We start from the raw sequence: 72,089 nt of genomic DNA on the forward strand, positions 1-72,089 counted from the left end.
AGCTCGGAAGAGTGGGTAATTGGCTGGGTACAATTGGGAAGAAGAAAAAAAAGGGGGGGGGGCACTATTTTTAAGAGTCTGACACAGTTCAATGAACAACAACAACAGCAGCAAACCTATTCAACTTAGGTCCATTTGCGTCATGGTGGTAAATGTCAAGCTTGCCTTTCATTGGAATCTTCTTATCTGTTTCAGCATCCGTACCCTTATCTATAATTTCACATGAGGTTATTCCGAGAAATACATCCAGTCCTTCAAGGTTACATTGGAAATGTGGGTCCCTGCAGTACAACCGATTCCTGAGGTTCAAACCATCTTCTTTTTTTTTTCTCTTTGTAGAACAAAAACTAAAAGAATGAAGAAAATTAATTGGGCGGGCCATAAATATAAACCATCTAAAAACCATAAATCCATCTCCTATTTTTTATCCCAGTATTCTTAAGTATTTCATTGATCACTGTATATAACTGCTGAACATGACAAACAAAACTTGGATCCTGAAAGTTTTTTTTTTTGTTTTTTTACCGTTATCTCAATGCTGGGCCCCCATGTACACAAAAACACTCCTGACCTTCCCATGATAGGCCTTTTCAAGTTCTTACTCACTGGTTCTGAGTGGAGATAAGCGGGGATTTGATACCAAAACTGCTTGCATTGGCATTCAGTTCCCAGACTTATCTTTTTTACAAAGTGCCTGCAGTATACCTCCATGTGAGTGGTAGTGATTCTCCTAATAGATAGCCTGCGTGAAGTATTCACAAGTCAGATCTAAAGTTCAATCTTTCACTAAACACCAGAAAAAGACGACGCCGGAATAATTCTAACAATATGAGTAAACTGACTTGATGTGTGAATTCATTACCATATATATATATATACACACACACACACACACACACATATATATACACACACACACACACACACATATATATATGTATGTATGTATGTATATACACACATATATATATATACACACACATACACACACACACATATATATATATATATGTCATCAGCTGCTAATGACATTAGCAGCTGATGAGTGTGCGATGCATGAAACAGGCTTTTACTGCTATGTATTAAAAGTTTTTTTACTGCATCTATATTGATATTCCGATCCTCATTTGATATACACTCACTGGCCACTTTATTAGGTACACCTTGCTAGTACCGGGTTGGACCCCCTTTTGACTTCAGAACTGCCTTAATCCTTCGTGGCATAGATTCAACAAGGTACTGGAAACATTCCTCAGAGAGTTTGGTCCATATTGACATGATAGCATCCCGCAGTTGCTGCAGATTTGTCGGCTGCACATCCATGATGCGAATCTCCCGGTCCACCACATCCCAAAGGTGCTCTATTGGATTGAGATCTGGTGACTGTGGAGGCCATTTGAGTACAGTGAACTCATTGTCATGTTCAAGAAACCAGTCTGAGATGATTCGAGCTTTATGACATGGCGCGTTGTCCTGCTGGAAGTAGCCATCAGAAGATGGGAACACTGTGGTCATAAAGGGATGGACATGGTCAGCAACAATACTCAGGTAGGCTGTGGCGTTGACACGATGCTCAATTGGTACTAAGGGGCCCAAAGTGTGCCAAGAAAATATCCCCCACACCATTACACCACCACCACCAGCCTGAACCGTTGATACAAGGCAGGATGGATCCATGCTTTCATGTTGTTGACGCCAAATTCTGACCCTACCATCCAAATGTCGCAGCAGAAATCGAGACTCATCAGACCAGGCAACGTTTTTCCAATCTTCTATTGTCCAATTTTGGTGAGCCTGTGCGAATAGTAGCCTCAGTTTCCTGTTCTTAGCTGACAGGAGTGGCACCCGGTGTGGTCTTCTGCTGCTGTAGCCCATCTGCCTCAAGGTTCGACGTGTTGTGCGTTCAGAGATGCTCTTCTGCATACCTCGGTTGTAATGAGTGGTTATTTGAGTTACTGTTGCCTTTCTATCAGCTCGAACCAGTCTGGCCATTCTCCTCTGACCTCTGGCATCAACAAGGCATTTTCGCCCACAGAACTGCCGCTCACTGGATATTTTCTCTTTTTCGGACCATTCTCTGTAAACCCTAGAGATGGTTGTGCGTGAAAATCCCAGTAGATCAGCAGTTTCTGAAATACTCAGACCAGCCCGTCTGGCACCAACAACCATGCCACGTTCAAAGTCACTTAAATCACCTTTCTTCCCCATTCTGATGCTCGGTTTGAACTGCAGCAGATCGTCTTGACCATGTCTACATGCCTAAATGCATTGAGTTGCTGCCATGTGATTGGCTGATTAGAAATTTGCGTTAACGAGCAGTTGGACAGGTGTGCCTAATAAAGTGGCCGGTGAGTGTATATATATATATTTATATATATATTTATATATATACACCTATATGTAGCGCTTTTTTTCCCGAAACCGTCAATAGTGTTGATAGAAGTGCTCAACAAATGAGGAGTCACTGCTCCACCCCCTCTGCCGATCCAGGGAGGGCTGCAGACTACCACATACCTCCTCCCGGCGTCACCAGCCGCTTCTTTTCACCTGACAGTGAGGAGTTTCACCAGGACGACGTAGCGTGTGGAAGGATCATGCTATTCCCCCCAGTTCCCCCTCCCCCCTGAACAGGCGCCTCGACCAACCAGAGGAGGCGCTAGTGCAGCAACCAGGACACATACCCAAATCCGGCTTTCCACCCGCAGACACGTCCAATTGTGTCTGTAGGGATGCCTGACCAAGCTGGAGGTAACACAGGGATACGAACCTCTGATCCTCGTGTTGGTAGGCAACGGAATAGACCCCTATGGTACCCGGACGCCCTATAGTTGGATACTTCTACTTGCGGTCCAAGCATTAATGCCGTCTTTAGTGAAACTGGAAAATCTGAAACAGCAACAGAAACATATACAGTCTAACTGCAACTTGGGTTCTTCTCCAAGAAAACAGATATACAGTAGGGCCTCTCCCCCCCCCCCGTGTGTATGTGTGTGTGTGTGTGTGTGTGTGTAAGCTGGACCTTTTGTGTATATAGCCTGCCTGTCCAAGTCTGCCTATACACTGATCATGATAGATTAGACGGAAGTGCTGACTGGAGTTTGCCAAACGACCCATAGACACGTTACAGATATTTGGACACATCCAAAAGGCTCTCTGAGACAAGCTGAATGAAGATAAAGGGGTGCTATATCATTTTTAGACATAGATTGGACCATGATACAGAAACAGACATTAGTCAACATTAAGACAAAGTGGCAATTTGTTCGACATCGCCCATACAATGTCAAAAATATAATGGGGCATGAGATACATTTTCTTTTGCCTGTGTCTTTGCCTCCCCCTTATTGCCGGTATTCCTCACTTTCCCACCATCTACGTATCTATCTATCTATCTATCTATCTATCTATCTATCTATCTATCTATCTATCTATCTATCTATCTATCTATCTATCTATCTATCTATCTATCTATCTATCTATCCATCCCTATCCGTCTATCTATGTATCAGCTCTGGTACAAACCAAGATATGAGATGTAACATAGCTGTAAAAGGTTAAGCATCCTTCCTTACACACTGTATATAAGGCTACCTTGTACGCCTTTGGCTGACTGTCTCCTGGATCACAGAGTTTTCTCATTGGGTTAGTCAACCTGTCAGCCTGAGTCAAGCAAGGCCAGTTGAAGAAAAAAATTAGTCCCTGGCTTTTTTGCTAATCCTGCAGGTCCATTTTTTTTCTTCCCCCACAAATTGTACTTCGATACGCTCTACCAACACCTTTGCCTTTTTTTACATGTATGGAGCAGACCGTGACAGACTGATTGTGCTTCATATTACTAACAACCGCATTTACCACAAAACAGCAGCAGTCCCAAAAAAACACACATGCACACACAAATGAGAAATTTGAGAGAAAAGTCTTGAGTTCTGATGAAGCCAACGAAACCACATCATCTGCGAAGAGCAGAGTTGCACTTCTGAGGTTCCCAAAACAGACACACTCCTCACCTTGGCTGCACCTTGAGATCCTGTCCATGAATATCACAAACAGAATCGGAGACAAGGGACAACCTTGGTGGAGTCCAACACCCACCGAAAACATGTCTGACTTTGTGCTGAGAATGCGGACACAGCTCTCACTTTGGTTATACAAGGACCGGATGGCTTGTAGCAACTGCCGCGGTACCCCAGACTCCCTCAGTATCCCCTACAGAGTGCCCCGGGGTACACGGTCGTAAGTCTTCCTCAAAGTCCACATTGTCTGGTCAAACTCCCTTGCCTCCCTAAGCACTTCCACAAGGGTAAAGAGTTGGTCCATTGTTCCACAGCCAGGACGGAATCCGCATTGTTCCTCCTGGATCATTGAGTTAGTTACAATTGTAACCGGTTATTTTCTTGCCCGGTGCGGGATTCGATACGGGGTGTACTGCACCACAAGGCGACATCGCTAACCGCTCGGCTAAAGGGTCAGACCCGTTATCTAGGGACTAACGTGTTTTATTAGTAGTTTACAGTCGTCACCCTTCCCGGAAGCGCGCCCTCGCGCTTTGTTATTCCCGCGCTCCGAAGAGACTTCTGAGGATCTGCACACTTCCGGATCCCACCGCTGCCACCAATGTAACCGAGGGTTTGTAGATGTCGCCTATACTGTATGAAACTATAAAATAACAAATACGGAGGTTCCACTTTCACACGAGGACCACTTTATTTGGATTCTTCCCCCAACAGAACTCCACAGCATCAACACTGCGTACAGCACTTCCGCTCTCTCTTCAGCCTTCAAAATAAGAGCTCAAGGCATATATTGTGGCAACAGCTTATAACGGGAACTTAAAATCATTAACAGGCAAGTCCAGAAAAATAGGTTACACAATTAACTATAAACTGCAAAAATTGAATTTCATTTAGCATTGGAGGTATTGCCATCATCAGCTCACCCTAGGCTTTTGCAGTTTTTTTTTAAATTCTCCGATTGCTAACAAGCGTTGGTCAACACTGAAGCCGCTTTTTCAAAACGCTTCACACAGTCTGCATTAAACCAACATGTGTCTTGGGCAAATGATTAACGTCAGCTCCAAACCTCAATCAGACCACCAAAATGCTTCACACATGTCTCAAAATAGGCTCATTCTACCATAACACCGTCAACAACTCACACTCAGAAAGCATACATTGTCGCTCATAACACACTGACCTAAAAACAGGAATCTTTTACAGTAAAGATGAGAAAACTATTGTTAAAATTTTGGGAAACCTAAGAGCAGCAGCAGCACTAAATAGTCACAAGAAAAACACAAAATACATCTAAATGGGCAATTTTTTTTACCGTCCAAACACAATTGCATCAGCTTCTATTCGTACTCGTGTTACGTGAGTGACAGGTGTCTTGGCACGCCCCGTTGATTTGTTGATCATTTGGGCTAAATTCAATCTGGCCACTGACTTTTCACCAGCGACAGCGCGGCCATTACAGAGTGGCTTGTGTGAGAGTGGGAGGGAGAAAAGTGAGCGACTGTGGCAATGGCGGCCGCGGGCGTTAGCATGAACGAGGTGGATTATTTACGTCCTCATCCATTTTCTTCAGTGTCTTTGGAGGGAAAACGGGAAGTGAAGAGACTGGGGACACGTCATCCCAACGATGTTCAAATAACACGAAAGGACAAACGACAAACTCGTAAGTTTTGGGTTACTTGGTTTCAGCGAAAGGACTGGCTAACGGCAAGTGCAGCTAAGAATCAGTTTCCTGTTCCCCAGGCTTGCTTCTGGGGGGAGACGCGGCTTGGACCCAACAGCAATTGTGGATCTGAAACATTCATCCGACACAATTAGGAAACACGAATGCAGCACAAGTCACTTTGGAAACAGCGTAACTTTATCAATGCTGGGTAAAGTTAACATCGGCTGTCAACTTGGTGACGCCCACCGCATTTCTGTACAGAGGCACAACGAGCTGGTAAAGAAGAACAGGCAGCCATTGTCACGGATTGTGGACTGTATTACATGTTGTGGGGCACGTGAGCTAGCTCTGCGGGGGTCCGAGAATCCCCGACTTGACTCCAGCGGGGCGTGTTCCCGGACCTCGTTGACCAGTTCTCTTATTTTGGATAGCCAGTCAGCCGATCACCTGTCAAACACACATGCTGCCAAGAACACGTCCAAGACGAGCCAAACTGAGCTGCTTGATTGTATGTTTGCTGTTTATGGACAAAAACTGGCTGATTAAATGTCACAGGCACCATTTGTGGCTGTGCAAGCTGATGACATAGCCGGTGTGATATTGTAGCGAATTCGGGGGACAACGCAACCACAGGAACTGCCGCGGCCGGGACGCGAACCCGTATCGCCCGCACCGCAGGAGGCATCGCTAACCGATAGACTAAAGGGTCAGACCCGCGAACCAGCGGCCAGCGTGTCTACTGATCCATGCACGTTACACTACCCACCTCCTTCGGGAAGCGCGTCCCCGCGCTTAAGCATATCAGCTCCTTCACGCCTCAGGGCGCCTACGCTTCCGATGGCCTTACGGTCGCTCCATCCCGCTTCTGACACCAATGTAGCGAATTCGGGGGACAACGCAACCACAGGAACTGCCGCGGCCGGGAATCGAACCCGTATCACCCGCACCGCAGGAGACATCGCTAACCGCTAGACTAAAGGGTCAGACCCGCCAGCCAGCGGCCAGCGTGTCTTCTTATCCATGCACGTTACAATATGAAGGTATTATTGGTGCAAAACAACTGAGCACCCGTGACAGTGGAATTTGTAGTTGTGGAACATGGTTATTCCACTGTCACGGGTACTCAGTTGTTTTGCACCAATAATACCTTCAGAGTGTAAGCCAGGGCGTGATTGTGCTCAGGGAACAGTCAGAACAATATTCACAGCACTTTTTCTGAAACACTGAAATGAACACAAGTAGCCATCACAACCGCCATGACATCTGCAGAGTCAGAGAGGTGTTTCAGTACACTTAAGAGGATCAAACCATTCCTCCGAAGTACTGTGGGACGGGATAGGCTGAACGCCCTGGCTGTGCTGTCTATTGAGCGGGACTTCATCCAAAAACCACCGGACTTCAGTGACGTGGTGGTGAACCTGTTTGCATCCTAGAAAGGTCGTCGATGGGAGCTTCTCTTCAGATAAGGTAGGCCCAAGCCTATAGACCTCTCAAAAGACCACCAGACACGTTTAGCCTTCCTGTCTACACATGGCTTGTCTCTTCTACAATGACCGTTATTTTTTGCTGTGCTTACCAAATTGTTCTATTCGGGACATGTTTGACACAATGTGTTGCAAAACAGTTGTGATAAAAACAGTTGCAGTGTTTATTGGCAGTCGTTTCAGTTGGGACACGTTTTGTTGTGCATCCTTAGGTGAGGCCTTTTCTGACATTGTAGGCTCCATGATTCTGCTTTCTGCTCTATCATGTAGCATATCACTCCATCATTCTTGCACATTTTGTTCTTGTTAAAAATGGCATGTGCTGATGTGTACAGAGAAAAATACTCAAATGGTGTGTGTGTGTGTGTGTGTGTGTGTGTGTGTGGGAGAGAGAAAGCGAGAGAAAGAGAGTTTTTTGGCATCAGGCCATTCTTATACTTCTCTATAGTGTTGTAGCAACACTTGCTATAACAAGGTATGTAGTGTTGTTGCTCTAACTTGGTATCTCAGATGTTAGGCTGCTGTTGCTGCAGTGTGAACTATAGATGGGTATACTATATTTGTTAGCACACTTACCCAATATCACCACCAGCCGTCAATACCTAAAAACACTTAACTACAGCGAGCATCACATAAAGGTGAATTTTATCTTTGAAGTTCAAATTAATTTTCACATAAATCAGTATTATAGAATAAGAATGATATCTTTTCACTGTTGACTGTGATAAAGTATATGTAACAAGAATGAATCAGAAATGCAGCAATTTGCTTCAAATTGTACTTTACTTTTGAAAAATAAAAGTTTAAACAAAAACTAAATTCCTGAAGTTCTAGGGCTACAATTATAATAATAGTAATAGTAAAAATAAAAATAAAAACACCAACACCATGTATAGTAGAATAAATCATATTGTACACTACTGTGTGGGTTGTAGTCCTCCCTCCTGGATTTGGCCACAAGTTCTCACCAACATCATCTTCTCTCTTCTTTGGCGATGCATCTTGGAAAGTGGTTTTCTGGAATGTCTAATCCAACCCTGATAGTCTTCAGGAAAAGTGTCTCCATACCCTGCATACATGGCATCCAGTAAGGACATCTGGTTATGTGGATGGTGGTCATAAACCCTTCACCTACATGCAGAGAAAAACTCCTCTCTGGGGTGTAGGAAGGGGGAGTATGGAGGCAAGAATAGTACTGACACCATGGGATGTGCAGTAAACCAGTCTGTGACTGCAGCAGAATGGTGCAAGACCACATTATTCCACACAACAACGAAGGTAGCCATGAAGCCCAATCAATGACTGCTGGGATAGGCTCCAGTATCCCCTTGACCCTGATTAGGATAAGCGGCTTGAATAATGGATGGATGGACAATGAAGGTAGGGGAGTTTCTTACCCCTCGAGTTCTCTTCTTTGCTGGCACAAGTTGATTATGTAGGTCACCCAGAAAAAGAAACGAGCTTCTCTGTATTTTAGGGGCCAATGGTTTGTGTAACAGTAAACCATCATCGGACAGTGCTGCGCACATTGCGATGTTAGCTGCTGTCAGTCCTGGGACATCCATGGTTGCTCTCGCTCCAATCACATTTTTGCGAGGTTGAATCCAGCTTCATCCACAAAGATGAATGTATGTGCCATTTGTCGTACTTCCTTCTCCATTACTCTCTAAAATACAGCAAATCCAGTTTTACAGTACTTTACATTATGCATAGACATATGATCCACATAGACCTCTGTTTCGCTGACTGTGTGAAGAGTTTTGACAACGTGACTTCAGTTTTGACCAATGCATGTTAGCAATGGAAGAAAACTGTAAGATGATGAGGCATAGAATAATTTGTACTTGAATGAAAATATATTACCTTGTTTAGAAAATAAGAGCCTGAAAGTTTTTAGGACAATATATGGCCTACCTCTGTCTGTTGAATAATGCAATGTGGTATCTTGTTATTAGCGTTCTGCACTAGTCAGTGCCAGCAAAAAGATTTGAATGCTAACGCAACTGACTGGCCCAAGCTTCAAGCAGATTGATGACAACAAAAATGATGCCGCTGATAATGGTGAAGGATATCTGTAATGGATTGCCACTTTTGGCGCACTTGGCTTCTAGAAAGAGTTATTCTTAAATTGCAGGGTTAGTGTGTTCTTAATACCACATCTTAAGTAACGAGAAGGGAAATCTCAGGTTTCCCTCAGCACTGCTGACAGGGTGACTTGGCTTCCTGGAGTTGGGGCACAGCATCAGTTCAAAGGCTTATCTAATAAAGGCTTGAGGAGAGTCTCTGTCAAGTGTTAGAGAAACATATGCTGTGCAGGATATAGTGTGTGTGTGTGTGTGTGTGTGTGTGTGTGTGTGTGTGTGTGTGTGTGTGTGTGTGTGTGTGTGTGTGTGTGTGTGTGTGTGTGTGTGTGTGTGTGTGTGGATGCAGAATGAGCACCTACCCCTGCAAGTCCATCTATCACAAGGCAGTCAAACTAAGAGCTAAGTGACATGGTTCCTAGTCTTAAAAGTTGAGAAAACCATCTCGAAAATTGATAGGGCAACAATTTTGCATCATTTTAGAGAAATGGAATTTTAAATTGCTTTGCCATACTTTTTTTCTTCCAAACGCTGTGCACATTCTTTCTAAACATAAAGCTTCTCTTTAATTTAATCAGATCCCTTCCTATCTGTAGGCCTGTAAGATGTGATAAAGCAAAGCCCCTCTCAGAGTTGGTTAGACCCTTCCCAATTTCATGTAGGAGGCCGTCAGGGATATTGCTATAACCTTTGGTAGCATGATGAATTTTGCAGCTGCCCAACAATGCGTAACAGTGTTCACATGATTTAGAATCAATGGTCTCTCTGGTAATTCAAGTAAACCCCACTATTATAGCATTTTTTGTTGGCCCCAAAGGAAACTAAAGTTGTTTGCTGGGCTGGGAAGTTAGCAATTGATAAAGCAGTTGTTTCAAGTTCATGTTCTTGATAGGCTGAAACATGACATTCTTACAGAGTTTTTGGAAGTTATTACATCAGATCACCAGTCTCTCTCCGTCAACCACCCCAATGTTCCAGACAGACATGTACTAGTTGTGAAGATGTCTGAAGTGCTGACTCCTTCTTTTAAAGGACCATATGGGCGTAATCTTGACTTTTCGCCATTACTTGAGATGATTCCCATCTTCAGCAATCCTTGTGAACAAAGTCGTACACAGTTAAGGCTTTTAGAGAAAATTGGCCTATCTCCATATATAATTCACATTGCCATTTATGTTGAAAAGATGTGGGAAAACACTTGAAAATTGTTAAGCTTAGGCAATTTACTTTAGTAAAACTCTCAGACATAATTTTGGCTCTAATGTGTGTCATGATATTAGCCAGCATTCAGGAGACACCTTTGCTTGCGGTGGTGGTACAGCTGACGATGAGCTCGTTGTAGTGGCATCAGAAACGGTGTCTTCTATTGACCATGGAAAGATGGTAGGAACAGAGCCAGGTTTTAGATGATGTTTATAGCTCGTCGATTCCCAGTTATCACCTTTTTTTCCCCTCCCCAATTGTACCTGGCCAATTACCCCACTCCTTTAAGTCATCCTGGGTGCTGCTCCACCCCCTCTGCCGATCCGGGGAGGGCTGCAGACTACCACACTACCTCTGATACATGTGGAGTCGCCAGCTGCTTCTTTTCACCTGACAGTGAGGAGTTTCACCAGGGGGATGTAGCACGTGGGAGGATCACACTATTCCCCCCGGTTTCCCCTACCCCCTGAACATTCGCCCCGACTGACCAGAGGAGGCGCTAGTGCAGCGACCAAGACACATACCCACATCTGGCTTCCCTCCTGCAGACACAGCCAATTGTGTCTGTAGAGACACCTGACCAAGCGGGAGGTAACACAGGGATTCGAACCGTAGTTCCCTGTGTTGGTAGGCAATGGAATAGACTGCTATGCTACCGGACGCCCATCACCTCTTAAAATGTGTTCACTATGCACGTATGTCTTCATAATCAGTGGGGGTGTTGGGATTGTAGCCAGGGTACTGAATGGTAAGCAGCAATGTTTGCAAAGTTAAGGATCTTGAGGGAAAAAAAATGTAGTATTTGCTCTGGGTTTCTTTTTTTTTCTGAAATTTGAGCACGCAGCGCATGTTTTCAATTTTCCACAGGTGCTGAAAGCAAAGTTCAACTCATTTGGCTTCTCCTGTTGTTTAGTCGACTGATTTGTCCACACACTTTATCTAATAAACTTGATCAACTTCGGTGTACACAAACTTGCTAGCCTTCTCAAATGACACAACTTCCAAATTGGAACTTTCAACCAATCATTTTCCTCTACTATACTTTTGTTCAACCCCTGATTTATCACTCAAAAAAAAAAAGCCTTAGGGTACAAGCTAGAAATTAACATTGAGGAATATTCGGCTCCAGTTCACTTCCATTCTATGCGAGCGAATAAAACATTAATTTGTGGTGGCAAAATACATTTGTGTCTTTATTTTGTATTGAGGCCATAATGTGACTCCAGTCTCGATCTCATAACCATACTTTTGTTACTAGAATTCAACTTTTGTTGAATACAAACAATTAAACTACGAGGGCTTGCCTTTGATTTGATGAAGCTTCAGCATCCCTGTGACCCTGAGAGCAGGATAGGCGGTTCGGATAGTGGATGGATGTCTATATGTATGTGGGACATGTGGCAGATATTGTCAGTTGGCAATGACTTGTAATTACGATGGTGTGGTCCCTTAAACAGTTTTTATTTCAAAATGGCTAACATGCTTCAGAATATGTATGGTCAGCCAAAGATGCACCTTTAATTGCAGTAACACACTTAACCATCACATAGCTAGTGACTCATTTTTTCCAACAGCGTCTAAAGAGTAGCAATCAGTGTCACATATTTCTATTTAAAGTCACTCATGTAACACCTTGAATTCTGGAACCTGTAAATGCCAGTGACAAATTGTCTATCATCATTGATGTGAAAGGAGAATGTGTAATGCAGTGTTTTTGTTAAAAACATATGAGGTGCTATGTCTGTCCCTGAGAAAAACTGCAAGAGAAGTATATAGCCATTCCTATAGGGGTTATGCATAAATTTACCATATCCTTGTTTGCACACTGTTGTCACTGTACCAAGGTTATTTTTCTTCCAAAAGTCTGTTCATAGTCTGATTTTCTTGATTGTTTTCTAATTAAATTTTGCTTTATCAACATAATAATTATCAATACTGCAAATCTAACACTAATCAAGTGTAAAATTGTTCACCTAGTGCTACCCTGTGTTGATTTTAATCATTAAGGGCTTTTGGCACCGAGAACCTGTGTGAAGTTTAGTTCCTCAGCTTCTTAAGATCAAAGATGGTATGTGTGAAGTTAATTGTATGGGTTGCATTACATCAGCCAAGGTTCCTAATGTTTCCCCCAGCCTCAAGTTAAATACCCCGAGGCTAGACCATGCTTCAGGCAATAATTTCGACCTGCTGACATGATAATTTTGTCAATACCTCACATTTAATGCACAGATAATTTCAGATCTATTGAGCATCTTCAGTTCTATTACCAAAACCTACTAAATTCTTGGCTCCATATCCACTGAGACCTCCATCATTAAGCCAATGAAGGATCTCAACTGATGGTTGGAATATCAGAAGGAACTGAAAGGAATTCAACATTGAAATCCAATTAGGATCATATGAGTGGGGAAAGTCTTTTGTGCAGTAATGATTAATGATAATTAATGTTTAGGATAATTAAAAAATGTGTATTTTAGACCAGAATCACACCAGTGTCTGTCCTGTTAAATACCACTCATTTGTAGGGCCCTTTGATTTCTGTGACGCAAAAACAAAGACATAATCATGGAATGGAAACATAATAACGGATTTCGGATACAAACTTGGAAATGCACAGAATTTGGAGATTATCACAAAACTAGTAGACATTATAGGAATATAAAGCAATGTGTGGAAGATAGGAGAAGTGGTTTAAGACGTTTGGTCAACACATGTGAGATGATGTGCGGTCAAGAGATGGTGGCCTTATATGCTAGTCCAGTGTTTCCCAACCCAGTCCTCAAGGAACCCCTATCCTGCAGATTTTCTTTGCAACCCTGAATAGGCACCTGTTTGTAGTTGTTCAACCAATCAGCAATGAATTATGTCAGATGTTGCACACCTTGCATAATTAAGTGCTGTGAGATGATTGGTTGAGTAAGTACAAGCAGGGCTACGTACCTATGCAGGGTTACAATGAAAATCTGCAGGATAGGGGTTCCTTGAGGACTGGGTTGGGAAATGCTGTGCTAGTCTGTGGAGGTCTACTCAGAACCGTCAGTATTTCCTATACCTTTATTTATCCCCAAAGGCTTGACTGAGAGTGTTCTTTCTCTGCTACACCCTGCTTCAGATTAAAATAACTGCATGACATTACACAGTGTTACACATAGGAGAATACACTTCTCATTCCCTTTTCAATCAATATGAACCCAACTAGTAATTGGCCCAAACTGGTAATTCTGCAACCTTTAGACCAGTGGTTCCCAAACTCATATTGACCAGAGTGCCCACTGTAAAAGAAAATAAAAAAATGGAAAAAAATCACCACTCCCACAGCATCCCAAAATAGTGTATATTGTTTGCAACACATAGACCTGGTTTAAATTCAAACCATGAATTCTTTTGTAGGCATATCGATATTAAGGACAGATAGGTATGTTACATTCTGTAACAGTCTCGGTTAAAGCTGTCGTAGGTGGCCCAGTGGTTAGCACTGTTGCTTCTCAGCAAGAAGGTCCTGGGTTCGAACTGCAGGCCGTCCCAGGTCCTTTCTGTGTGGCGTTTGCATGTTCTCTCTGTGTTTGTGTGGGTTTCCTCCGGGTGCTCTGGTTTCCTTCCACCATCAAAAAGACATGCATCTCCTGTCTGTGTCCCTGACCAAGGCAATGGAAACAAGAACTGGAGTTGGTCCCAGGACACTGCAGCTGCCCACTGCTCCTATGCAATAGGAAAGGTAAGTGCACTGAACACATTCATTGTAACCTGTACAATGACAAAATAAAGTGGCTTTCTTCTTCTTCAAAAATAAAGTGTCTTTCTTTGAACACCATTTTGCAATGTTTGGTGAATTTCCCATTTTATATATAAGATGCATTTAAATTGACCCTAATATTCTACTAATAACAGCCCAATCAGAATAAAAATGCCGCATGTAACCACCTCAATCAATCAATAAACCACCTTGGGGGGGGCACAGTGGTGCAGTGATTAGTGCTGTCGCCTCACAGCAAGAAGGTCCTGGGTTCGAACCCCGGAGTAGTCCAGCCTTGGGGGTCATCCCAGGTCATCCTTTGTGTGGAGTTTGGATGTTCTCCTCGTGTCTGTGGTGGGTTTTCTCCAGGCCGGGTGCTCACCATAAAAAAATACATGCATGTTAGGGTTAATACTCCTGTCTGTGCCCCTGACCAAGGCAGGGCAAGACGGACTGGAGCTGGTCCCCGGGTGCTGCATGGCGGCTGCCCACTGCTCCTAGCTACACAGCTAGGATGGGTTAAATGCAGAGAAAACGTTTCCCTGCGGCACTCAATAAAGTATCTCAAAATCTACTACCACTATCTGTCTTGTGATCCACATATTTGATTTGGCAAAGATTTTACGCTGGATACCCTTCCTGGCACAACCCTCCCCATTTATCTGGGCTTGGGACCGGCACTAAGAATGCACTGGTTTGTGCATCCTCAGTGGCTGGGTTGAAAGTATCTCAAAATCAAAATCCATCCATCCACCTATTATCCAAACTGCTTATCCTGCTGTCAGGGTCGCGGGGATGCTCAGAATCAAATCGGAAGAGACTGGCCTGATCCAGCCTGATCGGAAGGGATTTTAAATCAGGTTGAGAAGGGTGGTGTAAACCTTTGATAAGCTGCTTAATAGGGAAATATTAGTGCCTAATAACCATGTAAATGCTTAATCTGATCGATTCTCTCTGGTTGGAATAAATACATTCTTTCTGCGCATGTTTGCCTCACGTAGGGTGTAATAACTTTAGGTGATATGAACATGTTCGCTCCTGTACTATAAAAGTGACCAATGACGCACCACCACTTAATCGACCGACCAGCTCATTCACAGCCAAATATGGCTTTTTATCGATTTCATTGATAGTTTTGGGAATTGAACGGTCCTTCATTTTTCATTTCTCATCACACGTTGAGATGAAAGTGTGTCGATGAGAGCTTGTTCTGCACCCAGTCAGACTGCACAGCCTGGCTTTAACAAGCGTAAGATCCAGTAAAGTACTGATGTTTAACCAGCTGGCACATTCTCTTGCCGCTGTGTGTGAATATGCAAGGACACACTGTTTGTTTGCTTGTTTCGGTCGCAGCCTTGTTTCAGTCGTCCTAATTGAATTGTCTCCACCTTCATTTTTCAGCGCACACACCTGTGTGCAGATGATTATGGAGCGATATCTCTGTGTGTCTGTATGTGTAATAAGCCTTGTCCTACTTTCTTTATGAACTGTCGTTGTGTAACGCCGTATGTGCAATTGTATAACATTATTCAGTCGACTTTTTCCCCCCCGTTTGCAGCTCACGCTTGCTGCTTAATTAGAAAGAACAGCAGAAACGCAAACATTGTTTCCAGGACACGATGTGGGGCCATCTTGAAAACTGTATTAACAGGTGAAACCACTACTACTGCTACCGCTACTACTACTACCGCTGCTACTACTGCTACCGCTACTACTACTACTAGTAGTACTACTACTACTGCTACCACTACTAATACTGTTACTACTACTACTACTGCTGCTACTACATCTTCTTCTTCTCATATTTGCACCATGGGAATGGGTCAGAACATATTTCAATGATGGTATTACCATCAGGATTATTAGTGATCTGTTCGAGGCTGGAAAATCATTATCTTTTGAACAACTCAGCCAAATATGGCATACCATCTAAACATTTTTATGGCTTTCTGCAGATTAGACACTTCACCAACAATCTAAAATTTCCCTGCAACTCAGCCAATAGCTTCTGCTATTGACTCATTTTTATGACTGTCTCACCATACTGACAATTTTATATCCCACTTTTATGGAAGATTACAGTCCCTCAACACATCCAATACGTTCAACATTGACAGAATTAAAGGTGCATGGGAGAGGGACCTGGGGTCTGAGTTTGGGGAAGGGGCATGGTCTGGTGCAGCGGAGTCGATAGGGACAATCTTTTTGTGCAAGGCTAACAGAGAGTCCAGTCCGTACAGGATCCTTTACAGATTGCAGCACACACCCCAGTCCCTTCATGCTTTCTATCTGTGGATTACTCCTCTCTGTGTCAAGTGCAAGAAAGAGGTGGGGTCAATGTCACTGCCCTCTGATATTTAAAGGAATACATCTCACAGGAACTTAACCCCATTTTTGATAAGGAAATACAAATTTCCTTATCAGAAATGGTTTGTTTTGCTTCTGCTGAATCCTGGTTTGTTTCTGCTGAATCTTCCAGGCGAAAGGTTCTCTTTGACAATTGTCCAGCAAAAACTTTTGAACAAACTTCTCCTATTAGCAAGAAGATGCATTTTATTTCAACGGATTAAGTCCAGATTAAGTCTAACTGTTAACCAGCAATATGGAGAAATCTTTAAAGTCTTGTCGATGGAGCGCTAGAGCTCAGTCTTTAAGGGTAGTGGGAGGATTTTTATAATCGGTGGGGGCCTTTTCTAAACTACCTCCCAAATTGCTGAGCAGACCTAGCATGCAGGGGGCATTGCACTGTGACCTGGCATCCTACCAGTGCCCCCGTGAATGTGAATGTCTGGTGTTCTCTCCGTAGTATTCTGCTGTTTTGCATCAGTTGTATACTCCCTGATCCGTGTAACGTATCCGAGCTCTGAGATTGCTGTATAATGTCTTCCCATGTAATATGTATGTCTACATGCCATGCTGATTTTTTTTTTTTTAATCTGTGATCTGTCTGTGATTGCTCATATCTCTTTGCTGTCATGTGTGTTGTGTATTATATTCTGTTCTCGAAAAATTCAATAAAATATTGTGTTGAAATATTTCCACCAGATTAGACATTTCACAGCGGGCGGAAACACTTTGCGCACATCAAAACAGTTATATTCTGATTCTGATTAAATGCTCTGGGGTATGTAAACACACATCTTATCGGATCAATGTATTAAGCATCCATGTAAACAGTTATGTTGGAATCTCTAATCACAATGATTTCTGTTGGGCTGAAGAAATATTGTCCATGTAGCCGCAGCTGCAGACAGGTATCCGTCAAGTAAATGTACTGTGAAGAAAAAAATGCAGTCTCTGGCTGCTCCTGGGACTGCATATGATTTGTAAAAACCCATTGGCCCCAAATCAAGACAACCAGTCACCACTAAGGAGTGTCCTTACCTCAATGTCAATCGCATCATGTGCGCAAGCAGGGTATCCAACGCCCCCCCCCCCCCCAACAATTTTACTGTTTTCATAGCATTAATATGGATCTGGGACAGAGGTCGTCACAAAAGGTACTGGTGCTATGGAAATATTGATCTTTATATATACTTCACCAGTCAGTAAAATATTCCTCCACAACAATAATTTTGGTGTAACTAAGAGATTCATGGAATTTTTTTTTCTACAAACAACGGGCGAACTCACGTACGCACATGAAGCTTGTTTGGAGGGAGGGGTTCTCAGACAGAAGGAGGAGGGAGAGTGAGGGAGGGAGTGCATTTTTTTTTTGTGGGATGTTCTGTCAAAAATGCTCAATTCTCCAAAGTTTCCTACCAGAGTTCACCTTAAATTCCATTTTACAACAGTCAAATTCTTACCCATCAGCTGTGTGATCATATGTGAACATGGGGTTGGACAACTATTATTAAACAATAACGTGAGAAAAAACTCAGTGATGATGGATATACAAGGTAGTCAACTCGACTTGAAATAATTACCATTTGGAAAAAGCAAAAAAAAAACATGACTCAAAGCAAACCATCAATTGGGCAATTAATGGCACATATGCCGTTAATTGCCCAACTAATGGTTTGCTTGTGTGCCTGCTTTTGAGAGCAATGTCTCTCAATACCATCTCTTAAGAGGGGTACTGTGGAGAGTGCAGCATGGAGTCTGCTTTCCACTGACAAACGCAGTCTTACTTCATTCTTGAAATAAGCGGAATAGGAGAAAGCCAGCTTGCGTGAGTAGGAGGTGGGTAACGGTAGGAGCACCTTGGTAGCGTTCCCTGAGAGTGAAGGATATTTGTAGCCCACAAGCAGCTAAAAACCAAGGCAGTCCATCATGTTTTTAATTTCAGAGTGCAATGCAGGTGACGTTCTATGAATTCATTTGAGCATTCGAGGGCAAAGTCAACGCTAATGCTGCAAAGAAACAGTGGATCGGATCCTGGAGTCATTCATAGTTCTCATTCACTGGAGGGGTATGCGAATCAAACCTCTCCTACCTGTTGTCAGTTGCACAGCTATCAGTTCATTAATTCATTCATTTTCCAAGCCCTTTATCCTAATTAGGCTCATGGGGTGCTGGAGCCTATCTCAGTGCTCATTGGTCATTGGGGGGAAGGTGGGGAAACACCCTGGACAAGTCCACCAGTCCATCACCAGTCCATTACTGGACTGGACTAACCATGGACAGCTATCAAATGAAAACTAAAATATACTAACTTATGTGTTTGGTCTTCTGATGCTTTATTTTTTAGCGCTGTCTTCCCACAGCCTCGGATTGGATCAGAATCGATTGGTTTTGACTACTGCTCAAAGGATATTTTCGCTTCTCAGGTTGCTCAGGGTCTGTTTGCCGTGTTGAGGGCTGAGAAGTCATTGAGCTGTTATAAATCAAACCTTTTTAGAGTTTTCAACACGTTGCTGGACAGGAAAATTCCTCTTTAAACGCGAGTGCGTGAAGAAAGGGAAGAGGTTAAGGATGTTGGCACAGCTGCTGTCGCAAAACTTGGATGATTCTAACACTACATGTGCTGCACTTGAGTCGAGGAGCTGCAAAACACATTTAAGTTCTCCCATATCAAGGGTGAGGATCCACTCGTAGGTGTTGGGTTTCTGAACTGCTGAGTGGGCTGTTTCAAGCCAGCAGTGTCAGCCATCCCATTAGCTTACTGTTGTCGATATCAAGAGTGAGAATACACATATTTATGTGGGTTGTTAAGGTTTGGTTGAAAACTAAGACAGTTGGAACCAGGTTTATAGAGATTCAGGACTCCGCTGCCTGATGGTCTCTGTTTGAATGCAGGGGGAAGAGTGTGAAGTTGGCAGATTTTTTTCTGTCTAGATTTGTTGAATTGCATTTTTATGCTTAGCCTCTTTCATGTCAGCAGATGGGATTTAACATTTGATCTTGTGTATTATTAAATGAATGTTATTTTCAATTTATGCATGTTTAATCATGGATCAAAATCAAAGTTTTATAAGCATTATAATTAATTAACTGTGAGCATAACTGTGGAGTATCTATGAAATGGACAGATTCAGGCATGTTGGGAAATGCTGATAAAGGTTACAGCCTCTCTAGTTTTTGCAGTGTTGAAATATTCATGTTGACCCACCCTCTCTGTTTCACCTCCATTTTCCTTTCCCCTATGCCCTTCTCTTTCTTTTCACTCTACCTTCCCCCCTCCTCAATGATGGGTAGGCCAATTTACATTCTTCGAACACCATTTATTCCTGGTTCCCTTGCTACCAGCACAAAGAGAGACAGGCACACCTGTCCCACATCGAGCCTGTCACACACATCTGTGATTTCACATACACACACACACACACACACACACACACACACACACACACACACACACACACACACACACACACACACACACACACGAACAAACATGCACAGATACACATGAACACATGCATGTACGTTACACACATGCACATACAATATGCATAGTTGGGCATAATTTAACAGCCTTTCACAGGCGTAGTTGTCACATCTGGCCAGTCACACCAACTGTCTGTAATAGGCTAGTTAACATGCACATCGCATGCTTTGACACACTGAAAATAATGCTTGTGAAACATATATCTGCAGACAGTCAGTCAAACATGCACAGGCAATGGAACATTTGCACCAACATACTGAGAGTGCTTAAGTGTGCACACGTGTACACACACACATGTATGCATGTGCACATGCACACACACACACATGCACTATTGCGAGTATCTAACAGCATTCAATAAACAGAGTGAAGCCATCAGTCACTGAGCCCTTGCTGTGCCCTTCACACACAGTGCATGTCAGTGAAACTGGCACTGCACCAACCTGGCTAGCCGACTCATTATACACACAGACTAATGAACTAGTACACGCACGCGCACACACACACACACACACACACACTGGTATGAATTGGTAGGTGTAATCAATAGATATTAGTGCTAACAAGAAAGCTGAAAGGTAATCACGTGCATGTGCCATCTGTGCTTGCACGCATGGGTAGTTGTGCATGTCCAATGTAGTTTTTTTTTGTGTGTGTGTGTGTCACTGGATGCACAAGAGGGCATGGCCCATGCTTTGAGAGGTGTGGGCATGCTTGTACTCCCTATACCCCAGTGCACTCAGGGCTAGGTGGGAAACTATGCCCCCCAATCTCATCTCTTCCCCTGCCTGCATTCCCCCCCTTCGTTCCCTTTTTCCCCTCTCTGCTGTCATGCATGATAGGGTGTGTGTGTGTGTGTGTGTGTGTGTGTGTGTGTGTGTGTGTGTGTGTGTGTGTGTGTGTGTGTGGTAGTTGGCTGGAACAGGGATCTGAAAAAGGATGGGGTGATGGATAGAAGGCAAATGAGTAGAACGAGCGGAGAAGGGAGGTGCCGGTTGAATGTTAAGATGGACAGATTGATGAGTGTGTGGGGGAGGAGGGCTGTAAAAATAATGATGGAAAGTGGGAGGGGGTGGGATGAAGGGGTGAATTCAGCATATTGGCTCTGTAGTTATTACTTTAGTGGTTTTGTGATTTGTGTGACCTAGATGTATCGCGGAAAAAAAATGGGGAGGACATGACGTGGACTCAATCTGACAATGCGACAAGAACTTTATGGTTAAGTATTCTCATCAGCTTATCCATGAGGCATTCCAGCATCTATCACTTTCCATTTTCATCTGTTGTTTTGCGTGCCCTTAAATGTATTTATAAGTATTTAACTTTTTTTTTTTTTACCCCAGAGCTCGATTTTTTTTTTCATTCAGACTGTCTTACATTGCAGAGACCTGGTTTTGGCTCATTGGCTTTGTGCAGAAACTACCAGAATTAAGGTGACCAAATTGAATCCCAATGTTCAGCACCGTTGGTTCCCTTACCAAAGATTTAAAAACCTTTAAGAAAGGGCACAAGAGTTACATTTGGAGAGCAAAGGGAGGGAATGATGGAAAGAGAGAGAGGGGGAGAGAGGGAGAGAGAGAGTGAGAGAGAGAGAGAGCGTGTGTGCAGAAGTGCCAGTGTGTGTTAGCACAAAGCTGGGTCATTTATTCCTGTCGTGGGCAGGGAGCAGAGGAGGTGAGTGTTTGTTACAGGTTTGAAGTAGCTGACAGTCTAAACTCACATCCGTACGACTTCCACTCCCTGGTACTCCCATCCCTCAGTATTGCTTCTTTCATACACCTCCCCCCCCCAATTCCTTTCTCCATTAATATCACCCTCATTCAATTCCTCTCGTTCTCCCGCTGCTACTGTCTCTCTGTCCTCCACTTTTCTCTCCTTCGACAGACTCAAGTTCCTGTATGAGTCAGTGCTACGGTAGCATCAAGAGCCAGTATTGTCTCAGAGGCAATGATTGATACTGCTTGTTTTCACTTGATGGAGTGCTAAAATAGAATCACTCAGTTCTGGGAATGGTGTGAGGCGAGCTTTACTTTGTGTGTGTGTGTGTGTGTGTGTGTGTGTGTGTGTGTGTGCTTGTTTGCATGCATGTGCTTGCAGTGCTTGTGGGTGTGCAGATGTTATAAGTGAGTGCATATTTAGTCACATTTCTTTGTATTAGAGGGCATGTGTTTGCGTCTCCATACTCACACTGACACACACTGGGACACACACATTGACACTTGTGTCAGAGCCATACAATAGCTGTTAAAGCCGGAGGCTTGGTGAGGAACCTCTGACGCATATCTCATGTTCGCATCTCTCTATTGCTGCCTTCCCTGCTGTGAGGAAGCCATTGTTTGGGCTTTAAGTTACTATACGGTGTGTTTGTGTGTATGTTTGTGAGTGGAAATTGTGTGTGTGTGTTTGTGTGTCAAGATAGAGGAGCATCTAGAAGTGGAAATCGCAGTGATGATGGTGAGAGCAACAAAGAGGAAATAAAAATAGAATAAAAAAAACTGTGCCCCAAAAAGAGATATAACGACCGTAACGCCTTTGCTGGTAAATAATTCAGTGTAGACGAGGCAAACACGGACTAATATCTGTCAGAGCTCTAAATAAGAGCACTGGGGGCGCAGTCGGTGGTGTCGTCGGAGGAGCGCATGTAAAACTTTCTTCGTGTTTAATGAAGAGGAGAGATGCAGTCATTCTGAAACACGTGCACCTTATGAACCTGCAAAGACAGTCTTTTTTTTAAATGTTAGGTCAGGAACCCCAGACAGCACATTTTAATGATATAGCAGCAAGCGTTGTCCAAAATGTTAAGACCTTGCTTGCCAATTTTTGAGATATTTCCTAATGTTGCTCACCTCACAGACAGTGGCTGGCTGCTGCTTGTTGCTTCAGCTTTGTGTTTCATTGGCAAAAGCAATAGCCTGCCATACACATGCGCACATTCCTATTGGCTGTATGCCAGACACATCCCAGGCAAACCTGTTGAGATATGACACCGGTGTATTTGTATGACTATGTGTTACAGTGTGTACTATTATTTTGTTTACGACTTTGTTTGTCCACAAGTGGGCGGTGTTGCGCTTGCATGCGCGGATTGATTACGTCACTGAGACGCTGTTCATTTTTCTTCTTCTCCCAAAACGACCGAATAAACGGAGGCTGCATTTTTCCCTCCAGCAGAAGTTCGGTAGTCAGTACGATTCTTTATAACGGTTTAATAATCCACTTCATCTGCGCAGAGATAGACCTAAAGTATTAGTCTAGTCTTCTAACAGGTTATGGGCCCAGATAACGTTGGATTATTTAGTAGTTTGATAAAAGAAGTACACGAAGTGTGATAACCTCGGATGGCGGGATGCACGCAGGTTAGCACGAAGTAGCAAGTTAGCAAGTGTGAAGCTAGTTAGCATCGAGAGAGGCTATCTGGAAGCTAACAGAACGCTAAGCTAACGCTACCTAGGGAGATGGAGCGGAAGAAGAGCAGGTGGCCCACATTCAACGGACAGGCCGATGAGTATGAACTGTGGGAAGAGCGAATGCTCTGTTGCATGCATGGTGTGGGGCTGAAAACCACCATTCTTACCGAGCCCGCGGGACCTTTGACAGCGGAAGAGCAGGCCCTAGACGAGGAGCGGAACGCGGACGCCTACTGCGCATTGGCGCCTTTATTGGACAACACAAGCTTGGGACTGATCTTCAGAGAAACGGAGAACAAAGGTAGAGAGAGTCTACGGGTGTTGCGGGAACATTACATTGGTAAGGGCAGACCCCGGATTGTCACTCTGTATGTAGCATTGACTGGGCTAAAGAAAGCTGATAATGAGACGATAACCGAATACATTATCCGAGCTGAACAAATCATTACGGCTCTCAAAGGGGCGGGAGAAGCACCGAGTGAGGGACTAATGATGGCCATGGTGATGAGGGGGTTACCTGAGAGATATAAGCCATTCACTCTAATGGTGACACATGGCGACAGTGAGTTGATATTGGGACAATTTAAGGCCAAATTGAGAAACTTTGAGGCGGCTGAAGATGTAGCTAATGCTACAGCATCGGAGGACACGTCCGAGAGGGTGATGAAGGCCCACGCAGCGCCTAAGAAAAAGCCAGTGAAACGCTGTGAGGGAGATGATGAACAAACGGTGTGCTGGCGATGCGGTGACAAAGGACATCGGAAATCGGACTGTTCACGCAGCGTGTGGTGCAGCTTCTGCCGGGTCAAGGGTCACACGGACAAAGTGTGACCGCGCTGATGGAGCCAGATGTGCACGCGAGCAAGGTGGCGGCGGCGGTGGTGGTCACGGAGCAGGTCGAGGTCAGGGACCGGGGAATGCTGCGGAAGAAGAGAACTACATCTTCAGAGTGCAGGCTGGAGAGACCAGCTCAGCAGGACCAGTACGACGGCAACAGTTCAAACCAGGATTGATTGTGGACTGTGGGGCTTCTTCCCACATAGTCAATGATAAGAAGAAGTTCAAGAGCTTTGACAGCTCGTTCGAGCCAGAGAAACACTGCATGGAGCTGGCGGACGGTAAGCGCACCTTTGGTGTGGTGCAGGGCAGGGGAGATGCTACGGTATGTCTGCTCGACAGTGAGGGGCGACGGTGTAGAGTGACACTGTGGAACGCACTATATATTCCATCGTACCCCCAAGAGCTCTTCTCTGTGAAGTCTGCGACAGCACACGGAGCCAGTGTGTTCTTCGAAGAGGGCAGAGATGCCCTGATGTCACCAGATGGTACCAGGTTTGACATTTTTGTACAGGGGAAAATGTACTATTTCCAAACTGAATGTGTTGTTGAAAAGTGCCATGTGAGCCATGATATAGAAACTTGGCATGAGATAATGGGCCACTGCAACTATGACGATATCATAAAGCTACAGGATATCACTGATGGTATGCATATAAAGGGTAAAGTGTGTAAACCTGACAAAGAGTGTGCAGTATGCATAGAAGGGAAGTTTACCCAAAACAGGAACAGGAAATCTACAGACAAAGCCAAGACACCACTGGAGTTGGTAAACACTGATTTAGCCGGTCCTGTGGCAAACGAGTCCATTAATGGTTTCAGGTACATGCAATCATTTACAGATGTGTGACACAGGGGCTGTGTGTGTTTATTTCTTAAAAACAAAGAGTGACACAGTGCAAGTGACAGAAATTTCTGGCAGATGTAGCTCCCTATGGGACAGTGAAATGCATAAGGTCGGCTAATGGAACTGAGTTTACAGACAAGGAGTTTCAAACCCTGTTGAGACGGAACAAAATAAGACATGAGACGTCCTGCCCATACTCTCCCCATCAAAATGGCGTTGCAGAGAGAGAAGGACGCACACTATTCGAGATGGCAAGGTGTATGCTAATAGATTGTGGTCTACCAAAGAGCCTCTGGCATTATGCTGTACAGGAGGCAGCCCACACCAGAAACAGATGCTTCAACAAGCACACAGGCACTGCGCCATACACGGCAATGACAGGAAAAAAGTGCAACATGGCTAGAATGCAAAAGTTTGGGACAGAATGCTATGCTTACCAGCAGGACAAGGGAAAGTTAGATTCTAGATGTGAGAGGGGGCGTTTTGTAGGACACGACAAGAACAGCCCGGCCTACCTAGTCTACTACCCTGACCAAGAGAAAGTACAGAAACACAGACAAGTTAAGTTTGTACACAAGGCAACTAGTGAAAATGAGACTCAGACACCAGGTCTGCACCCAGAAGACTGGGTAAGAGAGAGAAAGTCTGTTGAGACAGCTGCAACTCAGCCTAGAGTACAGAAAAATGTACAGACTGACGGTACACAGTCAGCACCCGAGGATGATGACGAGGAGCAACCAAGGGTGACGTCACAAGCCTCAGCCAGTGGGAGGTACCCCCAAAGGGAACGCAACCCTCCGAGATACCTGATTGACTTTAGTCAGGGAGACAGTGATGACAGCTCACTCACTACTATAGATTATGCATACAGGGCAGTGTGCGGTATCCCTCTGACCTTTAAAGAGGCCATGGAATCGCCAGAATCAGAAAAGTGGTCCAGGGCAATGGACGAGGAAATGGAGTCTCTAAGAGACAACAAAACATTCACCCTTACGAAATTGCCAGAGGGCAAGAAAACAGTGGGAGGAAGGTGGGTGTATGCGATAAAGACAGATATAGACGGACACGACAAGTACAAGGCTAGATTTGTAGCAAAGGGATATAGCCAGAGAGCTGGGGTGGATTATGGGGAGACATTTTCGCCGACAGCCAACCTAACAAGTGTTCGAGTGCTTCTACAGAAGGCGGCTCAATATGACTTGATTTTACACCAGATGGATGTAAAGACGGCCTATCTTCATGCCCCCATAGACTATGACATATACATGGAACAACCTGAGGGTTATATTGAGAAGGGAGAAAAACTAGTGTGTAAACTAGAGAAGTCAATCTACGGCCTCAAGCAGTCTGGCCGCAATTGGAACTTACTGTTACACGAGTGTTTGACAGGTGATGGTTTTACACAAAACCAATCAGACCATTGTGTGTACTCCAAGGAGTCAAAGGAAGGGAAAACGATCGTTATAACCTGGGTAGATGATCTTATCATAGCATCAAGCAGCACAGAGATGCTGAGTAAAGTGAAAAAGATGCTGTCCACAAAATTCAGGATGAAAGATCTGGGCAGGTTAAAGTGCTTTCTTGGGATGGACTTCACTCAGTCCGCCAACTGTGTAACAGTTTCACAACAAAGGTACTCTGAGAAAATATTGGAGTGTTTTGATATGCAGGAGTGCAGGGTAAGAGAAACCCCATGTGAGCAGAAATTAGACTACTCAGAAGATGCACCAAAAATGTTAGATGTGAAAAAGTACAGAGAGGTGGTCGGGAGTCTAATATACTTAGCTACATGTACACGTCCAGATTTATGTTTTGTATTTATGTTGAACAGTTACTGGGAGGTATTGATTCATATGAATACAAGAGAACAGTGGTTTATGAGGACAACCAGGGGACAATAGCTTTAGCGAAGAACCCGGTGTGTAGGCAACGCTGCAAACATGTGGATATCAAATACCACTTTATAAGGTCTACCATAAGAGAGGAAAGGATGTCATTGGTGTATTGCCGTACAGACGAAATGGTTGCGGATGTAATGACGAAGCCCGCATCCAAGGTAAAGCTGAAGACATTTGCTAAGGCAATGTTTGGTGCGTGAAATGTGAGTGGTATGGGTTATACCAAGTTTTTTTTTTATTATTTTGTTCTATGAATATGAAAAGGTATACAGTAAGCTCATGATTCATAAGTGGGAGTGTTGAGATATGACACCAGTGTATTTGTATGACTATGTGTTACTGTGTACTATTATTTTGTTTACAACTTTGTTTGTCCACAAGTGGGCGGTGTTGCGCTTGCATGCGCGGATTGATTACGTCACTGAGACGCTGTTCATTTTTCTTCTTCTCCCAAAACGACCGAATAAACGGAGGCTGCATTTTTCCCTCCAGCAGAAGTTCGGTAGTCAGTACGATTCTTTATAACGGTTTAATAATCCACTTCATCTGCGCAGAGATAGACATAAAGTGTTAGTCTAGTCTTCTAACAAAACCCCGCCCTTAAAGCTAATGACGCAGCCAGCCTATGGAGTATTCAGCTCGAGGGAGGTACTACTAATATTGTTTAACCTTGGCATGTCCTCTAAAGACAGCTTTACTTCATTTTTCTTCCTGCTGGATGATTGGGTCTTACTTACATCGTGTCCTAACACTGTGTCCCAACACTGTGTCCCAACACTGTGTCCTAACTGAATGACGCGAGCGAGCGTCAGCGACAAGATCCGTTTGCTTGCTTTATTTTCTATTGCAATGTCCCAACTGGCCGTGAGCGGCGTAGCGCTGCGCACGCCGTGTGAACGGGGAGCATCCGATGCTACGCGGTAGTCGGACACTCGCGTCCAGTTAGTACACGTTGTTAGGCTGCGATCACACTGGCTATGTTTGAACGGACATGTGCCTTGCTTTTTCCCCTCCAACAGCCCCGATCCTGATCACGTTAGATAGGATTCCAGGCGTGAGACGTAGCCGTTGTTCGGCAGCTGCAGAGTTGCTTGTCATTCACCTGCGTGCCAGTGTTAGCAATAAGTGAATTAGCTACACAGCTGTCTACTCATTCGAGCTGTCAGCGTTTATCAAAGTGAGGTTTATGAGCAGAGGAAAACGCGTCAAACCCATTGAAAACAATTATAAAAAGACTCCTCTCACAGGGTCCGCGGTGGTGTAGCGGTCTAAGCATCGGCTTTGTGTCGATGCAGTTTCCCACTGGGGACTGGGGTTCGCGCCCCGGTCTCGTCAGATCCGACTATGGCCGGATTCGATGAAGCAGCAACGCTGTCTTAGGGAGGGGCGCGGAGTCGGCTTGTGTTCGTCACATGAATGCGTCTCTGTGTGTGTCGGAAAAAGCGGTGGTTCGGCCTGGAGTCGCCTTGTCACAAAAGTGGCGAGGCAGTCTCTTTGGAGACTGCCGGCCGGAGAGATGCAGTTGGCGAACGCATGCAATACGAGGGTGGAGAGTACTAGAGGAAGGATCAATTGGCCACTAAATTGGGAGAAAAAGGGAAAAATCAGAAATGAATTTATAAAAAACAAAAAGACTCCTCTCACTGCCAAAACATGTCATCGCAGCCAGGGTTGCACTTTCTATTTAACTAACCACATTTTACAGAGATGTTAGGAACATTAAAAATACATTTTATGCACTACACATGGTATCAGATTAAGTAATTAATTGTTTCTGACTTTATAATGATATCAATGGAATCTGTATCAGATATTTCCAAATGATACAAAGACCTAAACAGATCATATATGCTTTTACAATTTACAGTTTCATCTAGTGGACACTTTTATCCAAAGCATCTGATACATCTAAGAGCTGATACAACACAAGAAAGTATCTAGGCAGGAGAGAACAACATGAGTCCGATAGGATGTACTAGATGCATGCCAACAGGAAGTGCACAGAGGCAATGCATAGAGTGCATAAAATGCATAGAAGCAGATTTTTTCCCCAGTATATCAAGTGCAGAGGTATTCGTGAAAAAGTTGGGTCTTTATTCCTTTCTCAAAGATTGAGAGGGACTCTATGAATCGAACAGAGTTTGGTAACTCATTCCACCGCCACAGAACTACAGAAGAGAAGAGTATAGCAACTTACGGCCTTGTCTTGGTGGGAGTACCAATTCAATTCAATTTATTGTCATTAAATACAATGTGCAGGCACATGTTAAAAATGAAATGAGGCAACTTTAATTGGCAGAGCATAGTAAGAAGGAAGGGGGTGTAGACCTCCCTAAATGAGGGAGTTCACGTAGGTGGGGGCTATATTAGTTGCTGTTTTGTAAGCAAGTGTCAGGGTTTTGAATTTGATGCAGGCAGTGACTGGGAGCTAGTGGAGGGATATGAACAACGGGGTGACATGTGCTGTTTTGGGCTGGTTGAAGAACAGATGTGCTGCTGCATTCTGGATCATCTACAGTGGTTTGAACACACATGCAGGGAGGCCTGCCAGTAAGGCGTTGCAGTAGTCAATGTGTGATATTACTATGAGAGCCTGTACCAGGAGTTGTGTTGCATGCTCAGACGGTGTATGGTCTGATCTTCCTTATGTGTTATAGGGCAAATTGACACAACCCGAGCTGTTGAGACTGTGGGCTTGAGTTGGGTTGATTCGAGCTGGATACTGATCTCTTGTTGTAAAGAGGGATTGGCTTGTATGACAAGGAGCTTGGTCTCGGAGAGGTTAAGTTGAAGTTGGCGTTCTTTCTTCCATGCTGATATATCGCAAGGCACGAAAAGATCCAAGCCGAGACAATGTTGTCTTCCGGTGGGAACAATAGGAAGAGCTGGGTATCATCAGCATAACAGTGGTGTGAGAGACCATGGGATTGGGTGATTGTACTAAGTGGTGTATATTGAAAAGAGAAGGGGACCACGCACTGACCCTTGAGGAACCCCTGTGGATAAACCATGCTATTTGGACACTTATCCCCTCCAAGATACCCTAAAATATCTCCCTGAGAGGTAGGTCCTGAGATACCAAGCTTGGTGAGTGTGGCAAGGGGGATTTGGTGGTTAACCATGTCAAAGGCAGCTGACAGATCTAGCAGCAATAGAGCTGAGTACTGACCAGCAGCTCTAGCTGAACACAGTGATTCTATTACTGACAGGAGTGGAGTCTTGGTAGAGTACCCCTGCTGAAAGCCAGACTGATTCGGGTTGTACAGGTTATTCTCAGAAAGGAATTCAGGGACTTGGATAAAAACTGTGCGCTCAAGTATTTTTGATAGGAAGGGCAGGAGTGAAACCAGGCTGTAGTTTTCAACCTGGGTTGGGTTGAGTGTAGGTTTTTTGAGTAACAGGGTGACCCGAGCTGGCTTACATGCAGTGGGGAACACACCTATTGTAAGTGAGGGGTTGGTGATGTGTGTAATTGCGGGGTTAAGTGTGGGGGAAATGGTCTATAGAAGGTTAGATGGTATCGGTTCCATTGGACAGGTAGTGAGGTCGAGAGTCCAGCAGAAATTTGGAGACTTCCTCCTCAGTCAGATGGGAGAATGAGGAGAATGCAGCCCTGTTAGCTGGCAGCTGCAGACAGAGATGGTCAGGCTCAGAGAATTGGTTACTGATGGCAGAGACCTTATCAGTAAAAAACGAGGCAACCATATCTGCACTGTGCAGAGTGGAGAGCAGAGAAGGAGGCAGATTGAGGAATGAGTTAAAAGCAGAAAACATTTTCCAATACTTAGCTGGCAGGGGAGATACCATGATCAAGAAACCACTTTCAAAACGTCAATGGCACCACAGATCTTGTTCTGATAGTAAGTGGTCTTTTTAAACTGGAGGAGAATGATGCTAGGAGACTCTGATAATCACGGAGGTCAGTGGGCTCCCTGAATTGACACCATTTTCTCTGCCACTCTGGGTTCTGCTCTTTGCTCTCTGATGACTTCAGGGAGCCATGGACTGGGGGGGGGGGGTTGTTGTGAACAGGTCTGGATGTTAGAAGGCAGAGGTGGCTAAGAGAGGATTGACAGGGAGTGAGGAGAAGTCATTATGAGGAGGCATGGTAGCAAAGACCTCATTGGAAAGTTGAGCTGGTGTAAGGGACCGGGTGTTGTGGAGGAAGGAGACCAATTACGGAGGAAGAACATGAGGATGTTCCGGTATGATGATTGTGAATTGAATAAAGAAGTGGTCAGACAGATGTAGAGGGGGTGAGAGTCAGATTTGCTGTGGAGCAGTTCCGAGTCAAAATCAGATCAAGATTATTGACCGCTTTGTGTGTGGAAGGAGTGGAGACCTATTTGAGGTCAAATGACGACAGACATGACAGGAAGTCAGTATGGCTATTCATGTCTCCCATGACGCTTTATCCATTAAGCGCTTTGGGTGTCTAGATAAAGCACTATATAAATGTAATCCACTATTATTATTATCATTATTATGATAATCAGTGGTGTGTCATTATCAGGAATGGCTGATAGTAACATGTCTAGTTTGACTACAAAGTTCCCCAGTTGACACTCTGGTGGACGGTATATGACAACCACAAACAGCTTAATATAAGCAGTAACCCTGATTGCATGTATTCAAAAGAGGAGTTGTTGCTTAGCGGAGAACGTTTAGTGAATTTCCAATCTTTGGAAATGAGGACCCCTGTACTGCCTCCATGCCCAACAGAACGGGGTGTATGAGTGAGGAAGTGACGTCAACAGAGAGTGCAAGCCGGTGTGGCAGTTCTTTCTGGACGGATCCAGGTTTTAGTCAGGGCTAGTACCTGAGTGACTGACACATTATCGAGTGCTTGGATAAATGCTGTTTTGTTTACAGCTGATTGGCAATCCCATAGGTCAAGAGTAAAGGAGGAGTGAGTAGAGGAGGCTTTTCTGAGTGAAAAATAGGTTTTCAGGGTTCCATTGCGAGGGATGCAATTTTTTCTTCCAAATGCCTTGAATGACAGGGATGTCTTTGCAGCACATGGTGAGTGAGGCAGTCTACGTGAATAGATAGTAAAAAAGGGCTAACCAGTAAGTAGACTCACATAGGGAGACTTGCAGGTCTTTATCCAATTCGGTCTACACACAACAAGGGCTGACACACAAGGGCTGACGCTTCCGCTGATGCTACAGCGCAGCTTGTGTGTTGAAGTACCAGGAAGTATCATGGCTGAAACCGTCCCTTTCAACAGCCGGACAACAGCCTGACAACAGCTTCAATCCCAATCAAACTCAAAAACACCCATCCATCCATCTGTTCCACTTATCCTGCTCTCAGGGTCACGGGGATGCTGGAGCCTATTCCAGCAGCCATTGGGCGGTAGGCAGGGAGACACCCTGGACAGGTCGCCAGACCACCACAGGGCCCACACACACACGCGTATTCATACCTAGGGACAATTTAGTACGCCCAATTCACCTGACCTACATGTCTTTGGACTGTGGGAGGAAACCGGAGCCCCCGGAGGAAACCCACGCAGACACAGGGAGAACATGCAAACTCCACACAGAGGACGACCCGGGACGACCCACCAAGGTTGGACTACCCCGGGCTCGAACCCAGGACCTTCTTGCTGTGAGGGGACCATGCTAACCACTGCGCCACTGTGCTGCCAACTTAAAAACAAGTTTCCAAAACACTTACCAACCAACTGCTATTGCCTATGATCTAGATCAGAGCTTTTAGCTCCTTGGAGGTCTGGAGGTGCCACCTATTTTAGAACATTTCGAATTTAGTAATTATAAGAGGAAAAGGCATTATCCACAAAGAAACATATTCAGAAATGCATGTAATGCAATCTTCAATCACGTTAAAATGTTCTGACCTCCTCTTACAAGGCGCAGTGTCCATAGTAAAGAAGTGAGGGACCAGTTTGACCCCTCTAAAATCATCCTTGCTCAAACATTAAATTTAAATGTACTTGCACTAAACCAGAAAAAAGCAGAGTGAGTCAGAACATAAAATCAAAGCCATACACACACACACACACACACACACACACGGACCCATATCCTCACTGATGAAACCAAGGGTGTGCTCTTTTGTGTTAGTGTGTGTGTCTTTTTACATCAGTGTGTTTGAGAGTGCTGTGTCTGCTGAGGTTGGTCGTTAATCTCCACTTTGTCCTTGAGAACCTGAAGCCAATCCCCGTCCTTCTGGTCTCCATTACCACCTGACAAAAAGAGCCCCCACCCCCTCCCAACTCATTTAGCATAGTTGACACACACACACCATACACAGTTACCCAATTCCAAGACTCATATCCATTACCCTTCAACTCTTCTCTCTTTTCCATCATTGTCTCTCTGTAAACTTTTCATCTGTCCAACCCCCCCCCGCATCCCTCTGTACTCCCTCTTCTTGTGTCCACTGCCATCTCCTCCTACCCCGCTACCTGTACCACCAAAAAAACGTTTCTTAATCTCCCTCTTTGTATTGCCCTCCATCTTATTCATACGAAACAGACTGTTGGCTAACCTTCTCAAGTACACAAAGACGTCTCTGCTGCACACTGGTTAAACTTTGCGTGGCCTATGAGGCTGTTGTCGCATTGCTGTGGCTACATGATGTGATTGGTGTGGATGACAAATTACATCAGGTTAGGCCACTGGTGTCGCCATTCAGATTAATATTTCATCACGGTAGATGATTGCTGTGTGTGTGTGTGTGTATGTGAGAGAGAGAGAGAGAGAGAGAGAGTTTGGGGGGTTGGGTGTAGCTTTAAAAAGAAAAAGGATGAAAAAAGAGCTCATTTTCATTTTTAATATTTACAAGGTGACGGCCACTGACACACTCTACCATCTGTGCGTGTTTTGTGTGCATGCGAGTGTGTAGGTGCATGCAATGCATAAACTATAACAGAGGTGCACATAAGTGGTGCGCAGGTGCGCATGCGCACTTAAAATATTCAACGAGCACCAGATTCAAGTGTTTTACTGCGCATTTGCGTACCAAACATTTTGCAGTGCAGAGTATGAGCCACTGCTTTTAGCCAATGCTATAGTATGAGCCACTAATTTCTCCAAAATGTCAAAGAAGCAAGCGACATTGAGTAATTTCTTTGGTGTTCCTCCACCTCCACCAAAGAAACGCCATACTGAACCAGAACCAAAGTCAAAGCGTAAGTTTTCAGAGAAATGGCTGCAGGACACCGGCTGGCTTCAAACAGATGACACCAGCACCAAGATGTGGCGTAAACTATGTCGGGAAAATCCCACATTAGCGGATAGAAACTGCCACTTTTATATGGGGACGAAAAACTTCAGCCATCCAGCTTTTGTTAAGCATGCAAACTGCAGAGAACACCAGAAAGTAGCGGAAGCTATTGCTAACAGGCGCAGCCAGGACCAGAGACCCAGCGGCCCGCTCGACACGTGGCAAGACAGACTGACGGAAGAACAACATCAGGCACTGACAAACATGCTCTGGTTGGCCTTTCACAAAGCGAAACACGCACGTCCTATGCGTTCATACGAGGAGGATATTCTGCTTCTCAAGAGGTTAGGAGTTAACGTCGGGACTGCTTATCATTCACGAGAAGGGGGATCCCGCATCACGGACAGCATCGCTCAGACAATAAGTTCGAGTTAAGTGAAAAACTGAAAGCAGCTGAATTTTGGGGTGTGCTTTTTGATGGATCCGAAGATATAACAAAAACAGGAGCAGGAAATTGTGTACATTGTTTCTGTGTCCCGCAATGGAGAATACAGCTCAGACTTCCTTGGGTTAATTAATCTGGGGGCCAACCGAACACCACAGGACATAGTGGATGGACTTGTGCAACTGTTCAATGATTGTGGTTTAGCGGAGTGGAAGTTGGTGTCGGTATGCAGTGATGGAGCAGCTGTCAACGTTGGAGTTTACAGCGGGGTCATTCCCAAATTACGTCAGATGGTGGATATCGGGGATTCCCTTGTGCATATCCTGTGCACCGCCCACACGTTGGAGAACTGCGCTAAATCAGCTGATCGTGCGGTCCCATACTGTGAGTCATTTAATAAATCTATCATCACTTTGCTAAGTTTTTACTTAAAGAAAGGGGGTGCAAAACGAATTGCACAACTACAAAAGATATGTGAGGAGAAAGACATTGATTTTGTCAAACTAGGTAAGTTCCACAACATCAGATGGTGTGCATGGAGACAAGAGACTCTGTTTAAAATATGGAGAATGTTACCAGCCATTCAGATCCAAGCGGCAACAAGTGATGACAGTAGCCTAAAACATATCAGCACAGAGCATTTTCGTTGTTTCCTAGCCAACATGCTTGATGTTGGGAACATTTTACAGTTCACCTCCCTCAGGTTCCAGAAAGACAATCTGACTATTGGTGAATGCAAAGATGAGCTCACGCTTGCTATTGGACAGTTGACGCTACTGATGGGCAGTGAGGGCAAGTACAGGGAGGAGACTGTGGCACATGCTGAAGCTGACAGGGATAAGATGTGTTGAGAGCTTTAATTCATGAATTTGAGGGCAGATATGAATCCCTCAAGTCATGCGATCACTTTTTGATTTTTGATCCTACAACTTGGCCTAATGAAATGAAAGACCTCCACGGTTTTGGCAACACAACACTTAGTAACATCCTTGAGAAATATGAGGCCAGCATGCGTGTTGACAAAGATTCAACTTTAAGAGAGTGGATGCGTTTAAAGCAAGCTGGAAAACGTTTGGCAGCCTCCTCTGTGCATGATCTAGTCAATGTAGTGAACACCAGCAACCCAGGCAGTTACTCCAACATTCAGAAAGTCCTTCTGCTGTCTCTTACACTGCCCTTGAGCAGTGCTGCATGTGAGAGGGGATTTTCACACCTGGATATAATAAAAAACAAGTACAGATCCTGCCTGTCAGACTATCGCCTCTCATCTCTAATGCACATCCACTTATCTAAGTTCACAACAGAAACCTTTGACCCAAAGCCAGCAGTAGACTTGTGGATGCAAACAGCTAATCGTAGGCTTAAGCAGCGAGAAAGGAGCAGGCCTAGGACATCTGGTGTTTTTGAAATAGAGGAAGACAGTCTGGAGGGGAGTGATGAAGATGATGATGATGTCCTGTAGGATAACAGAACTTTCAGGGCTTTAAATAGCAGTATCTGTTGTGAGTTTGATTTGGTTTTCAGTGTTTGAAAAAGCAGTCATTTGTATATTTAGTTTTCAGTGCTTGAAGAGCAGTCATTTCATTTGAAAGTCACATGTATGGCACTTTAAAGAACAGACATTTTGTTGTAACCTACTGCTTTTATTAATTTTCAATTGAAATTAAAGTACATGTAATGTTATCCACGTATCCCTCATATTTTGTTAATTTTGTGAGGTGGGTGGGTCATGGAAAAATGCATTTAAAAAAAGGTGAGCACCAAGCAAGAACCTCAGGTGCTCCTTTGAGAACCAGACCAAAAAAATTCTGTGCACCCCTGACTATACATGTATGACCATGTGTTTGCATATGCATTCATTGTGTACATGTAGATGTGTTTGCATGTGCACATGCATGTCCTTGGGAGCACAGGAACAGAGCAGTCCTCACGTGTTAAATGAATCTCAAAGCAAGAGCAGTGCCCTCTTTCTTGTTCTGTTTCATGTCTCCATTACTCCCCCATCTCTCTTTTCAGTTTTACTTGGCGTTGCCCGTGTTGCCTTTTTTTTTTTTAGTCTTTATTCCTCATCATTTTCATTTTCTCTGCCCTGGCTCTTATTGAGACTATCTATTTTTCTCTGCCCTGGCCTTCGCTCCTCTTTTCGAAATGCCCCCTCACTAAACCCAACATGGTGCTGTAAACATTAGCTCCATGTGGAAGGATAGTACTGACTGCAAAGCCCTTCTGTTGGGGCCCTGCCCTATTAAACATTCACACGGTCAAGCTGACGATACTGATCCACAGACTGGGCCCCAACGCTGACAGCTGTGCACAAAACAGTCATGTTTACAGGCCAACACACAGTGGCACACAACCTCGAAGACATAAATGAGAAATCTGCACTCTGTTGGCAGCATTTGGAATAATATTGGTTGCATGGGCGTGCACACACACACACACACACACACACACACACACACACACACACACACACACACACACACACACACACACACACACATATATATACAAATTGTGGGGCGTCTGGGTAGCGTAGCAGTCTATTCCGTTGCCTATCAAGATGGAGATCGTAGGTTGGAATCCCCGTGTTACCGCCAGTTTGGTCAGGCGTCCCTTCAGACACAATTGGCCGTGTCTTTGGGTGGGAAGCTGGATGTGGATATATGTCCTGGTAGCTGCACTAGTGCCTCCTCTGGTCGGTCGGGGCACCTGTTCGGGGGGGGGGATAGCGTGATCCTCCCACGTGCTACGTCCCCCTGGTGAAACTCCTCATTGTCAGGTGAAAAGAAGCGGCTGGCAACTCCACATGTACCGGAGGAAGCATGTGGTAGTCTGCAGCCCTCCCTGGATTGGCAGAGGGGGTGGAGCAGTGTCCGGGATGGCTCGGAAGAGTGGGGTAATTGGCCGGATGCAATTGAGAAGAAAAGGGGGGAAAAATCCAAAAAAAAGAGAGCAAGTATTACTGCCATCTTGAACGCCAGTTATGTGACAACATTTTTTGCATAGACCCTGACTTGTGTGAACTTGCAACAAAAAACAATACTTCACAGCTGGGCTGATATGTTTTGTCACTCATTGATTTTGTAACAAAAAGGCTTAAATCAATATTGCATCGTCACAGACCCTGTCCAAAATAAAAACAACAACAACAGCAAAGAAATTGCTCAGTCAATGCACCAAAGATAATAAAACAAGGTAAATGGATAAGATTATCAAAGAAGAATTCAATACTGGTCTTCTTTATTGAGAGGGTACCAATGCTTAGGGTAGTGCCTCCTTTCCTTATCCTGTGGTAATTCTTTTGCCACTTCACCCTTCTTAGGCTGATGACAGTGTCAGGCAAAGTAGACTATTGACCTTTCTGCTCTTAATCTATGCTGACAAAGCCTGCAGGCATGACCCAGACACCCCCCCCCCACACACACACAGTACCACAGAAAAGCAGCTGAGTCTGAGCCCAGTCCATACACTCACCTGTCTCTAAAAAGCCCCATAGAAACTCCTTTTTTCTTCACTGTAAAGTTGATTTTTTTCCTAGAGTATCTACAAGGATACTTCTGCTGCAATGAGTCTTTTAAACAGTCTAATTGCCCAGCAGTTGCTGAGCATGAGGGTGTTTGACTGGGGAGTAATATTAAAAGTGATTCCTCTTTGACGGACAGACTCCCTGTTATGCCTCCCTTACTGACGGGATTTTGTAGGCTATTTTCACACATGTTTTGTAAGTTTAGGATCGAGAGAAGTCTAGATCAGATGCTGTGAATAAAACATCACATACCATTAAGAGCTATGTGTTCGGTGTTTGAGGTCTTGTGGAAGCTAACAAGAACGACCGCAGTTAGACAAGGCTTCTGGCATTTCAATCCTAATGCAAAATCACTCTTGCTTTTTGTAAATACTACTGTCCGCTCTCTTATGTTTAATCATTAATGAGTATCAAAGCAATTGCCGGTGTTGCATGAAAATTTGAACCATTAAATCACTTGTAGATTTCAGTTACACGCATTATAATTGTTGGAACTGAGCCACTGGTTTATTTTTATGGCAGCTTTGATTAGGTGTTTTCAACATGCTACTTTGAATCGTGATTGAGCAAGTTGGTGAAGCTTTACATGGATTAAGAGAGATAAGACTTGTAAGTCTTGTAATATTTAAGACTTGTAATGAGTAATGGCAGAAGGAAAGACAAATGCCGAGACGAGGGATGACATATTTACATAAACACAAGGATCTCAAATTGCAGTTGTACCATCACCACCTCCCACTCCCATGTACACCCCTGCATATACACCTATGTCAATTCCAGCACACCCTTCAATGAAAATTCAGAACCAGATAGCAAAATAAATCTTATTCGTAATGGGCTGCATCATATTGCAAACTTTAGGTTGCTTAGTTGTGTACCCCCATGCCATCAACATTTATTGTTGAATGAATTTCAACAACACACACACACACACACACACACACACACCATCCTCATGGGCACGAAAGCAGAAGAAGGATGAAAGAAAACGGCAAAAAAAAAAAAAAATGGCTGGTATGTTAACCGCTAATGAGCTAGCACTGCAATGTTTGTGCTGCGCTGTCAGCCCGAGGAACAGTAACAAGAAAATGTAGGGTCGAGATGAGTTGGGGGGGTGGGGGGGAGTCCAGATGCATCACAGCAGCTCATTCTATTTATCTGTGTGAGGCAAATAAGGATGTGGTGATACCAGAAACTGTCTTCTCCCGCTGCTCTGTGATTATGTGTTTGTAACTCTTTAAGATGGTGGAACATGTCATCCTTGCAGCAGGAAAATCAGACCTCTTGTAAAGTTGATGCTGGATAAAAAATATGCTCTCCAATACCAGTGTACTTTAAAAGCAGTGGTGAGGGGACACCCACTGCTAATTTCACGACAAAAGCAAGCACTGACTAAATTTAAAACACTGGGCTCTAGTTTCCAGCCAGTTTCACTGGGCGTAAAGTGGTTTTTCTCTTGACTGACGGAAGTGACACAAAATCTCGCCGGGCATATTTTGTTGCTATGGTGCTAGCTAGCCTCCTGAGAGACATGGTGGCAAATTCAGAAGAAGCCCAAGAAGGCTATTTTTAGTTTCCCTTTGCGTAGATCTTTTGAGGGGATTTTAAACAACTATGAGGAGGATGCACTGACAAAATTTGTTGTTTCGACAAAAGACAAGGCTTTTGGTCAGGAGGGTGAATCTGATACATTGTAGTTTATTTCCCGCCCCCAACTCCTGGTGAAGCGTGGCAAACATGATTACTTAATAGGGATATATGCACAGAATCTACATTTTAAATATAATATTATCTCTATGGATAAATAGCTATAGTGTCGCAGACACTAGCTAACGTTAGCTACCATTTTATTTGGACTTAGCTGGTTTGCTAGCATTGGGAAGCAGTATCTACGCACAAGCAACAGTGATATTTCATTTAAAATACACAATTCTATTTTTTGAAATTGTAGTTATTTTAAGTAAAACTAATTCATCCAACTCATCATTCAACTCGTGGTAGCTCAGGAGGTTAGCTAGGCTAGCTATCGCCATAGTAGTGAAATAAGCCCGGTGAGATTTAGCGTCACTTCCGTCCGTGGCTGTATCCCATCTAGCCACAACCCTTGAACTGGGCGCGTTAGCTAATTTCAAGGCTTGCCCTGACATCGCTTGCAGCGAAATAGGTGTGGGGGAGCAGTAGAGGGTGTGTCAGTCCAAAATGAGGTGGCATAATGGTAGTTTGGTGTCAAATAAAACCAAAAATCATGCCCGCGTCTGCCTGGTGAGATCACATCTTAGCGCAGACACAGGTGTTGTGTGGTAGTTACCGGGCTTTAGGCGAAGGTACACTGAGCATAGACTTGGATATGTTACAGTGGCTTGCAAAAGTATTCATACCCCTTGAACTTTTCCACATTTTGTCACGTTACGACCACAAACATAAATATATTTTATTGGAATTTTATGTGAAAGACCAACACAAAGTGGCACACAATTGTGAAGTACAAAGAAAATTATACATGATTTTAAAAAAAATTTACAAATAAAAAACTGAAAAGTGCGGTGTGCAAAAGTATTCAGCCCCCTTTTCTCTGAGTGCAACCAATTGCCTTCAGAAGTTGCCTGATGATAGTTGAATATCGAATGTTGACCTAATGACTAAATAGAGTCAACCTGTGTGTAATCTAATCTCAGTACAAATACAGCTGTTCTGTGACGGCCTCAGAGGTTTGTTAAGAGAATATTGGGGAGCAAACAGCATCATGAAGTCCAAGGAACACACCAGACAGGTCAGGGATAAAGTTGTGGAGAAGTTTAAAGCAGGGTTAGGCTATAAAAAGATTTCCCAAGCTTTGAACATCTCACGGAGCACTGTTCAATCCATCATCCGGAAATGGAAAGAGTATGGCACAACTGCAAACCTACCAAGACACGGCCGTCCACCTAAACTTACAGGCCGAACAAGGAGAGCACTGATCAGAGATGCAGCCAAGAGGCCCATGGTGACTCTGGACGAACTGCAGAGATCCACAGCTCAGGTGGGGGAATCTGTCCACAGGACAACTATTGGTCGTGCACTGCACAAATCTGGCCTTTATGGAAGAGTGGCAAGAAGAAAGCCATTGTTAAAAGAAAACCATAAGAAGTCCCGTTTGAAGTTTGCCAGAAGCCATGTGGGGGACACAGCAAACATGTGGAAGAAGGTGCTCTGGTCAGATGAGACCAAAATTGAACTTTTTGGCCTAAATACAAAATGCTATGTGTGGTGGAAAACTTAACACTGCACATCACTCTGAACACACCATCCCCACTGTCAAACATGGTGGAGGCAGCATCATGCTCTGGGGGTGCTTCTCTTCAGCAGGGACAGGGAAGATGGTCAGAGTTGATGGGAAGATGGATGGAGCCAAATACAGGGCAATCTTGGAAGAAAACCTGTTGGAGTCTACAAAAGACTTGAGACTGGGGCGGAGGTTCACCTTCCAGCAGGACAACGACCCTAAACATAAAGCCAGGGCTACAATGGACTGGTTTAAAACAAAAAATTCATGTGTTAGAATGGCCCAGTCAAAGTCCAGACCTAAATCCAATTGAGAATCTGCGGCAAGATCTGAAAACTGCCGTTCACAAACGCTCTCCATCTAATCTGACTGAGCTTGAGCTGTTTTGCAAAGAAGAATGGGCAAAAATTTCAGTCTCTAGGTGTGCAAAGCTGGTAGAGACATACCCCAAAAGACTTGCAGCTGTAATTGCAGCAAAAGGCGGTTCCACAAAGGACTCAGGGGGGCTGAATACATTTGCACACTGCACTTTTCAGTTTTTTATTTGTAAAACAAATTTTAAATCATGTATAATTTTCTTTGTGCTTCACAATTGTGTGCCACTTTGTGTTGGTCTTTCACATAAAATTCCAATAAAATATATTTATGTTCGTGGTCGAAACGTGACAAAATGTGGAAAAGTTCAAGGGGTATGAATACTTTTGCAAGCCACTGTATGTTGGGCCTATTTCGTGAATAGTTTAACTAATGACTACTGTCGTAAACCTTTTTAATCACAAAACAAAATATCTGCACATGCAGTATCTTTGTCTTCCAACATAAAAGTCAATTTCTGTCATTACACATGGGGGAAAAAACATGGTGACGGGGATTTCAATATTTCAAATTAGCCTCATTCAACCTGAAGGAACGAACTGATTGCCTAGGCTAATTGATCAGTGATCACAACTGTTTAACCCCAGAGAATTTGTTGTGTATGTGACCTATTTACACAACTACCTTATAAATAAAAACACAGGAGAAGGGAACTAAGTTTTCTGGTTCTTTACTCGTTGCCATGCAACATAACATAACAGAACAGAACAGAACAATCCGCGCCTAATAGTGCATGCAACATGTTACTACAACAGAAAGTAGTCCCTTATTATACTGTAGGCCAGAGGTCTTCAACGTTTCTCAGGCCAGTGACCCCTTGGCTGATAGAGACACAGCAGAGGGACCCCCTATTACATATCGTATAAATTGTGTGGCTTATTAAACCATGCCAACAACAGTGTGTAGGGTGGCCTATAGTGCCATGTATAAAAGTACTTTGTAATGGCGTATACAATGCTAAGCCATTAAAATAATAATTATTGACAGATTCATATATTCATAGAACATGTTTTTTTGTAATTCTTTATTGACACATCTGTGGGTTCATCCAATTGTAATGCAAAACCTCTGCCAACCTCAGTTTCTCTACTAGTTGCACCCTCACATCAGATGCCATGTCCTCAATGGTTGTGTCCGACAACAGAATACTTTTAAGTTTATTAACATACTCATCATTCCCAAATATTGTTTTGCACATATCACCGACTGCATGCAATATTAAATCCTTTGCAATTGTGTATGGCTTTTTGTTCTGAGTGATCCGAAGAGCAACTTGATAAGAGGCTTTTAAAGCTAGCTCACCAACTTTAGCTGAGTGTCTCATCAATGTCTGTTGGCCTTTGAGAGATTTGAGACGGGCCTGAAAGTATACCACTGGTTTTTCTTTGAAGTGAGTATGGGTTGTCTCCAAGTGGCGCTGCAGCTTTGATGGCTTCATACTTTCGTTTGACAGCACAGCAGAGCAGATGACACACTGGTAATTCAACGCCCTCAGTCTCTTTAAAGGTAAATCCAAAGTTGAGATAATTCTCTGAGTATTTTTGGGTCTTCTCTCGTTTGCACTTAGCAGCAGTTGTAGCATGGCTGTTAGCAGGTGCGTTAGCCTCCTCCTCTGAACTTTCGCCAGTGGTTCATGATGAAGTGCAGGGTCTGTCAGAGTTTCTTGGTCGAGAAGTTACAAAGAAATCCATTGTAGATCACATTAACATATACTTAGGCTAATAATACGTTGTGGCGGACACTAGGGGCTATGCCTCTCACCCAGCAGGACTGTGAGCTGGGGGCGTGGTTTACGTTCCCGGGCTCGCCGGTGCAGGGTTGTTCCTGGTGCAGTTGGCTTTTGGAGTTGAGGAATAAACATCAAACTCGCCTTGGTCTCCTGTGTTTTTCCTCATTCCTGCCACATTGGTGACCCCGACGTGATATGTTTGGAGCAGAAGATGTGTGTGAATCCACTTCGGCCACGCCGCCCCAACTCTCACAGCCGGCCGTTCTCGCCGCGGCTGTGAAGCTCCCAGAGTTCTGGCAGAGCGACCCGGCCTCGTGGTTCCAGCATGTCGAGGCGCTGTTCCACCTGCGTGGAATCTCCGCGGACGACTCCAGATACTATCTGGTCGTCGCTGCGCTGGACCAGCAGTCCACACGCCGGGCCATGCAGCTGTTGCGCGCCCCTCCGTAACACGATAAATACGTCGCCCTCAAACATCTTCTGCTCCGGAGGTACAGCCCATCTACCGCAGAGAGGGCAGATAGAATCCTTTCCCTATCCGGTTTGGGCGACGGGACGGCTGTGGATCTCATGGACAATATGCTGTCGCTGCTAGGCTCAGACGAAGGCGGGTTCCTTTTCCCGCACGTTTTCCTGCGCCAGCTCCCGTCTCCTGTGCGTGCGGCTTTGGCTAACTCCCCGTGTCTGGCCGCTGGTGACTGCCGAGGTTTGGCTGAGGAGGCCGATCGGGTCCTGCTGGCTACCAGACGGTTCTCTGTGCAGAGTGTGGCATCGGAGCCTCTGCAGCCGACGTCGGAGGACGCGGACCCGGCAGTGGTGGCTGAAGTGACTGCCCGGAGACGGCGCGGGAGAGGCCTCCGTTTCTTCCACCAGCTGTTCGGCGGCAAAGCGAGGCGCTGCGTCCCTCCGTGCACGTTTGAGGCGGTGGGAAACTCCCGGGCAGCGCCCAGTAGCAGCTGTGGGCGCTGGCGGACGTAGTGAGCTGCTCTTCATTAAGGACACGATGTCACGAAGACGGTTTCTGGTGGACTCAGGCTCGCAAAAGAGCCTACTCCCTCCTGCTAAGACAGACAGGTCGGCCGAAGGCGGCGGCCCACAGTTAAGTGCAGCTAACGGTTCGTCCATTGCGACGTTTGGCACAAGGTTGGTGACTGTTTGTTTCCACGGGCGCCATGTTGAGTGGGACTTTGTAGTGGCCGCCATTACTGTTCCTATAATCGGCGCGGATTTTCTGTGTGCTAATGGTCTGCTGGTTGATGTTGCAAACCGCCGTTTAATTGATGCCGTGTCTTTCGCCACTGTTCCGTGCGACACAAGGGGGAGCCGGGCCGTTAACACACGCTAACTTTTTAGCATTAGGGGATGTTTTTCAGCGTTTGCTGGCGGATTTTCCATCGGTGACTACGCCTGCCTTTTCCACCGCGGTTACGAAACACGGGGTAGAACATTTCATTCCCACTCTGGGACCGCCCGTTTTTGCGCGCGCACGGCGCCTCGACGCGGTAAAATTGGCTATTGCTAAGGAGGAGTTCGCCATCATGGAGCGTCTGGGTATAGTGAGGCGTTCCAACAGCCTGTGGGCCTCGCCGCTTCACATGGTGCCCAAGGCGGATGGGTCGTGGCGGCCTTGCGGCGATTTTCGCCGCCTGAACAACGTCACCGCCAATGACCGCTATCCCATCCCACACATACAGGACTTTTCCATACGCCTGGCAGGTACCACTATCTTCTCTAAGGTGGACCTGGTGCGCGGCTATCATCAGGTTCCCGTGCGCACAGAGGACGTGCCCAAGACCGCAGTGATCACCCCGTTTGGGTTTTTTGAGTTCATGCGCATGCCTTTTGGCTTGAAGGGGGCAGCGCAAACCTTTCAGAGGCTGATGGACTCGGTGTTGCGTGACCTTGCTTTCGTGTTCGTTTATCTCGACGACATATTGGTGGCCAGTCCGTCAGCTGAAGAGCACCTGGCGCACCTGAAACAGGTTTTCCGTCGTCTGGACGAACACGGCCTGATAGTCAACCCGGCCAAGTGTCAGTTTGGACTGCCGGTGCTTGACTTCTTGGGTCACTGCATTTCGCCGCAAGGCGTGGTCCCGTTGCCTTCTAAGGTGCAAGCGGTGGCAAAATTTCCCCGCCCAGTCTCTGTTATACATTGCAGGAATTCTTGGTCATGGTGAATTTCTATAACCGTTTCCTCCCTCGCGCTGCCCACCTCCTTCAGCCACTTTATGAAGCCCTGCGGCTTAAGAAGGCTAACGACCCTGTCGACTGGACTCCTGAACAGGTCCAGGCCTTTGACGGAGCTAAGTGCGCCCATCCCACACCCACGGTGTCCATAGCTTTAACAACCGATGCGTCTGACATAGCCGTGGGGGCTGTGGTTGAACAGCGTGTGGCGAATGCGTGGCAGCCACTCGCATTTTTTAGCCGCAAACTGCGGGATAGCGAGCGCAAGTACAGCGTTTTTGACCGGGAGTTGCTGGCACTGCACCTTGCAACCCGGCATTTCCGCTTCCTGCTGGAGGGTTGCCCATTCACGGCTTATGTGGATCATAAGCCGCTGACTTTTGCCATGTCCAAGGTGACTGAGCCGTGGTCTGCTCGTCAACAGCGCCACCTAGCGACGATCTCCGAGTTCACAACGGACATTCAGCATGTGGCCGGGAAGTCCAACCCTGTTGCTGATTGTCTGTCGCGTGTGCTTGTGTGTCCTGTGCACCTCAGTGTGGATTTCTCCGCTATGGCTGCCGACCAGCCCAGTGACCCAGACGTCCTTGCCCTTAGGTCAACGCGTACCGGTCTCAAGCTAGAGGACGCTGTGATGCAGGAAGGCAGTCCTGCCCTCCTCTGCGATGTCTCCACGGGCCGTCCCCGCCCCGTTGTTCCAGTGGCCTGGCGCCGTCGAGTTTTCGATTCGATTCACTCCCTCTCGCACGCTGGAGTTTGGGCGTCGGTGAAGTTGGTCAGTTCCAAGTTCGTCTGGCCTGGCCTCCGCAAGGACGTCAAGGGGTGGGCAGCTGCATGTGTAGCGTGCCAGTGCACTAAGGTCCACCAGCACACTAAATCGCCCCTCGAACCGTTTCCAATCCCGGCCAGACGTTTCGACCACGTGCATGTGGACCTGGTGGGCCCTCTACCTTCTTCACAGGGTTTTACGCACCTGCTCACAATGATAGATCAGACCACCAGGTGGCCAGAAGCTGTCCCTCTATCCTCCACAGCATCCTCGGATGTTGCACGCGCTTTTCTTTCCTCCTGGGTCGCCCGTTTCGGCACTCCGTCAGATATCACCTCAGACAGGGGCCCCCAGTTCGTGTCAGAGCTCTGGTCGGCACTTGCGCGATCCTTGGGTGTGCAGGTACACCGCACTGCCGCGTATCACCCTCAGGCTAACGGGTTGTGTGAACGTTTTCACTGGTCGCTCAAGGCAGCGCTGTGCGCTGCGCTCTCAGATGGTAACTGGGTGGATCGTTTACCTTGGGTAATGCTCGGGTTGCGTTCGGCTCCTAAGGAGGACCTCGACGCGTCACCCTCTGAGCTGGTGCTCGGTCAGCTGCTCTGCGTCCCTGGGGAACTTTTGCCTGGGAGTTCCGCTCCTCGACCCCGTCCAGCCGTTTATCCTTTTTTGTCCGACAGTACTCGGGTTCCAGGCCCCGTTCACCACTGTTTTCCGCGGTCGTTCGTGCCTGCGGAGCTCATGTCGGCTCATTTTGTTTTTGTACGGCATGATGCTCACCGCTCGCCCCTCCAACCCCCATACGATGGCCCATTTCGGGTTTTTGAGACGGGTCCTAAGGGTTTTGTGCTAGATATGGGTGGGCGTAGGGAGCGTGTCATGCTTGATAGGCTTAAACCGGCGCACAGGGTGGCAGGCGAAGTTGTGTTTCCGGCCCAGGTTCCCCGTCGGGGTTGTCCTCCTTCCAGGACCCTGGCAGTGTCTTCACGGGTTCAGCGTTCTGCTTCTCAGCCGGCTTTGGACTGTGTTTCACCTGCTGTTTTGGCTGAGGTACGGCGCAGCCGTTATGGCAGGCTGCTTAAGCCTCCAGTTCGACACTAATTTTCTTTCCAGGAGTTCCTTCTGGGTGTTCGGGTGGGGGGGGGGGCTGTGTGGCGGACACTAGGGGCTATGCCTCTCACCCAGCAGGACTGTGAGCTGGGGGCGTGGTTTACGTTCCTGGGCTCGCCGGTGCAGGGTTGTTCCTGCTGCAGTTGGCTTTTGGAGTTGAGGAATAAACATCAAACTCGCCTTGGTCTCCTGTGTTTTTCCTCATTCCTGCCACAACGTACCTATTGGTTTTAATTGGCATGCAATTATTTCCAGCTGCTACTGTAGATGGTCAGCTTGCGCGCCTTCACTTCGTGCATGAGCAGATCCATTTCCTCAGCAGAAAACCATTCGTTCGTCCAACTTGCTGAATCCGCCATTGAAGTAGCAATGCGCCAAGGTACAAGCGCAGCTTGCTTTTAACAGGAATTGTAGATGACACTCTTAACTGGTTTAATTTATGTTATGCCCAAAATGCACCTATGCTTAATTAAGAGACTAAGCACATCTCCTTTTCACCTTGCGCCTTACTTTGCGCCCAGATTATGCGCTGATTAACTAGCAAAAGTGGATTTGGACGCGCCCTAAATGCGCAAGCACCATGTGCTATAGATCATTTAAATAGGGCCCAGAGTATAAGGAATTGCTCTTATTCTACTGAAGCCACCCATGGGATGCGATGCATATACCGTAGCTGTGATAACACCACGTTACCTAATAGCATTACCATGAAGCGTGCGTCAGTATAGTAAATCGAAAAGCATTGTCTATTACAGAAGCTCTCTGTGTGTAGGTATGTTGACAGTTATTGAGCACCTGAATGGCCCTGGTGGGATGAGGTTGCGCTGTGTGCTATTTGGGTTTAACATGGGGATGTCTTTACCATTGGAGGGATTGTTAAACATACGGGCTTGTCAGTTAGTGGAATCTTAACATTTTTATGTTTAACGAAGAGCTTGGTAAAGCAGGAGCTTTCTCACAACTGGATGGTATGAGGTCGCAGAGGTAAAGGCAGAACATTAGGTTTGAATGTTAATGAGGTGAAAAAAAACACTGCCCGAAGAGAAGCGAGATTACTTTCTCAAACTTACACCTGTGGCTCAGAGCATGAGTGATTACAAAGCTGCCATAGTCAAAATGAAAGAGCTCAGTCCTTCACTGTTGTTTGCTTCTGAGCAAGACTGGACTTCTTGTGTCTTACCCAGACTAATCCAAACCACGTGACAAGACCAATATATTGACGAGGCAAGTCCAAAGAAATGTGTTTGAAATTGGTTACTTGACAATGAATTACAAAACCAATACAGTTTCAAAATACATACATAGTACTCTTTGTATTCCAGTGCCTAATCAGCAACTTATTTAAATTCATATCTGTCATGCTCAAGCGCTTCAACATGAGATAGCCTCCAGAGGTATTATCTCGATTCATATGAACCACAGAAATGTAAAAGTTGGGGCTTATTTTCACAACCTACAACTCTCCCTTTTTCCGATAATTGGCTAGAGCCCTACATCTTTGGCGGTAATGGCTGGTATTCCACAAAGCTGTTGCTCGATGAAAGTACCAGACAGGCATATTTCCATGTGATTCATTCCTCTCTCTCTCTCGCTCTCTATTTCTCTCTTCCTCTCTCTTTCAGATGACAGTGTGCTCCAGATGGCAAGGTAAGGAGGGTAAGTAAAGAGCTGACACAGTGAGGATACCTTTGATGGGAGAAAATCCAAGTTTTTAAACTTTTATATTATTGCTACCATTTCTCTGCTGTTGTTGTTATTATGTAAATGATGTCATTACATATCACATGTTTTATAGAAACTCTGCTCCACAACTTATAAGATCACATTCAACTAGAAATGCCTTGAAATAGCATTGTTGTCAATATAAAAGCATGTCATAATGCATGGCTGGGAAATTAGCTACTATATTCATTTTCTCTGAGGTCAGTTTCTCAGGCCCTGGATAAGCTGTCTGTTTCACAGGTAATGTTAGATACACCTAGTTCCAACTAGTCTTGCACTGAAAAAAAAAAGCATCTTAATTTGCAAAAAAAAGCGATTCTATAAAGATTCGTTTAGATAGAATTTTAATGATACTTGTTGGGAAATTCAGTTGTTATATAACCAAAAAGTTAAATAGAAATAAACAGAAATGAGATTATATCATGCACAAAACTAGACATGTGAAAATGGTAAAATAACAGCTATTCAGCGTTATAACAGTAGACTGGGTATAAAATGCATTTTCCATAACAAAAATACTTCACAAAGTGTTTCCCAAATTTCCTTCCAAGCTGGTTCTGTCTTTACTGCAGTACAGCGGGTCAAGGTCCTTCAGTCAATAAAATGCGCTATGATTGCCATTGAGTGCTCCACCTGCACAAAGTGGCACTACTCAGCCGGCATTTCAACGTTTATTCATGGGTGAATCGACGTCGTGGGTCAAGGTTGAATCACTGTTGGATTTTGTTTCGATTTTGCAACCAACGTTGATATCGTTACATTGTTTCTATAACCACTTTAAAACCACTTTATGACTTGGGTTACAACATTTGTTCAGTATTGAAACAACTTCTGGCATTATTTCAACCACATTTAAACATTGAAGGTTGGTTACGTGCCAGCCGGGTAGCTGCCTTGCAAAGCATGCAGGGATAATATGGTTTTATCCAACAATTTCCCGAGCATTAGAGTCTGGCTTGTGATGTGTCTGGTATCAAGTGAGTAACATTACCTTGGCAGTTCTTTTTACAGAACTTAGGATATGCATCAGTGCTTAGATGAGAAAGCATCAGGGCGTCCGGGTAGCGTAGCAGTTAATTCACTAGGGGGACATAGTGTGTAGGAGGGTCACGCTATTCCCCCCAGTCCCCCCCCCTCCGTACAGGTGCCCCAACTGACCAGAGGAGGCACTAGTGCAGCGACCAGGACACATACCCACACCCGGTTTCCCACCCGCAGACACAGCCAACTGTGTCTGTAGGGCCGCCCGACAAAGCCGGAGGTAACACGGGGATTCGAACCGGCGATCCCTGTGTTGGATCAGCAGAGGGGATGGTACAGTGACTGGGACGGCTCGGAAGAGTGGGGTAATTGGTTAAGTACAATTGGGGAGAAAAAGGGGGGAAACCCCTCCCCAAAAGAAAAAAGGATGAGAAAACATCAAACCAAAATGTGATTGGCAGAGGACTTAACCTAAAATTCTTACTGCAAAGCTATGTAGTGTGTTACCTGTTTTGAACGTTTAGTTGGCATGAGTGAAAAACAGTTACATATACACATACTATGTGATATAACCACAAACATACACACACATAATAAATACACTATGCCCCTATCTACTATAGGCACATTCTTTTTTCCCTTGTCAGTCTCTTAGATGCATGCTTACCTTGCACAAGCCCATTTTCTATAAACAGGAATTTGACAGTAGTGTTGAACAAACTGCCTGTGCGGGCCCTGTCACTAGTGATTCAAATGACAGAGGACAAACTCATTATCCCTGACAAGTATACTGCACCTCCTCAGATCAAGATAGAAACACACGTGTTACAAAGGCAAGTGTGCTTCTTTGAGTTTCTCTCCCTGTGTGTTTAAATTGTTCAAAAGATGTGGCAAGCAGCTCGACTTATAATTCAAAAGTATAGCGAGAAGTCCTGAAAATAACAACTTTAAATGCATAGTAGGAAAATTTTCAATACATTCTGGAAGAGGAACAAGTGACACCAGTTGACTGCTGTCAACTTTGCCTGCTGAAGCAATTAGTAGGAAACCCAAAATAAAATTTCAAAAAAATGTGCCGTCTTCCCTGCCTTCTCCTCCTTTTGTCTCTTATCCAAAACCTCGTATTCATGAGGTGTCAAATTATTCCAAAGTGTCTCACATTTAAAAGCAGGCCTAAGATTTCTCTCTGAAATTAGATTTGGTTTTGTATATAAACTGGTAGGTTGAAAAACAATGAATCCTTTTGTCTATGCTAAGCTAATGTTAGATTTCAGCGAATATTTCAACACCCACTGGTAAATGTGCTCCCCTCACTGCATTCATCTACCAGTCAGAGATCTTGATCAGTATCAGTTCAAGCTGATTGTGGTCATTGTAGTCTTCTGCAGTGGATTAGGTACGTTTGAGCTGTGTGGGTACGTCTGTCTAAGGCCATGTAAATCCTGCTCCACTCGAGGAAATTAGAGGTTGAGGTGCAACACAATAATAATGAACTTTTATTTATATCGCACCTTTCTAAACAATGTTGTAAGGTGCCTTACACAACAGGATAAAATAATGCACATAGTCAAGATAAAACAGCAAAAGGCAATAAAAGTATAGGACATAATACCAGTTTCACGCTGCAGAACAAGGTAAAACATGATCAGGATAAAGTCACTAGAGCATAATTAGAACAAGAGTATTAGAGCCGATAAAAGAAGGATTAGGATGAAAACAATTAAAATAAGGCGGTGAAAGAAACATAAAAATATAAAGAATTAAAAATGTAAAATTATAAAAGTATAAGATATAAACAATAAAAAGTAAACATAAATAAAAACTGGGCAACAATGGATTTACTGTAAAAAAAGCCTTCCTGTGAAATTACATTTTAAGAAGTGATTTAAAACATAAATGGAAAATAACATGCAGTGTCTTTATGCATGCTCAATAATTCTGGTAAGAAAGTCAAAGTAAGATAAATCAGTTCATCTGGACAGATGAACCGATGTAACTTGCTTTGAACATGCATTAACCTTTGCATTTTTTTTCTTTTCATGCATATATTTAATATGTTTAGTGCATTTAACTCATCATTCATATGTTTGTTTTACATGTTCAACCTTGCCACTTAGGGCTTCTGTACAAGGACAATCCATGAATGTGGCAGGAGACATTGGAGAGAGCCTGGGTGATGGTAATGCAATTCACCATCAGACAAAGGGTGAGGGGGAGATGTAATGATACAACATGCACAGCTAGGGGAGGTGTGAAGAAAGTAAGGAAGCGTGAAAGGAGGATAAAAGAACATAGCATAAGACGGTTGAGTGCCTGCAACATGAAGAACGAGGCGTTTGCTTGTGTGTGTATGTATATGAGTGGGAGAGTGTGCATTTCTGTTTGTGCGTGTCTGTATTAAACTAGCACGTTTGTGTAACTGTTTGTGTATCATCGTCAGTACCGTATGTGTGAACAAAAAAGTGAAAGGCGTGAAGCATGTGAGGATTCTCTAATGAGAGGGGAGGAAATGTGAAAGGGGTTGTGTGTCCCAGAGACATGTTAAGATGGAAAGAAGGGAGGCTGGAGAGTTGGCGGGGGATGTTGCTTCTCGGTGAGATTGCCTGTGCTGTGCATGTGTCATCATCCAAGGTGAAGCCACTGTCTTCTGAATTCAGATGAGCCCAGGGCTGAGGTGGCTTGTGGCCATAATAAATGTGATTCACCTGTCACCTTTGGGTACGGGGGTGGAAGAGTGTTGGAACTGATGACACGCTTGGACACTGGCTGTGGACTGCTGGAACTCTCAACAAGGTTCTCCAGCGCTGCATTCATTGCTCATTTATCAAAGCAAACCAAAGAAGAGGGCGGTGAGGGATGATGGGGGGGGGGGGAGCGGAAAAGAACAAAGAGATAGGAGGAGAGAGAGGGAGAAAAGACAGTTCTGCATGAATACAAATTGAGAGCAAGTATGAAAGGGTCAGGGAGTGTGGCAGCTGTATGGCAGGCCAAGAGAAATAAGGGAGGTTGCTACATTAATTTAAATGTTCATGGCCCAATCATATGCATTGGCAGGCGTAGAGCTAAGATGGGTTAGGCCAGCTGAGGTCTACAGAGTGAGAGGAAAAAGAAAGTGAAGGAATTGAAGAAGCAAGGGGAGGTGGTTCCAGGCTGGTCTTACAAGAGTGGCAGGGAATTGTATTAAGGAGATAAGATAGATTCTCCACTCATAAACCAGCCATTCACTGGTCTCCCTGAGGAGCTCTTTATGAGCAGAACTTGCATTAGTAACCAGCATGTGAGTGGGACTGTGTGCTATAACTGTATGTTAGAGGTGCAACAAGGACATTAACAGTGTGCGAGTGCACAAACCCAACCCCTGTTGTCTTGTTTTGGTTGTCACTTCATCTCTTGCTCTCCGGATATCCATTAAAGTTACAAGGACGCCATGTGAAGGTTGACTCTCACTTGTTGACCAGATATATAGTTATATATGGGTATGTAGGTATACAGTGAACAATTTTCTCCTCAATCTGTCAGTAGGTCTAAAGCAGTGGTTCTTAATCTGGCCCTCAGGGACATCCAGTACTACTTTCTTGCTGTTTTGCCAGCATCACTTGCTGTTTCAGGTCTAAAAACTCCCTGATTGGATGGCTGGAGTACCTGACACGCCTGGCAGAATAGAAAACTAGTGTTAGTCGAGTCCCCAAGGACCAGATTGTGAACCACTGGTCTAAAGACACGGTGGAAGGATAGAATTCTCCAATCCATTAATTCCCCATTTGTTGTTGTCTCCTATATTGAGGTCTTGTTTTTTTTCCCCTCTGGGTGAGACGACAGCTCATCCCCAACAGCTGAAGGCTGCTTATATAAGCATTCTGTCTCCAGCAGTTCATGATAGATGTATATCACCCTCATGCATGTTGTTATGGTGAGATCGGAGATATACTCTAAACAAAGAAAGTTGATGTTGAGATTGTGTGTGTGTGTGTGTACTTGCTAGTCAATGTGTAGCCATAGTTAGTATTATTTGCTCTGCCCTGCTCTCCTCATTCACAGCAAATAAATACTAACATTCACATCGTAAACATTATATTGAAAAAAAATGTTTTGCTGAGCTGTCATATCCACTTTTGAAGACTCTTACTCTATTGTCTTCTGCTTTGTATTTTTTCACATCCTCTCTTTTTGAACTACGTATCAGAAATTAGCTTGTGGTTTTCCCTTTCTAAAGGTGATAAAATCACTGCAGTAAAACTCAGCCATCATGTGTCAGACCTTGAGCAGTTTTCACTCCCGCTGAGCAACAAACACCTCATTGGAATCTTGGTTATTTCCCCAGACAGCAAATAAGCAAGAAAAAGAAAAGAAGAGTGGCTGTAAAATAGCCAGTTTTCTCCTAATGAGATTTATACTAGGGCTATCGGATCAAATCATAAAATTTGAATTTGCCTCAAAGTTAAAAAAGAAATGACACACTGAATCCTAAATCATGCTTCAAACAGGTAAATGTGTCACTGTTTATTGATTATTATTAATCTAAATAGTTTAAAATATAATGTCAACTAATGGTGTAGTAATCAGTTTTTATTAAAAATAAGATTGATATCTATTTCATAGATTTGGTAGATGATTTGTTGCAGGTGAATTATCTTCATAGTGGTACGCCTTCAGCCTAGGACATTCAACACGTCGGTACACTGTAGCCTAGTTAGTGTGTTGGTTCTTAGTTTGCATTGGGCTATTCTCTTATCCATTACAAATGTCGGCTCAGACTACTTCCACATCTTTTGTCCATTTATAAAATGTTAGTAAATATTTGAAGTGGGAAAATTATGCAAGCTTTTTGTTTTGTCTATAATTAAATCAGTGTGCACAGAGTGCACTGTTTTGTGACAAGGCCACTAGTGTAAGAACGGTGCCATTTGTGCGATGCTAGACCAGGCCTATATATACATTGTAAGTCAGCGATAAGATATACTTTATTAATCCTTGTGGGGAAATTCATCCTCTGCATTTAACCTATCCCAGCACACACACTGGAAACAGTGGACAGCCATGTAGCTAAGAACAGTGGGCAGCTGCACCACCCGGAGACCAAATCAAGTTCTTCTTTCCATTGCCTTGGTCAGGGGCACAGACAGGAGTATTAACCTAACATGCATGGCTTTTTGATGGTGGGAGGAAACCGGAGCACCCGGAGGAAATCCATGCAACCACCAGGAGAACATGCAAACTCCACACAGAAAGGACCTGGGATGGTGTGGGGTTTGAACCCAGAACCTCTTTGCTGTGAGGCAAGAGTGCTAAGTGCTGCCAAGCTACCCCAATAAGTGTCAATAGGACTGTCAGTGCTTGTCTGTTGGCACACCGAAATCAAACAGACCTATTATTGATTTTATTAGCTGCAGCTATGTTTATCCTGCTATGCTTACATCACAGAGTACCAGAACCAGTCTGGCATTGGCCTTTACAGGGGTTTTTTTAAACCGTAGATGTCAGCAAACTCATTAAAATGGTCTAGGGTTTAGTGATTCTTTAATGACCAAAATTATGATTAAGATCAAATCTATTTGAATTTTGGTCTTTTTAACATGTCTGCATTAGAATGAAAAACATGTAGGTCAGGTGAATCGGTTTTGCTAAATTGTCCCTAGGTGTGGCTGTGTCGGCCCTGTGATGGACTGGCGGCCTGTCCAGGGTGTCTCCCCACTTGCCACCCAATGACTGCTGGGATAGGCTACAGCATCCCCGCGACCCAAATTCGGATAAGCAGCTTGGATAATGGATGGATGAGAATTTGATTTTATGTCACAACAGTCTTACTTGACACTGAAGCCCTTTTCAGGTTCTTCCAAAATAGGCATTTGGTGACTGAACACCTTCACATTTAACCCAAATCTGTGACTTTCTACTGAATGGAGTGTTCTACATTGACAGAATTTGGATGCTCAGTACTCATTCTGTAGGATGTGATTACTTCTCAGTTCATTACTGCTGATTTGTAGATGGAGCGTTTAAGCCTTAAGCTTTATATCAACATCTTCTCACTCTCACCTGCAGATGCTGCTTGGGACTGCCAAAAAGGGGATCAGTGGAGCTGGAGCAGCAAATGACAAGGTTGGGGAAGAAATCAACACCAAAGCAAAGACATTGCTTAACAGGTAAGGTCATGGACCAGGGAGAGTGGGGAAAATGATGTGATAGCTGCAGCGTGACAAGACAGGGAGGAAAGTGTGCTTAAGAAGAGAAAAAGCATGAATGGTTTGATGAAAAGGCTCCAACCAAACATTGAAACATTTTAGCTCTGAGCAAATCATCATATCTTCAACCAGAACAAAAGAAACAATCCGCTTAAAGAGATTGTAGCCAAAGGATACAAAAGGTGGCCTTGATATAGGAAGAATCCTGTTTGATCGATAGCTGAGCATGACACCCCGGGCCCTTCCCTGGCCATTTTCCCAGCAGGACTCCCAGAGGCTGAGCTCTGGTCTTTGGAATAATAGGATTAGGTTTTGAAATGCCCGTGGGGTGTCCATTCCACCAATAACTGAGACAACCTGTGCTCTGCATGCCTCATTTAACCCAAGTCTGGAGCACCTACTGTTTTTAAACATATCATCATCATTCACCAGCAATATGAGACAAAAAGATAGACAGGGAATGAATATACAGTGTGCTGTTTACATTCCCTAGAGATATGGGGGATCAAAAATGTTCTTCACAGTGGACAGAGCAGAGAGTGACCATCAATCATAGTTAAAAATGGGAATTTATTTTAACATTGTGAAGTGGTTTACTTTTGTCAACACATTAATTAATCAGTTTATTTTTATTTCCCACCCTTTTTCTCCCCAATTGTATTCGGCCAATTACTCACTCTTCCAAGCCATCCCGGTCGTTGCTCCACCCCCTCTGCCAATCTGGGGAGGGCTGCAGACTACCACATGCCTCCTCCGATACATGTGGAGTCACCAGCCGCTTCTTTTCACCTGACAGTGAGAAGTTTCGCCAGAGATATGTAGCACGTGGGAGGATCACGCTATTCCCCCCAGTTCCCCCTCCCCCCTGAACAGGCACCCTGACCGACCAGAGGAGGTGCTAGTGCAGCGACCAGGACACATACCCACATCCGGCTTCCCACTCGCAGACACGGCCAATTGTGTCTGTAGGGAAGCCTGACCAAGCCGGAGGTAACATGGGGATTCGAGCAGGCAATCCCCTTGTTGGTAGGCGTCAACGTATTTCTAATCTGCATTGCCACCTTGTTGCAAATGAGAGGAGCAAACTTTGGGAAAAGAGACGGGATAGCCTTGTTTGTAATTGTCTTTAAAGTCTCTTCTGTTGCTGAAAAGAACAGAATATGTAATTTGCAGTAAAAACAGCATACATTTCTTTGTGAATTTGTTCTGCTCTGTCAATTTTTCTGTAATTCTTGACTAACAGTAGAGTTTATGGCTTTGCTGGCTTGTCAACTAAGTTTCATGAAATCCTAGCTAAACTCAGGAGCCTTTGCTCCCTGACAGGATTTGAAGGAATCTTCAGCAACCGCTATAAGATCTGATGAGAATTAAGTATTATAAATTTAAGTATTATAAGTATAAGCATGGTGATAGTTAAAGGAGCAATGACGTCAGTCTCAAATGGGATTCAAACACCCAATCTGGCCAAAAATTATTTGCAGGAATCCATGTATCATGATAAAAAAAAGAAAAAAGAATTATCAGTTTTGTTTTGAAGGTATTACATATGTAATAGCTTCAACAACCTGGAGGTTGCCAACTTCCAGCTTTCAGAACATCAAACATTAAAATACAAGAGAGACACTCACATATACCAGGATGTCAAAATAATAGGATTTTTTTCCCCCCCAATAACATACCTTGTTGTTTGTGCCTCCTGTTACATGACCCCTGAGTTTATGTGTGTGTGCATTTGAAACCCTTTTGTGTTGTTGCTGTAGAGCCGTCAAGTAACTGGTCCTACAAATAGTTGAAGAGAAGCTCTTCCAGAAGTTCTAACAAATGTGGCATGTAGTATATACCCCTACAGAGAGCATCGTGCAAAACAACTGTCTTTTAATTTATTGGAGAAAGATTTAGATTTTTGTTTTTTGTTTGTTTTTTTGATTGCCCCCCCCCCTTTTTTTTTTTCTCCCCAATTGTATCTGGCCAATTACCCCACTCTTCCGAGTCATGCCGAACTCAGCTCCACCCCCTCTGCCGAATCGGGGAGGGCTGCAGACTACCACATGTCTCCTCTGAGCCGCTTTTTTTTTCACCTGACAGTGAGGTGTTTCATAGTGCGTGGGGATCACACTATTCCCCTTAGTTCCCCCTCCCCCTTGAACAGGCGCCCCGACCGACCAGAGGAGGCGCTAGTGCAGCGACCAGGACACATACCCACATCTGGCTTCCCACCTGCAGACACGGCCAGTTATGTCTGTAGGGACACCCGACCAAGCCGGAGGTAACACGGGGATTCGAACCGGCAATCCCCGTGTTGGTAGGAAATGGAATAAACTGCCACGCTAACCGGATGCAGATTTAGATAATGTTAACCCACAAAAATTCACTGGAATGAAATAGGGGAAAACTGACTGAATATATCATAATTGGGCGGCACGGTGGCCCAGTGGTTAGCATTGTCGCCTCACAGCAAGCTGGTCCTGGGTTCGTTCATCCCAGGTCATCCTCAGTGTAGAGTTTGCATGTTCTCCCCATGTCTGTGGTGGGTTTTCTCGGGTGCTCCGGTTTCCCCCACCATCAACAGAAACATGCATGTTAGGGTTAATACTCCTGTCTGTGCCCCTGAGCAAGGGGAGTTGGTCCCCGGGCACAGCATGAAGGCCGCAGCCCACTGCTCCTAGCTACACAGATCTCAGCTAGGATGGGTTAATTTGCAGTAACTGAATTGGGATTAATAAAGTAAACTTAATTTAAGAACTTAATAATGGTTGATATCCACTGTCTTTTCACTCTTAGGATACTGATACACCAGTACATGCAGGCCTATATATGATAACATAAGTCTCTCCTAAACATCTGGAATAAGATTCTTACCAGACATTAATGAAAACAGTTCAGTTTAATCCATTGTTTTGGTATCTATGACAGTGCTGGCTTATGCAAATCTATGCCAAGGTCAAATTTAGCTGGTTGGAAATACAACAGCAAAGAAAATGGTTGCTCAGATATTCCTGTATATCAGTTGGCAATGGTTAATGATGCTCAGAGGGATTAAATTTACTGAATTCCTGCTTCCAGGATCTGTAAAACAAGGTTTTTTTTTTCTATCAAAACGTGGAAACAGAGTGGCCAAAGGGACTAAACAATCCAAACATAACAGAATATTCCATTGCACATTGCTATCTAACCACCCTACCACACACAGGCACTAAAACACACTAATATATATACACGCTGGTGCGTGCACACACACACACACACACACACACACACCACCACACACTGATGAGCCAAAACATTGCCACTCACAGGTGAACCGAATAACGTTGAACATCTCCAAACAGGGGCACATGTCTGAGTTTGGGTAGATTAGATGGTAAGTGAACAATCAGTTCTCGTAGTCAATGTGTTGGATCCAGGCGAAATGGGCAGGAGCAAAGACCTGAGTGATTTTGACAAGGGCCAAATTGTTGTGGCCAGACGACTGGGCCAGGGACTTCCCCAGGTAAACAGCACACACGTACACGGCCATTCATGTGTTCTCATTGGACCTGGCGACTTCTTCCACTGCTCAAAGGTGCAGTTCCGATGCTGGCATGCCCATTGTAGGTGCTTTGGACAGTTGAAAGGGGTCATTCATCGTGGGCAGTTTGCGGCTACACAGCTCCATCCATACGCAGCAGGGTGCGATGCACTGTGTGGCACATTCCTCAAGCAACCATCATTAAAATTTTCTGTGACTTGTGCCACAGTAGATCTTTTGTCAGTTCGGACAAGACAGGATAGCCTTCGTTACCCTCGCGCATCAATGACCCTTCGGCACCCAACTCCCTGTTGCGGGTTTGTGGTTTGTCCCTTCTCGGACCACGGTCATTAGGTACCCACCACTGCTGACTGGGAGTACCCCACAAGCCTTGCTGTTTCAGGATCTGACCCAGTCATCTGGCCATAACAGTTTGGCCCTTGTCAAAGTCACTCAGGTCTTTACTCCTGCCTATTGTTCCTGCATCCAACACATTGTCTACTAGAACTGATAGTTCACTTATCATCTCATCTACCCAGACCTTGACATGTGCCCTTGTTTGGAGATGATCAATGTTATTTGGTTCACCTGTGAGTGGTCATAATGCTTTGGCTCATCTGTGTGTGTGTGTGTGTGTGTGTGTGTGTGTGTGTGTGTGTGTGTGTGTGTGTGTGTGTGTGTGTGTGTGTGTTTGTGTGTGTATGTATGTATGTATGTTTGTATGTATGTATGTATGTAAACACAAACACACACACACACACATATATATATATATATATATATATAAAATCCAGTGAGTCAAGTGAATGCTTTAAGAGACATTTCATGCCATAAGCAATCATCAGCAATTTATGAAACAGGCTTGTACTGTCTCAAATAATTTACTTGACTCACTGGATTATTTTGCTCCCTATTTGTTGAACACTTTCCCTACCGTTGAGTGTTTCTTTTAACAAAGTTACATACAACTTTGTTAAAATAATCCAGTTAGTCAAGTAAATTCTTTATGAGACAGTACAAGCCTGTTTCATGCCATAAGCAATCATCCAATTCGCAAGCCATGATCACTTATGGCATGAAGCAGGCTTGTACTGTCTCCTAAAGAATTTACTTGACTAACTGGATTATATATATATATATATATATATAAAAATCATGTTCATCATCATCATCATCATGTTTATTGGCCATGTAGGTTTGCACAAACATGAAGTTTGACTGGTTTTCTTGGCTCTCTGTGTACTTAGAATAATGACACGCCGACACAGCAATCCTCAGATATATACTATATGTTGACTCTTTATGTATTATGAATCCAAAAATGTTAAGAACTTCCATTTAATGCTTATCAGTCTTATACATATAATGTTTGACAATATGCAATGCTTGAAGAGCATACTAGAGAATAAATCGCTATAGACATGACTAATGGTATATAACAACGGCAGTCTACAACTACATCCCATGTTGGCATTGTTTGACAAGTGTGTTAATTTACCACCGTTGAACTTGTGCAATATGAGAGAGAAGAGCCATCTTGGCAGAGAATGCCAGAAATAATTAGTGGATAATAATCATAATGGATAGTTTAGGGTTGAAATAGAGAAACATACTTCTGTAATTTCGCTTCAAAATGTGGGATGTCATCTCAGTATGTGGGACGTGAGATGAAGGCTCAGAAGGCTGTGCAGTACAATGTAAAATGGGACAGTCGCTCACAGTAGATAGTGTACTTGCTGACATGTCAGATACGTAAATATGTCAGCATTTTGCAGCAGATGATTTGGAACTTCTCATCAACATCAAAGAAAACGAAAGCCTTGAACAATTGAGTATACTATCGTGTTTCTTTCTTTTTTTTTCCCTCTCCCCAATTGTATTTGGCCAATTACCCCACCCTTCTGAGCTGTCCCGGTCACTGCTCCACCCCCTCTGCCGATCCAGGGAGGGTTGCAGACTACCACATGCCTCCTCCGATGCATGTTGAGGCACCAACCACTTCTTTTCACCTGACACTGAGGAGTTTCACCAGGGGACGTAGCATGTGGAAGGCTCACACTACCCCCCCCCCCCCAAACAGGTACCCTGACCAACCAGAGGAGGCGATAGTGCAGCAACCAGGACACATACCCACAGCTGGCTTGCCACCCACAGACATGGCCAATTGTGTCTGTAGGGATTCCCGACCAAGCCGGAGGTAACACGGGGATTCGAACCGGCGATTCCCATGTTGGTAGGCAGCGGAATAGACCGCCACGCTGCCCTGACGCCCCACTATCATGATTCTTGATGTATAATTACAGGAAGAGGTTGAAATTGTCTGCCTTTGGCTTCCCGAGATTGTTTACTTTTTGCTTTTCTATAGTTAGAAATACAGTCCAGACAATTTTTATTAAGACAGTACTTTGCTGGGATTTATGGATTATATCAAACAAAAGATACAAACTTCATTCACATATTCTGATGTCAAGGCATTTTCCCGTGTGATTTCCATGCTATGTATTTTCACTATTCTGAGATTTTATTCTTTGACATGAAACCCAACACACTGCACAATATCTGCTGAACTGACAACGCTAAACTTTTTGAAAGTGATGTGAACTTTCTCCCGTTAATCACTGGAACTCTTACTCACTTAAACTCTTGACTAAAGCTATTTTTGGAGACTTTGAATCACCTTGGTGCATCTCTGAATTCTTAGAAATTGAAAATAAAACAAGAATTCTAAAATAGTTTTTTTTTTTTAATACATGACTGATGGCCCACTTTTCACTTGAATGCATTACTTGTGGAGGTGTGCAGTTTGAAATGTGTTGGGTGACATGGGTGCTTTCAGGGGAGCTCATTTTCGCTTGTATTTTAAGATCAATAAAACGATAAAAACTTTAATTGACAGATGGGCTAAAATAACACTGGTGCAGTTGGTAGGTGCAGTGCATTCAGGGCACGTAGCGTGGGATTGACTGGTTATACGTATCGTCATGCTTTAAAATGAATAAGCTTCACTTACAAAAACTATCCCTTTAATTGCTTCTCTTTCAACTCTGCCTCTCTGATGCTCTCCTGCTCGCCTCTGAAACAAAACCCTTTGGCTGTGTATCCGTTGCACTTGGAAGTTCAGTTTTTCATTGTTGCAGAGTTGCACTTCTTTGCTTTACAAAGTCAACCCCATCCTCTCGACTCCAGTCAAAGACGGTGTTGGGGTGCGTACAGCGTGCGTGCTAGAAAAGAAAGCAGACCCCATGAACATGTGTGAGGAAGTGAAGCGACAAAAATATCAGGGGGAAATCTAGCTGAACTTTGCCTGGGAGGGTGGAGAGAATGAGCAATAAGCAAAGCTTAGCCAGTGGAGGAGGCTGACTTCTCTCCACCCCCAATTGAGATACACACACACACACACACACACACACACACACACACACACACACACACACACACACACACACACACACAGGTCCAAAAGAATACGGATGCAGAGCGAGGCAGGATTAGTGGCGTGCTATTTTATAAAAGGAAGCTAATTGGAGTGCTAATTAAAATTCTTACTTGCTGGTGGAATCGTCATTACAGCTCCTGATTTCATTATATTCCAAGTCACTCCACATTTTACAGATATGGCCGTGTATCGATAGTGAAAGTGAAGCAGCTCCCCATTTTGCCTTGAGTAAGCTCTTATAATTACAGGCTGCATGAAAAGGGAAGGGGTGGAAAAACTGGCAGGGAATATTGTGGCTTTCATGAAATTTGAACATGAAATCTATGTGGCTGCAGTTTGCTAATGCCATCACCACGCTCTTGTGCTTTCACCGAAAAGCGTTATCGGTGCCGATCTAACAGCCTGACAACATCTTTCCCAGTCTTTCGAGGAGGAGTTGAGAGAGACCGCTGGTGTGAAGTGTAAATGATGCCAAAACAAAGAAAGGAATTTAGAGTGATAGATGGAGAGTGGATCAGACACATCAGTAAACTAGAGTCGTCCTCATAATGTGGTAGCTGTGAAGAGGTGATATAAAAGCATGATTTATATCCGAGAGAAGGGAAGAGCTAAAGCTAAGGAAGAGAATATGTCCTAAGGGATAACTCTGGGTAGTAGTAGGAAAGAGGTAAGAAGTCGAGAACGAGATTAATATTTCCCAAGATGCCTTTGGGGAGGAGGCTAAGTGCAATTGTGTTGTCAGTTGATGAGGAGGAGGCTGTTTTAGCTGGAGGGGAAGACGTGTTTAAGAAAGTGGGAGAAATAAATATAATCACCATATGGAAATGATGTTTAGCTCATCGCACTAAAAGAAAACTTAACCTCAAAAAAAGACAAAGCATCTGAAGATGCATCAAAAGAAATTCCTGGGGCGTCTGGGTAGCGTGGCAGTCTGTTCCGTTGCCTACCAACGCCAGTTGATTGCCGGTTCGAATCCTCATTTTACCTCTGACTTGATCGAGGGTCCCCACAGACAAAATTGGCTGTGTCTGCGGGTGGGAAGCCGGATGTGGGTATGTGTCCTGGTTACTGCAGTAGCGCCTCGTCTGGTCGATCGGGGCGCCTGTTCAGGGGAGAGGGGGGACTGGGCTCGATAGTGTTTTAAGCCCCCAATGTACTCTTCAAGGCAGCGTTGCATGGAAGGCACTCCCCGCCCCCTACAGTTTCAGCCAATCACAGTACTGGCGCTAACCCTAACCCTAACCAGTGCTGTGATTGGATGAAACTGTAGGGGGCGGGGAGTGCCTTCCATGCAGCGCTGCCTGGAAGAGTACGTTGGGGGCTTAAAACACCATTGAGTGGGGACTGGGGGGTATAGCGTGTGATCCTCCCATGCGCTATGTCCCCCTGGCAAAACTCCTGACTGTCAGGTGAAAAGAAGCGGCTGATGACTCCACATGTATCATAGGAGGCATGGGGTAGTCTGCAGCCCTCCCTGGATTGGCAGAGGAGGGTGGAGCATTAATTGGGATGGCTTGGGAGAGTGGGGTAATCGGCCGGATATAATTAGGGGAGAAAATTCCCCCCAAAAAATAAATGACCAAACCGAATCAGAGATTAAGATAGCTCAGCCCTGTTTCCCCCTTGGTGTGGTTAAGCAGGCAGTTGAGAGGGAAGACCTCCTGAGATAGAAAACGTTTGGCCCTGCCAGTGCCATAGAAGGTATTTAGCACTCTTGACACAGATCTGAACCATACCGGGGGGGCAATAATACCCTAAACTACTTCTAGGTAGATGGCAAGGAATAGGCGAGAGAGATGAGGGGAGAGAACGAAAGAGAGGAAGGGGATGGGGGGGGATAATGACAAGGCTGGAGAACGAGGAGGAAGTTTACAAGGCGAGACTCGAGGGGGGTGGAGACATCGAGGGCTGGCTACGGGAGGCAGGATGGGAGTGAAAGTTAGACAGGCAGTGCATGTATGGCAAGGAGGGTGAGAGTGTCTGTGTGTGTGAAGGAGAGACAGGAGGAGAAAGAGAGGCATTAAGCTGCATACGGGGCGGCTGAAATGGCCTGCAGGTGTTCACGATACCCCAGAGTCAAGGAGGCTCAGGAAGCAACCTCCAAATGAAAACTCAGCTTCACCTCATTAGTGAACTTCTGTGCATATATCCTTCTATCGCTTCATAAAAAAAGAGGGGGGGGGCAGCACAGTGGCCCTAGTGGTTAGCGCCGTTGCCTCACAGCAAGAAGGTCCTGGGTTCGAAACCCCAGGCTGTCCCAGGTCCTTTCTGTGTGGAGTTTGCGTGTTCTCCCCGTGTCTGCGTGGGTTTCCTCCGGGTGCTCCGGTTTCCTCCCACCATCAAAAAGACATGCATGTTAGGGTTAACCCTCCTGCCTGTGCCCCTGAGCAAGGCAATGGGAAGAAGAGCTGGAGTTGGTCCCCGGGCGCTGCAGCTGCCCACTGCTCCTATACAATAGGATGGTAAAATGCAGAGAATGAACTTCACTGTGTGTATGTACAGTGGCAATAGAAGTGTCTTATTTGTGTGTGTGTGGGGGGGGGGTCACATGTTAATGCTTGTGTGTATGTCAGTGTTTGTGCCTAGTCAATATCAATATCTTAAAGCTGTAAGCAAACATACCTAGGTGTGAGTAACATGGAGCAATGTACTTGTCTGTACGGGAGGTGACGGTGATATTTATGCAGTAAATGTACGTAAAAGGCTTTGAATATGGGCACATTTATGGTATTTATGTGTGTGTGTGTGCGTGTGTGTGTGTGTGTGTGTGTGTGTGTGCCACCTTGCTGTGTAGAGGATTTAGGTATTTCCACCCAAACAATCAGCCAAGTGAACAGTATCTGTTGTCAGACACAACACCTGTCTGACACCTCAGATGTGGAAGTCTGCCAAACTGTGTGTGTGTGTGTGTGTGTGTGTGTGTGTGTGTGTGTGTGTGTGTGTGTGTGTGTGTGTGTGTGGGTGGATAGACTGTGGAGTGGTTTCTCTTTGTGTCTGTGTTGGCAACAAACTGCTGTGGTGTCGCGTGGGCTCCTTCCCACTGGCTGCTGTGCTGGTTGGCGTGCATGAGAATGAGTGAGAGAGCCGGGCATCCATTTTGATGTTCTATCATTTAATGTGCCTACGTGAGTGTGTGTGTGTGTGTGTGTGGGGGGGGGGGCATACGCACATCAACTTTTGTTCTCTTGTTCATGTTGCACTGGTTATATAATACACACGGGGGGGGGGCGAGAGAGAGAGCGAGCGAGCTGCAGTCCATCAAGGTTTGGATGGCAGGTGCTGTGATCAGCGAGCACGGGAGAGGGAGGACTTGGCTTCGAGGAGGCTGATGTCCACTGAGGCACCCAAGTAAATAAAATCTAATTAGTGGCAAAATTCATTCTGCGGGTGGTGGAACAACCACACCGAGTCAGGGGAACATTTCTCAGATGGAAAGAATAAATTAATCTACAACTCTCTCTCTTTCCTTCCCGCAGCTCTCTCTCTCTCTCGCCCCCACTTTCTATGTGTGGCGTTAGTATCACTCTTACCAGTCGTCCTAATATTTACCACTTGCTCTTCCCGTTTTCCATTGTTTTGTTTGCTCCCTTTTCCCGGTTTCCTCTTTTCATTAGTGGGTTTTCTCTCCTACGCCTCTTTTCTCCTCCATATTGCTCTCTCTCTCTCGTTCTCTCTCTCTCTCTCTCTCTCTCTCTCTCTCTCTCTCTCTCTCTCTCTCTCTCTCTCTCTCTCTCACTCTCACACACTCTCATCCCAAACCTGTTCCCCTTTAGTCTACTTCCCAAGTCTTTCAACTACCTCTGCCATCCTCTTCTGCTGTTCCTGCATGTTTTCCTCAAACAACACAGTCCCCTTTCTTGGGAGACAGACAAACAAACAAACAAACAAAGCTGCATCACTGAACTCTCTCTCCTTCCTTGCTTTCTATTCTCTCTTTGTATTTGTTACAATCTGTGTCAGTTCCTTTCCTCCTTATGTCCATGGTGGGTTTTCGTTCATGTGGTGCTTGCTGTCCTCTCACTTCCAGAGCCGTCCTTCCTCTCCGGCCTCGCGTCTCTCTCGCCTCACTGCCACTCGCTAATGTCCCAGTTGATGCTCTTCATCAGCAGATGACAGCGCAGTGTGGTTATTGTTCAGTGTCCAAGGCAAGAGTCACACTGGTCCACACTATTCCTTTTAAGATTCACAATCCCCTATTTGCTTATCACCCCCCCCCACCACCACCACTTCCCCCCGCCACCCTGTCTCTGTGTGATTTATGTATCTATATTTTTGCAGGGAAAGCCTTTTAGTTCTTATAGCTTTCAACGCTCCTCTCTGCCCCCTCATCCCCCCTCTCTGTGCCCACGAGATGAAACGGAAATGAATTTATTGCTGTGTATTAATTAAAGAGCCTCACTTTCTAATCACAGATTTAAATTTAGACCGTTAGCGCTGGAGTAATTAGGATGATTTGCATGCCTTTAATCGGAGAAACAGGAGGGCTCCACCACCAATTGCCGGTAGTTAATTCATTGGGCCATGCCTATAAATCTACAGCCTCTGTACTGCATCGTGTGAGTATGGTTTTTCTGTGCAGAGGTTTATTAGGTCCATGCATCAGAGCTATATATATATATATATATATATATATATATACATACAGGGAAAAAAACGTTTTGATAGAGGGGGGGTCTTTAAAAAAGTATATATAAATAAAAAATATAAATGTATATATATCCATCCATTCATTATACAAACCGCTTATCCTTATCCTGCTCTCAGGGTCGCGGGGATGCTGGAGCCTATCCCAGCAGTCATTGGGTGGCAGGCAGGGAGAGACCTTGGACAGGCTGCCAGGCCATCACAGGGCCGAATCACACACATTCACACCTAGGGACAATTTAGTACGATCGATTCACCTGACCTACATGTCTTTGGACTGTGGGAGGAAACCGGAGCATCCGGAGGAAACCCAGGACCTTCTTGCTGTGTGCCGCCCATATATATATATATATATATATGTGTGTGTGTGTGTGTGTGTGTGTGTGTGTGTGTGTGTGTGTGTGTGTGTGTGTGTGCGTGTGTGTGTGGGTACTTTGTGCAAGTGATTATGAATGGAGCCTGTGTTCTCACCTCTAAACATGGCAGTCTTAATATTCTTTATTATGGGCATATGTGCCTTCTGGATGGGCCATTCTAATAATAAAAAAGCCTTGCTATCAAATCCTGAAGGATTTTATCTGGGAAAGACAATGTTTTTTTTTTTTTTTGTGTACAGTTGCTGTGAGGGATGTCAAAAGCTGAGAATGGAAAGTTAAGAGCCGGTAATCTGCTTGCTGAAAATCGTATGTTTGTTTGCAGTGAAATGCAACAGAAAATTGTCACGCTGTTGTTAAATTTGCTAAAGTGTTTCTTGAGGAAACTCCACACTGAATTGATGAACCTGCTTCTGATGATACACCGCTGGTAAAAAATGCAACTAATCGCTTTACACTTTGACTCATTTGACTCAGTTTAAAAATTGCGGGTGTTAGATTTCCCTTTAAATCCCTATTAAAAATATTATGAATAATAAAAAATTGCAACCCTTTGCAATATTTGCGGGGTGTTGTTAATTCCCAGAGGGACTTATGTATAGTACATTATCTGAGCAATTTACTGCTTTACATTATGTGAACCTATAAGCTTTTTTTGTGCTTACCCATAATAAATGCCCCAGTTTAGCTAGAAGAACTCAACAAATTCAGCTTTGCAGAAGAGAAAAAGGTGCTTCAGTGAAACCTTCCTGTCGATGGTAACTAGGTTTGAAATTGCTGTTCTGCCAGCTGTTGTCCAGTTTACAAGCCGAGTGGATACGTATAACTTGAGATAGAAAGTTTAAAAATGACACTTTGAGGGTGTGAAATAAAATTTGGGGATGTGCATAAATAGTAGACTGAGCGACCTGTTGAGCTGTACACAGTTACTGTGAGTCTCTTAAGGTGACTATGAAACTGCCACCAGCCTCGTCAGTCTGCACAAGACACACACACTAATATATATATACAGGTCAAGTCCACAAAAAAAGCATATGCACATATGAACACATGCACAGACACACACATACGCACACGAACACTCACTTGGTGATCTTTGTCAGTTGTTGAGAGCATTCACCTTTGACCACATCACTTTTTAGACTAAATTTGAAGTTGTGGATAAGAAAACACTAAATGGCAATGACGATGCCGAAGAACTCTCATTCACATTTCTCTTAAATGGTTTTGATGACAAAGTCCCACACACACACACATATGGGGGGGGTCTTTTAAATCTAACCATTTGAATTGTTTATGAAAAATGAAAATGTGTCTTTCAATTTTTTTTAAAGTTCACCCAAAATTTGCTTGACATTTAGATGGAGTGCTGACGACTTTCAACAAACATTATTTTGTCATTATTCCATTTGTCATTTCTCCAGTGGATTGTGGAAGATTGATGAAGTTGAATTTTACTCTGCTAAAGTCAGTGTCACTGTTAAACAAATATGAAAAAATGGTAGTGGCATTTGGGCGGCACAGTGGTTAGCGCAGTCGCCTCATGGCAAGAAGGTCCTGGGTTTGAACCCCGGGGTAGTCTAACCTTGATGGGTCGTCCCAGGTCCTTCTCTGTGTGGAGTTTGCATGTTCTCCCCGTGTCTGTATGGGTTTCCTCCGGGTGCTCCGATTTCCTCCCACAGTCCAAAGACATGTAGGTCAGGTGAATCGGCTGTACTAAATTGTCCCTAGGTGTGTGTGTGTGTGTGTGTGTGTGTGTGTGTGTGTGTGTGTGTGTGTGTGTGTGTGTGTGTGTGTGTGTGTGTGTGTGTGTGTGTGTGTGTGCCGGCCCTGTGATGGACTGAGGGCCTGTCCAGGGTGTCTCCCCGCCTGCCACCTAATGACTGCTGGGATAGGCTCCAGCATCCCACAACCCTAATTAGGATAAGCGGCATGGATAATGGATTGATCGATAGAAGTGGTATTTTCTGCATTGCTGGCACCAGGGCTGTAGTACCAAAGTCCCAAATCTAGATATTGTTTTGTCTTGGACTTGCTGGTGTTACATACTCAGACTTGTCTCAGTCTTGGCCGATGGTCTTGCCAGTAATGATTTTACAGCTTTCTTTTTACACTTTTTTTTACACAGTAGTCAGTAATGCATGGCACTGCCTTATACTCAAGTAAATCATTCTACAAAACATCACTTGGTGTGTTTACCTGCAGTGCAGGAGTTTTGTCTCCTCTGGCCATGAGAGTAGTTACTTCTCTTCTTTTAGTGCTCTTCAATGAGGAAAAGCTACACCAATGGTTATTGGTGTTTGTCGACGCCGTCAATCGCTTTCTTTTTTTGACTTTAAGCCTTCCTGTGAACACCGAGTTTCTCTATTCTCTGGAGCATTGCAAACTTTTCGTGGATACTTCTGAGGTTTTTCCGCCAGAGCTTCCAAGCCAGGAAGCCTTTTGGCAGAAAGCCCTGAAGGCAAGCCGATCAGCAGCATACAGACACTTTCCTGACACGGAAGTTCAGCTCTGGCAAAGAAATCATTGTTGGTTGATGTAAAACGCATCACTACCAGTGCTCCAGCGCGGGAATGTCACACCAGACACCAGATTTAAAACTCCAGTATACTGCAAATACAGAGCGATAGACACGATGATCGGAAGATGGAGGTGGATGAGTTTGAAAGAAGCAGCGGGAAGATATTAGGAAGGAAAAAGAAGAAAAGAGATGAAATTTCAAGTTATAATTATAACGAGAATGCAAAAGAAATCCAATTGGCTGGAATAGAATTGACTGTGCGCAAGGACAGATTTGGAGTTCTGTCGGACAAACATGAAGTCGCGAGTTGGGTTTAAGAACAAACTTGGCAATGTCAACTTAGTTGATGTTAAAAGAAGTTGATTGGTCATTGTTGGACGTGTGCCAGACACAACTGAGGGAGGCGTGGAGATATGAGTTAAATGGTCACCACCAAGTGTCATGTTTCCCATTTAATAAAAGAGTTCTAGTAAAGGGCGTTGTTGATGGAGTACCATATGTGGTACAATGCAAGTATAGAGTGTTTGATAAGCATAGAATATTCAGGATGGAGGATGGAGAAAGAAGTGAAATGTTTCATTTTGAATCAGAAATTCTTAAATCCTATCAGTTACCCAGTAAGATATTTGGTTCCCAAACCCATTCAGTGCAGGCCTTGTTGGAAATTTGGACAGAACTGGCTTGTGTGTAGACATGATTTGGACATACATGGTAAATGTGGAGATGAAACTGTGGGAACATACCTAGGTGCAATCAGTGTTGGGGGAGTCATGGGGCATGGCAAGCAGACAGTCCAAAGAGAAAGATAGAGATGAAAGTCAAGTCAAGTCAATTTTATTTGTATAGCCTAATATCACAAATTACTAATTTGCCTCCGGGGGCTTTACAGCAACACAACATCCTGTCCTTAGATCTTTGCATCAGATAAGGAATGACGCCCTAAAAAAAAAAAACATTTAACAGGGAGAAAAAATAAGAAGAAAGCTCAGGGAGAGCAGCAGAGGAAGGATCTCTCTCCCAAGATGGACAATGTGCAATGGGTGTTGTGTTTACACAGTTTACAGAATACAACATTGAAAGATGATAACAGAGTTATAATGGAATTATAAAATTCATGAATAATAT

This window comes from Lampris incognitus, chromosome 7 (genome assembly GCF_029633865.1).
Source record: "Lampris incognitus isolate fLamInc1 chromosome 7, fLamInc1.hap2, whole genome shotgun sequence".
Classification (NCBI taxonomy): Eukaryota; Metazoa; Chordata; class Actinopteri; order Lampriformes; family Lampridae; genus Lampris; species Lampris incognitus.